General features: G+C 32.5%; 3 protein-coding genes and 1 pseudogene across 7 annotated transcripts in view; 1 reads left to right on the top strand and 3 right to left on the bottom strand.

Annotated features, from left to right (window-relative positions):
* The window catches only part of LOC124838828 (putative ubiquitin-conjugating enzyme E2 25), a 10,089-nt gene extending 9,108 nt beyond the window's left edge, over positions 1-981 (bottom strand). The window contains exon 1 of one of the 3 annotated variants that reach the window (XM_047314519.2): positions 488-981. In XM_047314519.2, the coding sequence (XP_047170475.1) occupies positions 488-559 (72 nt within the window). In that variant the 5' untranslated portion in view covers positions 560-981. The remainder of the gene's footprint in view (positions 1-487) is intronic. The other 2 variants (XM_088099160.1, XM_047314520.2) reach the window with 2 other exon arrangements.
* Positions 982-10,202: 9,221 nt separating this feature from the next.
* Positions 10,203-10,864, bottom strand: LOC148192466 (uncharacterized; annotated as a pseudogene). The gene is made up of 2 exons (XR_015782418.1): positions 10,698-10,864; positions 10,203-10,614 (listed from the first exon to the last, which is right to left on the bottom strand). The product of XR_015782418.1 is annotated as an uncharacterized LOC148192466 (transcript).
* A 16,126-nt stretch (positions 10,865-26,990) lies between these two features.
* On the top strand, positions 26,991-27,613 carry LOC148192467 (uncharacterized). The gene is made up of 3 exons (XM_088099208.1): positions 26,991-27,014; positions 27,093-27,352; positions 27,427-27,613. Exons 1-3 carry the CDS (start codon positions 26,991-26,993, stop codon positions 27,611-27,613), a joined length of 471 nt encoding a protein of 156 aa, XP_087955334.1.
* A 3,545-nt stretch (positions 27,614-31,158) lies between these two features.
* Positions 31,159-38,799, bottom strand: TAT7 (Tyrosine transaminase family protein). Of its 2 annotated transcripts, XM_088098666.1 has the most exons (8): positions 38,423-38,547; positions 37,795-37,825; positions 36,942-37,281; positions 36,614-36,832; positions 32,642-32,701; positions 32,010-32,165; positions 31,817-31,910; positions 31,159-31,432 (listed from the first exon to the last, which is right to left on the bottom strand). In XM_088098666.1, exons 1-8 carry the CDS (start codon positions 38,460-38,462, stop codon positions 31,314-31,316), a joined length of 1,059 nt encoding a protein of 352 aa, XP_087954792.1. In that variant the 5' UTR covers positions 38,463-38,547; the 3' UTR covers positions 31,159-31,313. The 2 variants fall into 2 exon arrangements, with proteins under 2 accessions (XP_087954792.1, XP_087954791.1); XM_088098665.1 differs by lacking the exon at positions 37,795-37,825 and having other exon boundaries at positions 38,423-38,799.
* Between the last annotated feature and the right edge of the window lie 32,942 nt (positions 38,800-71,741).

Below are 71,741 nucleotides of genomic sequence, written 5' to 3' on the forward strand. Positions count from 1 at the left end.
GGCTGATAAAAACAATTTCCCAACCTGACTAAAAATGATTACACTCCGGAGGCTAAACTGAAAAAATGAAACAAAATGAGAGCCAAAAATGTTTTCTTTTTCGCAAAAACAACATTACAAACCAAAAAACACACAAAATTTACAATGTTAAAATCAAGAAACTATACCCCTCCTGAAACCAAACACCAATAAACGAAGCTCGTACCGAGAAAACTCGAACTCCATCAAATGCATGCCATCGCAAAACTAAAAAAATAAAGCCTTTAGGAAATAAAAAGCGTCATGAAACCCAAATTGATCAACCAAAACGATCATCATTCAAAACCTCATATCAGAACAAAAACTTCAAGAATTTAGCCAGAGCTCGGGCTACATAAAACAATTTCCAAAAAAATAAAACCAAATTAAATTAAAGAAAAATATTAGTGATGATACATAGACACTGAGATATATATTTATACAATCATATAGTTATATAGTTACACACCTCTTCCGGCTTCATCGAATTGGGAGTGTTGCTAGTCACCGGAGGTGGAATCTCGACGAAGCCGGGGTCCATCTCTCGATGAAAACAGCTTCGGAAACGGGAACACAGTCGAAGATAACGACGGCGTTTCAATGCAGAGAATCGGCAGAGTCGCGAATTTTGAGGGAGTGAGTGCGGAAGGGGTTATTACTGGGAAGTGGAGTGAGAAGAATGCTGGTGGATCGTGCGATGGAAATGGGAAACGGTGCGTTTGAAGAGAGAGAAGAGAGAGAAACAAAAGGGAGAAAACGCAAGAGGAGAGAGAATAGGAAATGATCCAATGTGAAGAGCGAAGAGGCAGGAGAAAGGTTCTTATCGAAGGGGGTTCGCGCCTTGTCATGAACATTGACATGGCCAGCAACGAACAACGAGTGTGGGTGTGTGTAATTTATATGTGTGTGCGCATTTTTTCTTTCTTTTTTTTTTTTTGGGTTGATGAGAAAGAACTCGCGAAATAAATATTCTAATTCACAATGGACTTTGGCCACCTTTTCCAAACCAACATTGGAAATTGAAATATTTAACTTTTTTATTAATTGAAATTAAAATCTTTAATGAAACTAATATATTTTAATATTTTTTATAAAAAGGAATTATTGTTGATTATATAAATGTTTATTATTATCATCAATAGTTTTAATTATTAAAGAAAAGTGTTAAATTTATTGACTTGGGATGATATTAACAACTTATAAGTAAACTTAGGTCTAATTAGGTCTATGATTTATTTTAATTTCTAATTTTTTTTATTTAATTTTTTAAAATATAGAGATACCTATGTACTTGTGAAAAATTGAGTTATTTTGTTACTACAAATAGGCTAGTCAAAACAAAATAAATAAAAGTATGTCTACATAATGTGATAATTCAAAACAAACTGTTATGAAAATAGAAACAACTTTAGAGTATTAAAAATTTATTTCATTTATTGGTGCAAGATGGCTCTAAAAGAATATGAATAGTTTATAAACATCTAAAATCATTTCATGCAAACATAATATTATCAATAAATTAATGAGTAAACCAAAGCAGAATCACACAAGGATTTATATTGTTTCACTTCCACCTGAAACTACGTCTAGTTTCTTAAGCTACCTGCTTAAGAAATTCACTTATCAAATACCTTATACAATTATCAACCTCTCCAGGTTATAATGAGTATAAACCACTCTAGGTATCAATCTCTCCAAGAAACACGAGTATAAACCTCTCTGGGTTACAACGAGTATTAACATCTCCAAGCATCCTTTCTTAATCTCCTCCTGAGATAGAGAACTCACAATGACATCAAAATAATCTCTCACGCATAGGGTATAACTTCACTTGGTGAAGGATTTACAATGGTTTACACACAACCCAATATTACTCTATACAAAGAGGAATATAACTCTAATGCTCACATAGTATTCTCTGTTTTCTTTCCTCCTAATATGACAATGTTTTAACATTTCAGTTTCTTTCGCATTCTTCTTATTTTCATAATCTAGATCTTGGTACTTAAAGTCACATTGTGCCTTTTAACTAGTGATGCATATTCCATTGAGAATTGTTACCAATGAGGAGCATTGGTATCTTGAAGCTACAGTGAAATTTTGATGATGATAAAAGCTGAAGAATTGAAGACTCTAAATGCATCTTTGTTAAACGCATTTTGTAGAAACAAATGTATAGGATAAAATGTAATGATGTAAAAACTCTTAGAATTTTTCATATTTAGTGAGTCATTGCACAAATAATCGATTATCAAGAGGAATAATCGATTATCACAAGCCAGTTTAGAAGAGAGTTGCTTGCGCAAATAATCGATTATCACTGTTTCATTTAATTTTGTCCAAGTCTCTGGAATAATCGATTATTGCTCAGGATAATCGATTATCACCATTTTGAAAACCCCATAACGGACACAAATAATCGATTATCACTTATGATAATCGATTATCAGTGGCAGTTGGGAGATGTTTTTTTAGTTTTTGACCCTGCACGAAACTAGGCTTATAAATAGAGGTCTTCACAGCTCTTAGAAATAACTTTTCAATTGAGAGTATTAGAGTTTTGTGCCTAAGGGAAGCTCTCTGTGAGTGAAAAGGATCTATGCCATTTTGAGAATACAGTTTGTCTGAGGAAGTTCTCAAAGTGATAGAGTGCTCTTGCCTGGTCTTGTGAATAGGAGAAGCTCGCGTTTTGTGTGTCAAAAGTCGGAGCGGTTCTCTTCAAGTTGGCTGAGCAGGTTCTTCCGTTCGTTTGTCGAAGGAAGGTGTTTTCTATTCTTTGCTTATTTTGATTATCTGATTGTAATCTTCAAACCATATTTTAGTGAAAAAGGTTAATCACTATTTATAGTGATTAACGACTGGACGTAGAATCTTTTGATTCGAACCAGGATAAAAATTGTGTTGATTTTCTTGATCCCTAAACTCTTAGCACATATTTTAACTTGTGTTGTGATCGTTACACGCTTTCCGCTATCTATATTTTATTCCGCTGCGCGACTCTATAACGGTACCGATTGTTCCTACAAGAATATCTTCAAAATCTTTTTCTTTCTTCATTTGGAAGTTCTTGATATTGCATTCAGAATACATTAGTTCCTCTAAATTATTTCTTCTTTCCTTTTTAGTCATTCAACAATTCTGAATTTCAAATATAATGTGTTGCGACTTCAATCTTCAAGAGATTCTCTTGAGGTCTTTGATCTACAAAGTATTTCCCTTTCTCATCATTGGTTGATAAAATATTTGACAGCATTCACAATATTCAATCAAAGATCTCAATGTCGAAAAAGAATCTCATATTTCTTAAATCAGTCATATCAAAAACATGTGTCATACATTTCTTGAAAGTAATCATACCAATATCATTGTTATTATAAAATAGATCATCAACATAGATGTTGACAATTAATATGTTCTCTTCAGTGCCTCTTTTTATGAATAAGATTTATTCACTTGGTAATTTTTTAAAGTCATTATGCATGAATTGTGCCTCTATACAACTAAACCAAGCTTTAAGTGTTTGTCTTAAACCATACAAAGCTTTATGTAACTTTTAATTCTTGTGCTCTTTCCCTTTTTTCATATATACCTTTCGACTATGTAACTTGTTATCTCTTTTTCTTCTTCTTCACTTAATCCTTGACCACTAACAAAGTCTTCCATTTCATTTCTAACTCCATTACCTTCATTATTTTCACCATCACTCTCGAGCTGCATGTCTTCCTCAAACCAATTTCTATTATTCTCATAATTATTCTCCTTCTCACTATCATCACTATGGAGTTCATCATCACCCAACATCAATTCAATTTTGATTTCTTATAATTTCAACCTTAATCCCAATTTTGCTCTTCTTTGAACAATATGTATTTACTATTCACAATTCTCTTCATTTTAGGATTAAATAAACGATAACATGTTGACTCATCACTAACACCTAGTATACTACGAGGAAAACTTTAATAATCAACTTTACCTCCTACAACATTTGATATGTGCACATGTTTGTTTCGTGGTGTGCAACTCAAAATACACCAGCAAGTATAATGGGTACTTGTAGCATAACAAGTGTCGTATCCACAAGGATTTGGCAGAGAATATAATGTTTTAACTATCTTGATTTTTATAAAGCAGTGATTGTGCTTGAAATGTGTTGAAAACATATTTGTATTGGTGAAAATGTTATAAAATGAGTTGGAAAATAATGTGGATTACTATATGAGTGACTTTTAGATGATTGAACTGTGTTGGAGTTTGACTTCACAATGTTTCCCTCTCTTGCATCAGATTTACTATTAGATATGAAGGTACAAATGATCAAGTCTTGGGAGTTTGCTTAGGTGTAACTCTAGGTTCATCCTTGACACCTAGAGCCTAAGATAACCACCCTTTAGTATGGTTCCTTAGGGATTGCATGAATAGGTCACCTACATTAAGATCAAGACTTTATCTCCAAATACAACCCAAGATTTATTTCTATCATATGAAGCCCACAAGATAACTAATTATACCACAACTTAAGACTAGTTTCGACTGAGTCTTAGGCAAGTGAAGTACGATGAGTGGTCAATTCATCCAACGTTAAGTATAAATCAATTAACAAACTTTGAATCAAAAGCAAACATTCATAAATGAAAGATAATATCGAATACAAGGGAGTTCAAAGTAGTTACATCTCACTCTAACCCATAGGAGATTTATCTCTTCATAAATGGTAGAAAGAAGTTATAACAAGGAAGAAATTTCATCACCTAATCCTATAAATATGTTATAATAAGAACAAAGGAAGTTAATGAGGAGACTCTCTAGCATCTCTCTCTAAGTCTCTCTAAAAGTCTTCTCAAAAAGTCCCAAACAACTCTCTCAAAATAGATATGAAATTATGTTATTTATAGACTGACAACATGGATCAAGCGGTGGTTCATGGCTTCAGCCGTGAGGTTTCCTCCTAGGCTTAAGTTGTGCATTCCTTGGTTGGAGCCTTCCTGAGATTACTTCATTATGACATATTTTCCATGGGTTGAGCCTCAAGTCAAGGCTTGAGGAAACCTTCCATGTTGGGTTTTCTTTTTGTGTCATTTAGCGTTGTAGCGGTGTTGTGTCATATTACTTGAAAAGTGCTTGAATTTCTCTATTTTTCTTTAAAATTTAACTTTGACTCTCTAATTTCTTCTTTACCTACAAAATAAGTAAAATTAGGGTGATAAACATGGATTTTACATAGAATTATAACAAGATAAGTTTTAATTAAACATTGAAATTAACTAAAACAAGATAACTGTTAATTAAACATTTAAATTAACTTAAACAAGATAAGTGTTAATTAAACATTAAAATTAACTAATACAGGGCATTTATCAAGACCCCCAACATTAAACCTTGTTTTCCCTTTAACAATATTTTAAAATCTAAATTATCATGTGTATGTACAAACAAAAGGTTGGTTCATGAACTAAGCACAATGGTTGCTTCCTCTTTAGACAGTGCAATATAGAAAAGCATAAATGTTTCATCCATTTTCAAAAATCATAGTGCAGTTTTGAAATCTTAGAGTCAATGCAGAGTTTGTAGATGTGATCTCTGTTTGTGCAAGAGAAATCCTCTCATGTATAGTGTTTCACTCATCACAATGATATTTTTCTCTTTCCAGACCTTCATCCTCATCTTGTGAATACTTCGTACACCAAACTTCCATGGATTATTAAGGACTTTTATAGGCTTGTAATGTGTCTACCTTACAAAGGATTTCATGGTTTTTTAATAATAAACAAAGCTCACTAAGAAAAAACATGACCAACTAATAATGTACAATGAGTTTATCCTTTTCCTTTTTAGCTTTTCTTGAGGCATTGATAGATTATTTTTTCAATTTCTCAAGCCTATTACTATTTCATTTTTCTCACATGTATTGTTTTTTATCTTGTTCTTTTTTTTCTATTTTTCAGCTAGTGTTTATTCAAATATGTTTTTTTTAAGTTTCTAAATTCCAGGTCTATTGTTTATGATTTTCCAATTGTGACTTCTATCTAGCCTCCTTTCTATTTCCAAGGATCAAACAACATTGAATTCCTCATCTTGTTCTAGTAAGAAGGTGGATATAATTTTTTTTGGGTAAGGGGGTATGTTTAAAAGGCCTTGGTGCTAAAATGATTCAACAATAAATATTATAGGTATGCTTTTTGGCTCTAGCTTTTTAGAGTTTACTATAAAAAAATGGCCTTGATCCTTTTCATGTTGGTTAAGTTTTGGTTTCTTCTAAGATGTGGCACAAGATCCAGTAAGTAGTTTCTACACATGAGTTTTTTGTGTACAACCTGTTTAGGCTCTTACACTCTCAATTTGAAAATTTGATTTCTCACTATCATCATAGGAAAGACTCTAAGGTGCTACTCCCTCTTGACTATGTCAAAATCAAGCTCATCTAAAAGTTTTGTTTTCCGAAGTTGTAATTCTAGGAGTAGGCTTCCATTGGTTTCGAATCATGTTCCAATCTTTGTTTCAAAAGATGTTCACTACAGTGGCACACTTTAAAACTTATGTACATCTTATTCTAACTTGCTTACTCACTTTTAATCGTGTTATCAAAATAAACATCATGCAAGGAATTTAAAAACAGTTGCAGTAAAATAACAAGTTCTTGAAATTAAAATTGCATAAATTTTTTTAAAAAAAGAAACTTGGTTTGGTAGGGTTCAAAAATTTGGGCCTATCGAGGAGATTATGTGAAAAAACTCCTCCTCTTTTTTTGTTTCCTCATCAGCTTCGGGCTCCTCATCAGTTCTTCAACTACTTCTTCCTCTACTTGTTTAGTTCATTTAGCCTCCTCCCTTTCTATATTCAAATCTACAACAACATTTTCCTCCTAAATTTCAGGCTTTGATTACTACTCAAGTTGTTGAGTTTGTTGTTTTGGTTCTAGCTCTAGAAGTTGTGGTGTAGGTTCTTGTGTAAAGTCTTGTTGTTCTATTACACCACCATTACACTCCCCTTTGAAGAAAGGACTATCTTTAGGTCAAGAGATAAACTCTTTGAATTGATCATAAGTTATGAAGAAAATATGCCTTTTGTTGCGAAGTTGATAAAAGAAGGTATAAAAAATCTAGTGTAGGGCAATTTGAGCCTTGTAAGTTGCTGCCAATAGTTGTTGCATGTAAGCAAATTGTGTTGTAAAAAAATTGATGTCTTCCTATTGTTGGTGAAAAAGAATATAGGGTGAATTAGGTGTTGGTTGTGGTTGCTAATTTGCAGCTTGAGTAGTGGTTGGAGTTGTGTCTTCACAGTTTGGAGATTCGAGTGGCCTTCTTCCTGCTACCACTTCTAGTTCATTATACAATGGGTTCACGCAATGGACTCTGATGTATGCATTAGTAATAGGTTGCCTCAACCTTCTTCTTGGTTGATCTTGCATAACTACATCTTGCATCCTACAAAGGTTAGTGATTAAACTCAGAAAACTAAGGGGCTTTCTAGTACCCTGATGAGTGCATATTTATTCCCTCATTTAGCCTTTAATATTGGATTCTTAATTAGTTTTTGTACTTTAATAGAATATTTAATTAGGATTTCTTATAATTGGGTTTATTTATCATGAGATACAAAAGCATGTCAAAAATAACTTTTTAGTTGCATAAATGTTCTTTGGATATTTTGATGTTGTTGATGTAGTCGTAGTTAAGTTGAGCTCATTGAGTTGAGGAAATAAATTGGGTAAAGTCTCATGGCACCTTAAAGATATCCAAGAATAGCAAATAAGCAAGAACAGAAAAAGTCAATCCAAGCATAACATAAAAAAGTGATGAAATTTGGCTAAGCCAAGAAAACGAAATAGGCAACAAAAATTGGATCTTGTGGTTTTCTCTATTTTTTCAACTAAAGCTTTGATAATTGATAAATTTTTATGATTAAAGATAATTTGGAAAAAATATATCTTAAGATATTTTATTTGATATTGTTAAATTATTACCTTATTTAACTATATCAATAAATATCAAAAGATAATATTTGCTAAATCTTTTTTAATCTAACAAACATCTTTTGTAGTGAAACTTACTTGGAGATTTTCTTTCGATTAAATATTAGATTATTAATTTTTTAAATTATTATATAATATAATTAGATTATTAATTTTTAAATATGATAAAATTATTAAACCTACTGTTATTATATTTCAAAATATAATTTTAAATGAAACTAATAATTAAAATACTAATTATAAAACTTATAAAAAAAATGATTCATAAATACTTTTTGGAATTTTGAAATTTTTTAAAAATAATTTAAACAATTTGTAACGGTTTTAAATTTTCAATAAATATTAAATAATAATAAAATATAATATATTTTATGACAGGTTCTAACTGTTATAATATAATAAAATATTATAAAATAAAAGTAAATTTTGTAGCAGTTTTTAACTATTAGTATTCTTTTTCCTAATAATAATATTGACTGTTAAACTTTTTTTTTATATATGAAAATTTTATTTGTCACTAAATCTTGTAGTTTTTAACTTTCACAAACATTAAATTTTTTTTAGTGGGTGTGTGGTATTTTTAGGATGGCAACGGATTGGTACAAAACGAAAAGGCTTAATACCTGTTTTTGTCCCTCTTTATAAGGGAAATGTTCAATTTCGTCCTACCTTTTTCAAAAAGTTCAATGTGGTCCCACTTTGTGAAAAAAGTGTTCAAGTTAATCCTTTTTGGTCACGGCGTTAAATATTTAACGATCCTGTGCAACGTGGCTGTTTACCTTCATGACGTGGCAGTGAAAGTGTTTTTCATTAAAGTTGACGTGGCAGGAAGTGATTAAAAAATTGTGCTCCGGCCCCAATCTCATTTTCCTCCCATTTCCACCGATTTTCATCTTCTCGTTTTCACCATTGACGCCGAATCTTCTCGTTTTCCAGTCGCGTCGCTTTTGGTTCTCGTAGTGGCTCAGAGTAGTGGGGGAGGAGGAAGGTGGTGATGACGAAGATGAAGGTGGTGGTGGTGATGTGAAATTGGAGGTGTTACCTGCTGAGAGGTTGATGGCTTTGGTATCGGAGTTTGACGAAGAGTCAAATTCTTGAAAGGAATTCATGATCTGTAAGGGAAGGTATTATCGGATATTTGGATCTGCGATGTTCTTCGTTACTGTTTGGGAAGGGGTTGTTGTTTTTTGTTCAGTGACTTTGCGTGTTGGATAGACTGTAAAGCATAAAAAGCACATAAACCCAATTGCGTTTTATGTTTAATTTCAGCTAAATTCTAAAGAAACAGTATCTGAAAGTAACCCAATTCCCTTCTAACAAATATTCTTCAATTTTTTGGATTTCTGTTTCTCCTTCCTTTATGATCATAAATTAGTTTTTCGTTTTTTTTTATGGCAGAAGTTTTCAATAAAGATAGGTCTTTAATTCGACCTGTATATAACATTTATGTCAATTGCTACAGTGTTTGTTGTTAAAAACACATACATTAAATTGTATTAAACGTATATTTAATGCATTTGAATGAAATAATATCTTTTTCTTTTATATGTATATGAAAAATAAAAATCAAACAAAAACCTGAAAGGCAAACCCATTTAGATTAATGAAATTTCCATTTTGAACAAGATCAATCAGTTAGTATTATAAGATAATTATATTTCACGAATTTCCAATTTTTTTCCTGGTAAACAACTTATCCCTACCACTTTTTATTTCGGCCTAAGTGTTTAAAATAAAACTGCTTAATTAAATGTAAACATCATTTTGGCAATAGATGTAAGTCAATGTTGCTGAATGTTCTCACCAAATGTTTTCCATAAACTAGCACAGTTCATTATGAGACGGGGTTCATGAGATTCAAACTTCAGATTTTAAGTCCAATTACAGATGAGAGTAAAGAGTGAAATGTATTAAATTGAAGTTTTAAACATGGATACTGTTCACCATTGATAAGTAGCAGATTTATCCAAAGTGAATATGTTTTCCAGAACCAGAAATCAGAAGCATATGGAGTGGAATTGCAATATCTATGAACCATGTTCAACAGAGAACATGGGAGAACACTAACCCAGAAGAAAACTCTAACACGATTCCTTTGCAGACATAAAACTTAGATTTGCTTTAGCACACATATGTACATCCCTGACACAGGAGTAGCAAATGCTAAACAACACGATGGAATATCAAATTGCATGAGAGAAGACAGAGGGGATGAAACAAAAACCGCTCCCTATCTTAAAACAATGCAAATTACAATGGCAAAAGCATGACAGGACAAGGAATGAACTCGGCCAGCAAATTTGCATCTATGTGCTTTGTATGAATTGCTTCCATGCTAATAACTACCAAATCCAAGTTAAGGTCATCAGCAACATCACCAATGATAGCCGTTGGCTTGCTCCCTTCACCAAGCCTCTCTAGCAAATTATAGTCCTTCAACCCACCTGCATTTTTATCATCAAACACAACAACAAGTAAAAAACTAAGTGCATCACAGCGACCCACTTGTCTTGTACCCTCAAAGAGGTAGGGATTCCTATCCGTAATGGGCAAAAGCAGATGCTTGAATTCCGTGAAGGCCTTACTGGCCACGCTGACTTCGGGTTCCTGCGGCTTAGCGTTGGCTGAACCGGAAGCAAATGCCGAAATTAGCGATTTTTGAAAAATAAAAAAACAACATTGAGAAAAAAAAGATGAAAAATTCTACCTTTGTGAGCGATTCTGCGGAGCCTGGCGAATAGTGAGAGGCTGTGAGTTTTGGGGCGGAGAGTTGAAACAGTGTGAGGAAATCGACAACGGTTGGTTGGATATGGGAAGTTTTGGATATTCGCAGGGTTCAACAGGAACTGCGAGCAGGTAGTGAGTGAACGCCATCGAATGGAAGAAGAAGAATGAGAAAAAGGTGGCGGTGGTGGTGGTGCTAAGTTCACGGTGAGGGGTGTAAGGAGGGGAAGGAAGAAGATGAGATTGGGGCCGGAGCACAATTTTTTAATTCCTGCCACGTCAACTTTAATGAAAAACACTTTCACTGCCACGTCATGAAGGTAAACAGCCACGTTGCACAGGATCGTTAAATATTTAACGCCGTGACCAAAAAGGATTAACTTGGACACTTTTTTCACAAAGTGGGACCATATTGAACTTTTTGAAAAAGGTAGGACGAAATTGAACATTTCCTTTATAAAGAGGGACAAAAACAGGTATTAAGCCAAACGAAAATTTAACCCGTAACTCACATATTACCGCTATTGCTTAAAAAATATTTATAAATATTTTAAAATACGTCAATATATGCATATATCTACAAAAATTAAAAAATTATATATTTTATGTATTTTTAAAATAAAATTTAAATTAAATTACAATATATATATAATATAATATAAATTAAATTTTAATTTTTTAATTAAATTTAACCTAATTTTAATTTGCAAGAACAAAATTCCATATATAGAACTCCAAATTCATACATGCATTCAAACCCCAAGATATTGCAAGACCAAGAATCTCACAAATTTCCAAACAAGAAAAGAAGATCAAAAACTCAAAACTCGCTAGAAAAACCCTAATTGCAAGAACTCTAACCCTAAATCGTGAGAAACAACAACCCTAAATTCTCAATTTCAAAATTTTCAATCCTAAATAAGAACTTCCAATATTTCACCACAACCTGCAAAAAAAGTTAAAGAAAATTCAATCCCAAAATTGTGAGCCAAACGCAAGAATCGAACCCCTATGTTGCGAAGTCGCCACAAAACATAGAAGCTCCCTCCCTTTACAAGATGAACTAGAAAAAGGGAAGGGAGAGGAAACCTAACTCCTTGCGCAGTGAACCAACACGAAGGGAATGAGAATAACAAGAAGGGTCATGCGCCCTCACGAGGCATTAGGGAATAGGATAACGTCGATGGAAGTCGTGCCATCGCTGCATCGTCGTTTTCCCCAAGCTCAGTTGTCTGCGCGAGAAGAGATAAAGAAAAAGCTTGAAGCTTTTCAGTTTGCTAGCGAAAAATTTAAAAGAGAAGAGATTGGAAAAATAAATTCTGAATAGAGTTTATGAGAGAAATCAACCATTGGGCAATTGATATTTTTAATTAGAGTTACGAAATTTTTAATTGAAATATTTTCCCTTTTTTTAAGAGTAATAAAAAGAAAACTTAATTTTAAAAGATATAAATTAAATTATTATTATTATTTTTTACGGGGTAACAGGTACCTGTAGATCGAATAGTATAATATCTACACCCGATCCGTTTAGAAACAGGTATTAAAATACCCGCTATCCACTACCCGCGGATAATAAATATCCTACCCGCTACCTACTACCCGCAGATAATCCATGGATAGTAACTACCTGCCGCAGATTTTACCCGCGAATAATTGTACCCGCATATTTTTTTTGTCATCCCTAAATATTTCTTTTAGGCATTGAAAAAAATCTCGATCCTTTACATTCGTAAAAAACTGTTATTTTGTTGATATAAATTTCTTAAAAATATGTAACTTTAATTAAAATTAAGAAGCAAAATTAATAAACTATTATTAATATATAGAGAGAGAAATTAGTAATTTATATACAAAAATTAGGATTGAATAAAGATATTGCTTATCTTTAATGAAGTGATGAATTGTCTAAATAAATTAAGATATGATAAATAAGTTACACATGGTTTGGATTTTAGTCTTTTTACCACAAGGGAACAAGGCATTGAATTTGGTTTGAATTTTAGTCTTTTTTTTACCACAAGAAATAAAAAAGACATTTCATTGAGTGCAAATGAATTTTTAAACCAAAATACAATATTAGATGGTTCAATTGATAGATACAAAATCTGAAAAAAATAGTAAAAAATTATACATAACAGGCTAGGCTTGATTTCTCAAACATTTTTTTACTAATGACTAAATTTACTTCGGTAAAGAATTTATTGGCAATTATTGCTGCAAAAAATTGAAGTTTACAACAATTAAATATTAACAACTTATCTATTTAAAGAAGTATATAAGTTACTAGTATAGAAAATGTCTTTAACGTCACCCTTTAGACGTTCGACCCATGAATATACCACGTAAAAAATGATCGGTGACACTTCTGTAAATAAGTTAATGTTGTAGACGTCCGACCTGGCTTGTCTCCGACGTCTGATGTCTCTATAGATGTCCAACCCAAATATTGAATGCCTAATGACCTGATAGGTAGTTGAAAAGTTGCCCTGATCCAATACTTTAGACATCCGAGACCCCATGTAGGACGTCTGAGGTCCCTATAGTCGTCTGAGCCCCTATGTCGGACGCCTAATAACCTGACAGGGTAGTTGAAAAGTTGCCCTGATCTAATGCTTTAGACATCCGGGCCCCCATGTCGGACGTCTAAGGTCCCTATAGACGTCCGAGCCCCTATGCCGGACGCCTAATGACCTGACAGGGTAGCTGAAAAGTTGCCCTGATCCAATGCTTTAGACGTACGGGCCCCCTTGTCGGACGTCTAAGGTCCCTATAGACGTTCGAGCCCCTATGTCAAACACCTAATGACCTGACAAGGTAGTTGAAAAGTTTCCTATTCCATTGCTTTAGACGTTTGGGCCCCTATGTCGGACGTCTGATGTCCCTATAGACGTCCGGGCCTCAGATATCGGATGTATATAGCCTCCGCCAAAATTAAATTTTAAATAGACATAGACGTCTGATGTCTCTATAGATGTCCGATGGGAGAGGGCCCCGACGTTTAAGGTGTTTTATTACACTTTGCGCGAACTCGGGGCAGTTACGAACACTATTCATCATCTTCCTCCTCGCTTTTTCTCTCTCGGCTTTGGATTTTCCAAGTGCATTTTCTCTCTTTTGGACCGTTTAAGCTTCGTTTTGCTCCGCTTAAATTAGTCTTTGATGAATTATCTTCCATTTGAACCGATTAAAATGAGTTTTCGTTGTGTTTTGGTGTAGTTTTGCTCATTTCCTTGGGTGGCGATTTCTTGCTGATGAGTGCATATTTATGCCCACATTTATGCTTTAAAATTCAAATTTTTGATGGGATAATAATGCTTAAATGGTTTATTTTAAGTGAATTTGTGATGAGTGGAATTGTTGGGTTTGGGAAATAACGAGACGTAAAAAGTGAGTTTTAGCGCAGAAATTATTCTTGGATGTTCTAATGTTTATTTGTGCAGCTGAGAATGTAAGTTTTATTGGTCCAAATGGCAATTCAAGGCCCAAAATCAAATTTTATTTGGAAAATTCAGAATGGGCTAAAGTGCAAATAGAGGAAATTTCAGGGTATTTGTGCAATTTTGGAAAGTCAGAAAATCTAAAAGATAAAATTCAGTTGTTGAATTTAATTTGGGAATATCAACAGAAAATATCATCCAAATAATTTTATCATTATGTAAATCTTTTAGTTATTTGGAAGATATAGGATATAAGATAGTTGAATTAATATCTATCAAATATTCTTTAAAACTGATTTAATCTAATGAATATTTGAAAGATATAATATATCAACAGAAAATATCTTATCAACAAACTATTCAGAGTTCAAGCCCAATCAAGCCTATATAAAGAGACCCAAGGGAGGCAGAAAAAGGGGACTTCACTTAATTCATTCTCTCATACTCCTCTCACTTTTCTTTCATCTTGTATTCAACTCCATTCATGTAGAGCTAAGCATCTAGGGCTATTCTGCTGTAATTCCATGACGGATTCTGAGGTTATGTTCAGTTAATGCAATTGTTTACTTTGATTATTGATTTAAGTTGTTCTCTCTATGTCTTTCATCTCTCTATCTTGTTAAAAGTAAAGATTTTTGCATCATAATGTGTTTGAATCTACATGCATATTGATTATATGAGTTTTAGGGTTTCTAGGTTTAAATTGAGAATCTACTTTGATTTAATTTAGGAACTTTCATATGATTAAATGGTTTTTACTATCAATTGAGAATGTACTTTGGTTGGTAGTAATAATTTCAACTATAATCAATTGAGAATTTACTTTGATTGATTAACTTTTAACTTGGTTAGGAGATTTAAGAATAGACACGATTAAACACAATAGAATTTGATTGAGAATGTACTTTGGTTGAATTCATTGTGAATAATCTAGAAAGGTTTTGCATTTGATTGAGAATTTACTTTGGTTAAATGCACGATCGCCCTCAAATTAATTAAGAATGTACTTTAATTAATTTGAAACTTAAAACATAATTAATTGAACAATTATTCGTGAATAACCAATGATGAATCTATCTTGAAAAAGCAGTGGAATTAACCTATTTAATCATAACCGTTTTTAAGTTTCTTATTTATTCTTTAAACATTCTTCAACCATTACTTTTATTCATAAGCATTGCATAACATTCATAAGAGTCAGATATTCGAAAGCAATTCCGTGTTCGTAGGGAGACGACTCAGGGTTACTTTAGTCCTATCTACTTTCTTGGATACTACTTGGCAATACTGAAGTTGCCTTGAAAATTAGTATTAATTTGATAGCTTCCACGACAACCTATCAAATTTGGCGCCGTTGCCGGGGAATACGGTTAGTATTTTGAATATTTAATTCTTATTTTTATTTTTATTTTTATTTTTATTTTTATTTTATCTTTATTTTTTTTACGCACATACATTTAATTTAATTTGAGTTATTTTGTAGTCTTTAGTCATTCTTGTTTTAGGAAAAATCTTTGTTCTTGTTTTTATTAAGAATTTCTTTTGAGAAATACTTGAGGCTAGTTTTAATACACTCTGGCTAGGAAAGACTTGGTACTTAAGTTGTCCATTGTGACACACCTCTCTTTCCTGGGAGTGGATCCAACAAGTCTCTCTTATCTCTTATTTGAAATCTTTCTCTAAAGCAAGAACAAAAGAAAAAGAGAAGTCAAGAGAAACAACTTCAAGCAGATTACGTAGTGCATGACCAGAGCTAACCCAGGAGAATTTTATCAAATTAACCCGGAAGTCGAAAGGAATTTGCGTAAGCTGCGGAGAAGATTGAAATTTGGGTGTTCTACTGAGGGAACACTTCCTACATCCGAAGTCATATCACCTTCATTATCTCCCATCACAAACATACCATCCAATCCTTTGCCTGATGCTAACCCAAACAATATGGCACAAAGAACCATCAGACAGTTAGCCACCTCCCAGAATACAGTTATCCGAAGTAACATTGAATACCCTAATGAGGAGTGGGAGTTGAGACCTGATCTGTTAAATGCGTTACCAAAGTTCAATGGGTTATCAAGGGAGAATCCACACAAGCAGTTAAGACAATTTCACATGTTGTGTGAAAATTTTAGATCTCCTAGGATCACAATAGATTGCCTTAAAATGAGAGCTTTTCCATTTACTCTTCAAGGAACAACTCAAGATTGGTGGTATTATCTCTCTGCACGAATTAAAAATTAGGAAACTATTGAAAGACTCTTTCCTGAGAAGTATTTTCCTGCATCTAGATTATCAGCTATCCGCAAAGAAATTCAAGATATAAGACAGAGAGATAGAGAGAATCTTAGTGAATATTGGGAAAGATTCAAGAAACTATGCTCTTCATGCCCTCAACTCCAAATGGAAGATTTTATTCTAAGCTTTTATGAAGGCTTAAGTCCTACTGATAGGTCATGGGCAGATGCTGCAAGCGGAGGATCTTTCTTAGACAGGTCACCAGAAGATGGTATAGATCTAATAAAACGAAAGGCAGTAGACAATCAACAGTATGACACAAGAGAAAATTCAGTGACTTTGCTGAAGGGAGTGCATGAAATTGAAAATGGTGCAGTTGATGGGAAGAAGATAGATGAAAGATTAAATAAGCTAGAAAGAAAACTCGATCACATTGCAAGCTTGTTCAAAACCTCAACTCCACAAATTGCTAAGAAGTGTGGAATTTGCATTTCAACTGACCATTATACTGATGAATGTCCTAGCTTGGTGGAAACCACTGTGGAAAATCCATCTCAAGTTTTTGCTGCAAACATGATTGGAGGAAATAGACCATACCAGAATTATCATGACTCATCCTCCAATAGGTATCAGCAGAACATGCAACCTTATGTTGCACCTTAACAAAGGCAGCAATCTCAACCTGAAATGTCACTACAAGATTTCATGAAAACAATACATGAGCAAAATTCAGAAATCAAGAAATCAATTGTAGATTTGACTCAGAGGGTCTAAAAATTAGAGGCTAAGGAATCAAACAAACTGTCTGCACAAACAGTGATCAACCCGCAAAATGTAAGTGCTATTACTTTGAGAGCGGGTAAGCAAGTAGAAAACCCTGAAGGAGCCCAAGAGGATGAAGATAAGGAGAAAGAAGGAACGCAAATTGATGACAATGGAGGACCGAGTGAACCACCACCTGAGACTACCATTGATAAATCCAGGTTAGTATCTTCTAACTCTTCTTCTAAAAATTCTTCTTCATCTTATTCTCCACCTCCTCCATATCCAAATCGGTTGAAGCCGAGAAACAAAAAAATGAAGGAATTAGATCAAGAGATCTTAAATACTTTCAAAAAGGTGGAGATCAATATTCCCTTGCTAGATGCTGTTCAACAAATCCCTAAATACGCCACGTTTTTGAAAGAAATTTGTACAAATAGAAGGCGTTTTAGGGATAATGAGGTTGTGAATTTGGGAAGGAATGTGTCAAGCTTGATTAAGAAGCATATTGAAATACCGCGAAAATGCAAAGATCCAGGTATGTTTTCTGTTCCATGTGTTATTGGAAATTCAAAGTTTGACAATGCCATGCTAGATTTAGGGGCTTCCATAAATGTAATGCCTTTATCAGTGTTTACTTCTCTATCTCTGGGACCTCTTAAGACTACTGGTGTGGTCATTCAACTGGCCAACCGTAGCACAGTTAACCCTGCAGGTGTGCTTGAGGACGTCCTTGTCCAAGTAGACAAATTAATTTTTCCTGCAGATTTTTATATCTTGGACATGAAGGATGATGAAGGAATCAATCCAACAACTATTATCTTGGGAAGACCCTTCATGATGACAACACGAACCAAGATAGATGTGCATGCAAGATCATTGACAATGGAGATAGGAGACGAGAAGGTGCGGTTCAACGTGTTGGAAGCTGGGAAGCACCCGATTAAAGATCATTCTTTGTTTTGTATTGACTTATCAAGTGATGTTGTAAACAATTTTTCTTTTTTAAATATGTCGTCCCTAATTTTGGACGAAAAAGGAAACTGTAAAGCAGGTGATATTGAGGACGCGATATTAATAGATGATACCTCTGTGGCGTCCGAGTGTGATGTTGAGGTGGCTAAGAATACCTTAGGCAGTAAGATGTTGCCATCTGTGGTACAGCCACCCATTTTGGAGAAGGATGCTAAACTAGTGAGACAACCTCAAGGAAGACTAAATCCTCAACTGATGGGGGTTGTAAAGAAGAAGGACACCAAGTTGCTACAAAAAGATCTTATATATTCAAATTCTGACAGCACTTGGATGGGCCCTATACATGTGGTTTCCAAGAAATATGGAATCACAATGGTCAAGAACGAGAAGGACAAGTTGACTCCTATTCAAGACAAAAGTGGGTCACATAATTTAGTAGTTGACCATCTTAGTAGGATTGAAAAGGGAAAAGATAACATTCCTATCCAGGATGATTTTTCCAATGAAGTCCTACTAGCATTCCTTCCACCATGAAGGAGGTAAGTTCCCTCATACTTTTTCTTTGCATTTTATATATAAGGCATACATTGAGGACAATGCATAGTTTAAGTGTGGGGATGTGGGGAAACAATTAATTTTGTTCCCTATTTTGTTTTTTTTAAATAAATATTTGCATTGGATTTGAGAGTTTGAATCAGTAACTCGAATGATCATGAATTCAAGAAAAAAAATGAGTCATGTTGATATGAGTGGATTGCTTCTATGATTTGCTGATTGAGTTGACTTAAGAATTTCTTAATTAAAATCTTTTGTGAAAGAAATTTGAACCGTGTGAATTTTGAGCCTAATGTTAAGGATGGACCACCATGTGCCATACCTATTTTTCTTGTGTGAATTGCCCATGTTTTGTTGACACTCTAATTGTTAGCTTGATTCTGTGTTGTGCAACTAAGGAGAATATGCATGATTTGATATGATTGAGGCATTTCTTGTTTTAGCTACTTGGCCAAATAAACGTGTCCTAACATTAATCCATTGGAACCCTCTTTAAGCCTTAAGCCTATTTTTCTTGTTTTCAGTCATTGTCAAATAAAAAAAAAAGAAGAAAAATCATGTGTTCCTTACCTTAGGAAAGAAGAAGGAGTAATGGATTCTGTTAGAAGTAAAGTGAGCAATAAGTGTGTGGGTGAGTACCTCACCCACAAAATAACAATTAAAAAAGCAAAAAGGAAGATGAAAAGTTGGAGTTTTCAAAAGAAAAAAAAAGAAAAAGAAAAAAAATCTTCCTTAAAAGAGCAAGAAATAGAGTTGTTTTTGAAATCAAGTGTCATTACTCTTTCTATATCGATTTCAAAAGCTCAGAAATTCCAAGAAAATTTCCTACGTTTGCCTTGGCCTCAATACAACCTTTAAAAAGTCCTCATGATCAATAATTGCATGTTTTCTGAAGTATGTGAATGATAGAGTCTTGTTAATATCAAGAGTGTCTACTTAAATGGGTATTTTGAGTGTAAATACAAACCAAAAACACTTGAGAGAGTTGAGGAGAAATAGATACATGTTGACTTGAGTGTTGTCTTTCATATTTGATTTTCTTGGGAATTCAAAAAGGTTAACTCATGTGTGAAGAATAAAGTGATTCCATTTGCATGTCCATGACAAAGTAATGCCTAAATGATTGATCTATGTCTAGTGCTACTCATTCTTTTGATCCAAATGCAAATATGGAATAAAATGACTCAGAACAAAGTCTTGAAATTAATCAATTTTGCCCAGGAGTGCAAAAGGATAACTGTGGGGTGTGATGAGTGCATATTTATGCCCACATTTATGCTTTAAAATTCAAATTTTTGATGGGATAATTGTGCTTAAATGGTTTATTTTAAGTGAATTTGTGATTATTGGAATTGTTGGGTTTGGGAAATAAAGAGACGTAAAAAGTGAGTTTTAGCGCAAAAATTATTCTTGGATGTTCTAATGTTTATTTATGCAGCTGAGAATATAAGTTTTATTGGTCCAAATGGCAATTCAAGGCCCAAAATCAAATTTTATTTGGAAAATTCAGAATGGGCTAAAGTGCAAATAGAGGAAATTTTAGGGTATTTGTGCAATTTTGGAAAGTCAGAAAATCTAAAAGATAAAATTCAGTTGTTGAATTTAATTTGGGAATATCAACAGAAAATATCTTCCAAATAATTTTATCATTATGTAAATCTTTTAGTTATTTGGAAGATATAGGATATAAGATAGTTGAATTAATATCTATCAAATATTCTTTAAAACTGATTTAATCTAATGAATATTTGAAAGATATAATATATCAACAGAAAATATCTTATCAACAAACTATTCAGAGTCCAAGCCCAATCAAGCCTATATAAAGAGACCCAAGGGAGGCAGAAAAATGGGACTTCACTTAATTCATTCTCTCATACTCCTCTCACTTTTCTTTCATATTGTATTCAACTCCATTCATGGAGAGCTAAGCATCTAGGGCTATTCTGCTGTAATTCCATGATGGATTCTGAGGTTATGTTCAGTTAATGCAATTGTTTACTTTGATTATTGATTTAAGTTGTTCTCTCTATGTCTTTCATCTCTCTATCTTGTTAAAAGCAAAGATCTTTGCATCATAATGTGTTTGAATCTACATGCATATTGATTATATGAGTTTTAGGGTTTCTAGGTTTAAATTGAGAATCTACTTTGATTTAATTTAGGAACTTTCATATGATTAAATGGTTTTTACTATCAATTGAGAATGTACTTTGGTTGGTAGTAATAATTTCAACTATAATCAATTGAGAATTTACTTTGATTGATTAACTTTTAACTTGGTTAGGAGATTTAAGAATAGACACGATTAAACACAATAGAATTTGATTGAGAATGTACTTTGGTTGAATTTATTGTGAATAATCTAGAAAGGTTTTGCATTTGATTGAGAATTTACTTTGGTTAAATGCACGATCGCCCTCAAATTAATTAAGAATGTACTTTAATTAATTTGAAACTTAAAACATAATTAATTGAACAATTATTCGTGAATAACCGATGATGAATCTATCTTGAAAAAGCAGTGGAATTAGCCTATTTAATCATAACCGTTTTTAAGTTTCTTATTTATTCTTTAAACATTCTTCAACCATTACTTTTATTCATAAGCATTGCATAACATTCATAAGAGTCAGATATTCGAAAGCAATTCCGTGTTTGTAGGGAGACGACTCAGGGTTACTTTAGTCCTATCTACTTTCTTGGATACTACTTGGCAATACTGAAGTTGCCTTGAAAAGTAGTATTAATTTGATAGCTTCCACGACAGCCTATCACTTGTGTTTTGGGCAGCGTTTTCCACTCCTCCAATTCCTCCACTACGTTTGTAATCGGTTAAAAAGGTTATCATTCTTGTTTAAAAGTTTTTGTCTATGCATGTTATTGGCTTTTCGGTATGCATGTTTTTGGCATTTGGATATTTCGAATATGCCTGTTATTAACTTTCGAATTTGCATGTTGTTGGCTTTTGGATATATACATGTTATTGACTTTTGTGTATGCATGTTATTGGCCTTTGCGTATGCATGTTATTGGCTTTTGAATATGAATGTGATAAAGTTTTGTTGTGTTGTTATGATTGGTATGTTAGATTATTAGTATCTAATTGAGTGAAACTTAGTTCCTATTTGAAATTTAACATAAACGATTAATCTTTTAATCGTTTGTGTTAAATTTTGAATTGTCTGATTGGACAGTTTGGGAAAATTATTTTTCATAATTTGCTATAACATGTACATTGGAGTTTATGGATACGATTGATAAAATTTCAATTCAGATTATTTGTGTTGTTCTCCGGATGCATATTTGGTTGTGGTCATCCTTGATCACTCTCATTTCGTGTATTTCAGAGAACAATGCGAAATGCTGCCGAAATGTTATCAAATTTATGATGTTAAACTTCTTTGCATGTGTCTTAGCAAATTATGAAAAATAATTTTTCTGAATGGGTAGGGCATATCCTTGTGAGAGTTAAAAAATTGAAACTGATGAAGTATATTACGAACATAGTATGGATCGAAGCTGGATGAATGATCGTCGCATCAATGAAGAATATGAGAAGGGTGTTTCAGAGTTCTTACAATATATTGAACAAAATGCTAAGTCTGTGAACGAGACATATTTTTTTCATTATGTTCGTTGTCTTAATCAAACATTCCAAGACTTAGACAATATGTGTGATCATCTATTCATGTTCGGCATAATGAGAACTTATACCGTTTGGACTTGGCATGGAGAAGTACTGGACCATCCTACCACGTCACAAGGAACATATTATGTGGAAGAATGGATGAGTGATCATTTAGAGGACATGATACGTGATGTTGGTGAAGGTAATTTTGGAATAGCTAATTTGTATGATTCTCTTAAACATGATTCAGAGTAACCGTTGTTTCCAGGATGCCCCAACTTTACACATCTGTCTGCAACTTTGAAGTTGTTTAGTGTAAAAGCAAGGAATGGATGGACTAATAAAAGTTTCACAAAGTTGTTGAAGTTGTTGAAGGAGATGCTTTCAGAAAATAATACTCTACCCATTCTTCATTACGAGGCCAAGAAAATATTATGTCTAATGGGACTCGAATATCAAAAGACACAAGCTTGTCCTAATGATTGTGTTTTGTACATAAAGGAGTTTGCTTCACTAAAGTCTTGTCCAACGTGTAGTTTATCCCATTTTAAAAAGAAAAATGACAAAAACACTAGTGATGAAGGTAATGATGGTGCACCTGCTAAGGTGATGTGGTATTTGCCTATAATATCTAGGTTCAAACGTATGTTCTCTGTTAAAGAAGATGCAAAGAACCTTAAATGGCCGCTGTTGGAAGAAAGTGCGATAATCTTCTTCGACACCTAACTGATTCACCACAATGGAAGAAGATCGATGAAACATTTCCAGAATTTGGTGCAGATCCAAGAAACTTAAAGACTTGCACTTGCAACTGATGGTATGAATCCTTATGGGAACTTAAGTAGCAAACACAGTTCATGGCCAGTTATGTTGATGATATATAATCTTTCTCCATTATTGTGCATGAAGAGAAAATATGTGATGTTGTCCATGATGATATCCGATCCTAGACAACTTGGAAATGACATTGATGTTTACTTGAAACCTTTAATTGATGATTTGAAAATGTTGTGGGAAGAAGGGGTAGAAGTGTTCAATTTTGATGTTTAAGAATCTTTTCGTTTGCGTGCAATTTTTTTTTGCACTATAAATGATTTCCCAGCATATGGAAACTTAAGCGGTTATAGTGTAAAAGGTCATTTTGCATGTCCCATTTGTGAAGAAAACACTAGTTACCTTCAGCTGAAGCATGGTCAAAAGACAGTATATACAAGACATCGAAAATTCCTTACTCGTAGTCACCCTTACCGTAGATTGAAAAAATCATTTAATGGAAGTGCTGAGGATGAGGTTGTGTGCAGACCCCACAATGGTGAAGAAGTGTACAACGAAGTCAAAAACATTGACATTGTCTTCGGAAAACATCATAAAAGTACATTTGCAAAAAACATTTGGAAAAATGATCAATATTTTTTAATCTTTTGTACTGGTGTAAACTTGATGTTAGACATTGTATAGATGTCATGCACGTGGAAAAAAATGTTTGTGACAGTGTCATTAGAATTTTATTAAACGTGAAAGGAAAGACAAAAAACGGAATAAAAGCACGACAAGATTTGGCTGACATGGGAATCTGTTCTGAGTTACATCCACAGTCAATTGGAAGACGCACCTATCTGCCCCCAGCATGTCACACTCTTTCTAAAAAAGAAAAACAAAGTTTTTGTAACTCTTTAAGAAGTGTGAAGGTTCCACAAGGTTATTCTTCAAATATTAGTAACTTTGTTGCTATGCAAGAGTTAAAGTTAGTTGGTTTAAAGTCTCACAATTTTCATGTATTGATGCAACAATTGTTACCAACTGTTATTCGAGACATATTACCTGCTTCTGTTAGAGGTATTCTGACACATCTTAGTTTGCTCTTTAATTCCATTTGCAAGAAAGTTGTTGACCCTAGAGGTTTAGATCAATTGGAAAATGAAGGAATAAGAATACTGTGTGCATTGGAGATGTATTTTCCACCTTCTTTTTTTGATATCATGGTTCATTTGATTGTTCATCTAGTAAAAGAAATTCGAATATGTGGATCGATTTTCTTAAGGTGGATGTACTCTGTTGAAAGATACATGAAGATCTTAAAGGGATATGTCAAGAATCAGTATCGACCAGAAGCTTCAATCATAGAGCGATACTTTGCAGAAGAAGCCATTGAATTTTGTTCAAGTTATATGCCAAGTGTTGAACCAGTGGGTCTTCCTAAGAGTAGACATGAAGGAAAATGTGAAGGTAAGGGTGTTCGAGGTGTGGGAATTGAGTGTGTTAGTAGAAAAGAAGTTGATCAAGCTCATTTGTACATCTTAAACAACATTGTTGATGTGATTCCTTACATTTCTGAACACGTTAATGAAATGAAGGCAACATACCCAAGAATGAGTGAAAAATGACATCTTAATGAACATGTCAAAACCTTCTTATAATGGTTTAAGAAAAAAATTTATGCGAGTCCATATGTTTCTGAAAGTCTATTGAGGCTATCTCGCGGGTCAAACATAGATGTCATTACATATGATGGGTACTATATAAACAATACATCTTTTCAGACAAAGGTTGAAGATGACACAAGTAGAGTTCAAAATAGTGGGGTTACACTACAAGCTGAGACTGTGCATTTTGCTAGTTCTAAAGACAAAAATCCAATCACAACATCCATGAGTTATTTTGGAATAATACAAGAAATATGGGAAGTTGATTATGTCAATTTTAGAGTCCCAATTTTCAAGTGTGAATGGGTTGATATCAATTCCGGTGTCATGACAGATGACTTTGGTTTCACATTGGTGGACCTCAACAAGATGAATTACACTGATGAACCATTTATTATGGCTAGCCAAGCAAGACAAATATTCTACGTAAATGATCCAGCAAATAAAAAATGGTCTAGTTTTGGAAGGAAAAAAATGCACGACTATGATGATGAAGATTCTCTTGATCTTAAGACAACATCTGTTGCATCAAGACCCATTGAAGACAAGGTCGATGACGTAGTCGATGACATCCACGCAATTCGTAGTGATCACAATGAAGGGATCTAGGAGAAAACAATATCTTAATAGGTTTTGTGATATTTTTTTAGTCACTTTAAATGTTGTCTTATTCATCACATTTGATTTATATATTTTGCAGGTATGTCGACCTCAGGATCAGGACGTCGTCGATCTGTCACACGATTGCCAGAAGTGACATCCCAACGCGTTGATGGACAAAGGAGACATGTTGACATTGATCCCAGATCAGGTGTGCCATCAGGGCCAAATGGTGATAGGTTTATGAGTTATTTGGGTGTATTAGCAAAAACCATGTGTCTATCCTTCTTAATTCTTGGGAGGATGTCCCAGAGGTCGACAACAACCTTTTATGGCAAGATATTCAGGTATGTATACTTAAAATAATTTTTATATTCTCTTTTCTCTTATAGGTTTATGTCATTAACATGTTCTTTATTTTAAACAGAAAAATTATGAAATTCCAAACACTGCTCCGCTTAGAAAGAAAGTGTTGTCCCATGTAGCTACCAGATGGAGGGATTTCAAGACAAGACTGACATGTGTATATGTCTTTGGAGACAGACAACATGAGAGTCCATGGGAACACTAAAATTTCACACAGGAGGAGTGGATGCAATTCCGTGCGTCTAGAGAGTCTGGCGACTGGCAGGGTTGTCTGTTAACATCTACAGAGTCTTTAGTTAATGCAATTCCTTATGATTTTACACTTATGAATATACATGGTTTCACAGGGTAAAAGGTTAGCCGCCTAGGAAAGGCAAAGGCTAAATGATGCACCACACGTGTTATCACGAGGTGGTTATGCAAAACTTGAGAAAAAGATGAGGAAGACTCGAGCAGAGGCCTTAGGACTTAAGTCCCCCGACCTAGCACCTGCACCTGCTAGGTACGAGCTATGGAAGACTGCTCGTACTAAATCTGATGGGAGAATGATATTGTCCTCAGCTGCCTTGATATCACAAAAAATTGTAAGTTTAAACCAAAGCATTGTTTGATTGTGTATTTATCATGCTTCTTACAAAGTTTTCTTATATGCAGGATGAGTTGGTTGAGCAGAAAACTCAGGGGACATTTGTTGGCCAAGGTAGGGACGATATTCTAACAACGGCCATTGGAAAGCCCGAGCACGCAGGACATGTACGTGGAGTTCCTGGGGCGATTGGTCTTCGTGACTACTTTGACCCTACACAAAAAACCACTTAATCCATGAGTCAGGAGCCATTGAGGAAGATGAATCTTTAGTGGGAGGAAAGGCTCAACCAAACATGAGATCAATGGAGCAACGATTCATGGAGCAACTACAAGAACAAAACGAAATTCAAAGAGCGCTTGAAGAGAAGTTGCATTCCATGACGCAGCCCACCATGGGGTTGCCCACTGAAGCTCCCACACCACCTAAGGTCAACACTACAGGATCATGCTCTGTTGTTGAGCCTACTAAGCATAGTGGTCAGTATGAGTTGTTGGTTGATGGGGATCTCCCATGCATTGTGGCTGTCCGATGAGTACTTCAGGAAGGACAGATTGTGCATGGTGTTCCCCTATTACCCCAGCACGTGCGTGTGACAATTGACGAGGTTCGGGATCCCCAGGCTCAGGTGCCCTTACCCACTTTAGAAATTCATTTTGTTGGGGATGCCATAGGAACATTTATAGCCTGGCCTAGAGCATTGATCATGTCACACATTGCTACACCACAGGTATAATATTTTTATTATTAGTCTTTGTATGTTAAATTTAAAAATATTTATTGATAACTTTGAAATTTTTATGTTCAGTTCATACGTCCCCACAAGCAGCCAATCCATCAGTCAGACATAGATGAAGATGATGACGTGGCTGAAGCGAAGGATGATCCTCTAGCAAAGCTCATGACAAAATTACCCAGGTTGAACAGAGGACCACTAGAAGTGTACTGGGATAATAGAGTATTTGGCATCCCCCCTCATGTCCCAGTATATATCACATTCAATGATGCACTAGAGATCATTGAGGGAGACAGGATGTTGAATATTTCCATCCTTCAACTATGGTGCATGTAAGATAGTTAATTTTGTCTTCCATATTAAACTTATTTACATTCTTAGTAACAACTTAACTTTGTTGGTTTAGGTACTTGGACACAGTCATTGTAGACCAAGGTCGGTCTTCCATGTACGAATTTGTTGAACCCCAGACCATCCAACCATATAGTAACACAATTGAGAGCAAACAAAAGTATTTGGAAACATGGATGGCTGAGTCAAACAAAGACATATACTTTGTGCCATACATTGATGGGATGGGTTGCTTGATGTAAAATTTCATTAAAGTTTTCTTAATTAGTTTACTAACTATTTATGAATCATGATAGGTCTCATTGGCAGCTGATGCTCATCATTCCCAAACAATGTAAAATTGTATGGTTTTGTTCGCTGCACAGAAAAATGAAAAATGACTTAAGAAACATGCTTCAAGGGTAAGTGTTTCTCTTTTTATGTTTCAAATTCATTTTGACCTTCGCATTTTATGATAAATATAGTTATATTAATATTACCTTGTGTTTTCAATTTAAATATAGTAATAGGTAAAAATCGAGGTCAGTTAGTATTCGTTCTGTATCCAAAGGTTGTAAGTCATTTATAGTTCTAATTTATTTTACTAGTTATTGAATGATCTAAATGCTTGACTATTTAGTTTGTCATTTTAGTGTAACAAGTAGCTAGATTCATGGGAATGTGGGTACTATATCATGTCTTGGATTAAGACCATCATTCGAGTTGTCATTACAGATGACTGGAATGAGGTAATGATGCTTAACTTATTTAGATTCTTAGTTTCTAACAACTTAACTTTTTTGTAAGATAGGTACATAATGCATCTTTCTTCATTTTGCAGCGCTTCAACAGTACATCTTATATACCAGACGACACAATTAAGAAGATAAGACATGAGTGGACAACTTATCTTCTGCAAAGATGGACATAGATAGGAAGATTTATTATTGTTGTTCAACATATTTGGATTTAGTTTAACTTTAACTTTTGATAGTTTGGGTTTTGGATTGTTTTTTACTACTTTGTTAAATTGAAACGAGTTGATATATAATATTACAATGTTCTGGGACAATTTTATCCTTTTCAGGTGTGGTTTTATTGCAAAAATAAATAAATTTTTTTAAAAACAATACCCCCTAGACGTCTATTAATGCAACATCGGACGTCTATAGACGTCAGTCAATGTATTCAGAGACATCTAATGAATTAAAGAGGCCAAATTCGTTCCAGGGTCTTAGACGTCCGACCTTCACAAGTTGGACGTCTATATAGATGTCCGACTAAACAGGTCGGATGTCCCATCAACGTCACCCTTATAGACGTCCGACACGGGTCGGACGTAAAAAGTCCAAAATAACGGATGTCTAAAGTGATTTCTGCACTAGTGTGTGTAAGGACCTAGAAAATAAAGTATTAAAGTAGATATGTGTATTAAAATAATGAGCCGAATATTTTATTTTAAAATAATCTTATGATATAAATAAATTTTTTTAAAGCTCGTCTCATTATCTAAATAGATGTTATCTCTCTAAAAACATTATTCTCTTATCTTTCTCTCACATCTCTCTAACTTTTCTCACACTTTGAGTATCTGTTCGACGATCAAGAGGTGTCTAGGCGATCCTGACGTTGGGGACTACCATTCCTACCGATCAATTTCTGGATTTGAGTCAGTAAGTTAAAAACCCTTTTCTTCTTAGTTTCTAGGGTTCTTGATTCTGCACGGTGATTCAATTTTGCATGAACCAAGAATCCCTTCCTTGTATCTTAGTTCTATTACAGTTCTAAGGTTGGTTTCTAATCACCAATAGGTGATTTGTAGGTGTTTTAGAAATTCCTTGCGTTGCAAACTATCTACGGAGCGTTCTTTGAGTTTTGGGCAGTCAAATTAAAGGTAAGGGAAGCTGGTGTTTTAGTTTAATTTGAGTTATAAAGTATGTGTTTTATTATGGAAATTTAATGTGTGTTAACTTTGATGCTTGATTGGTGTGTTGTTGTAGTCAGCATGTTTGATTGGGGGAAAATGATAATATGAATTGTGGTTATATATGATTATTGGATTGTGTGTGTGTGGTTGAATTGGTGAAGGATGATTGTATAAAAGTATTATAGTAGAGAGAAATCTGTTTGAGAATGTGGGAGTAGTGGTTGGTGGTGACTTATAAGAGTTTTGTGTGAAAATTGGGAACTTGAGTAGTGATATTTTGATGGGGTGTGTTGAAGAAAATCTGAATGGTTGGGATCTGTAATGAGGTCAATTGTGACTTGTCTTGACCTCTATTTTTCTTACTTTTGAGCTGAAAATGGATAAATTCATATTTCGTCTATAAGTTGTGAATTGTTAGTTTTTGAAGCTTGAATTGATTAGTAAACACTTTAGAATGATGGTAATAAGGTTTCGAAACACTTGTTCAAGTCTAAGTAGGTATATAACATAATTTAGGAAGATTAGAAGTAGGACAAAATCTTTGGAATTGGTAAATTCTGGGTAGGTTGGGGAATTCAGCAGAATTTGTGCTGCAGATTATGCAGACTCGCTGAGCGAGTGGAGGTTGGCTTACTGTTTGATGATTCGCACAACGAGAAGGTGCGTTGAGCGAGTGGTTGAGGTTTGGGAGCACTGTCAATTTTATTCGATCAGCGAATGGGTGCGCTCAGCGAGTGAGTTGGGAGTCTGGACCATTGTCTAGACTTTCGCACAACGAGTTGGGTCGTTGAGCGAGAGGTTGGGGTCTGGTACCACTGGGAGTTTTATTCGCCCAGCGAGATGGGTCACTAAGCGAGTGGTTGGGAAGCTGAGGTTACTGTTAGGGGATTCGCACAGTGAATGGGGTCGCTATGCGAAAGAAGTCTGTGGTCGCTCAACGAGTGTGTGCGCTAAGCGACTGGTCCAAGTTGTGATGTGTTATTTTATTCTTTGATCTTATGTGGTTTTAAGGGATGTTTGATTCAATTGGGAATTATGTACGATTATGGATGAGTTATATGGATATCAAGATTTGTTTATATGAGATTTCAGGTTGTGGAAAGAATTCCAAGGAGGAATTTCTTATGATAATTTCAAGAGGGACTAGTATAAGTTATAAGAAGCTGATACGATGGTTATCCTGAACCTCTAATTATCATTTGTGCTCAATTAGAGAGTGATGAGTCATGTCGTGAGAGGAGCATGAGGTCCTAGCCTGGGGTCTTTCTTCACGATGGCAAAGAGCGTTTTAAGGATTAACCTTGTGTGGCAACTTTGAGTGGGTTAGTTGTTCCACCACACAGGTGCAGAACTAATCATGGCTCGACAGTTATATTAGAGGTTAAAAGGTTTGGCCAAGCCTGAGTCCGTGTGTGGGAAGAGAAATAATGAGAAATTTGTGGTGTGTTTGAACGTGTATATATATATTATGTTTGTATTATTATGAATGATTCTTTTTCAGCTAGCTTATCCTTTTTGCATGTTTTCTTGTTGTTTGTTCTTTGTGTATTTTCTGTGGCGATGATCATCTGGTGGGTGTGAATAGAGCTAGATGATGTATCCGTGGAACAAGTTTTAAACGGAGGGGATGCAAATGTGTAGTGTTTTAGACTATTCTATTTTAGTGTTTATAATTTCTTTGTGGATTTTTGATACACCAGTGTTGTAAATAGTTTTGATACTATGATGCGTTATATATAAAGTTATGATTATGGTTTTCTTTGGATGACGGTAAAAGATGACTTTATACTCTTTCTCCCTTTTGTTAACTCCTTTTGTTAACTCCTTTTGTTAACTGATCTATCATGATTATTATATAGTTTTATACTATATTTTGGAATCTAACAAATATGAATACCGTATTTTAGTAATGTTGCAATATATCTCCTGAGACTGAATGCTATATTGAAATACAATCTGCAAATCGTGTGTAGTGTTGCAGTAAAAGGCCAGCATTAGTCTAATAATTTTATTTATTTGTGGATTCACTAATGCTTTTACAATTTTCTTGCATGCCTTTGACAGAAAGACTTTATCCTTTTCATACCCTCTCCAAGAGCACATGGATCAGCAGCAAAGGTAATACGAAGCCAATCTTTTAGCCCAACTGCAGTTCCTGCAAAAAAAATTCATGCTTTTCTTTGTTACAAAATTAATTTTTCAAAGTCTGTTTAGAGTCATCACAAAGAGAAAATTAATTTACTGAATATAAATGAAGACTGTTTTCACCTTATAAACTGGTTTTATTAGAATGATTTAAGAAAAATGATATTTTGATACACATAAATTTCTTACATTTATTTGATACTATCTTTTCTTTTCTTTTTCTCTTTTTTTTTAAAATACAAAAGTTTACTCTTTAATGATCACTTTACTCTTGTGTGTGTCAAATGTAAATGTGTCCCACTCTATCTTTACTCATGAGTTAGATAAAAACTTTGAAATTTGAATCCTTTCAAGATTAAATTTATTTTTCTGTATAAAGGATTTGCAAAAGTACCTGGAAGAATGATTACAGATTCCTCTTTTGCAAGTTTGAAACAGAAGTCTATATCATCACTAATATCTTCTAGAAGTGAAAGATTTAGTTTCACCTACATTTCATTCAAGAACAAATAATAAATGAGTTCCACTGCTAAGGCATTTATCCTCTTCCCAAAGAACAATCAATTTATTAATATTCAGTTTCTCACCATCATAGCCATGGACCCTTCTGGTCTGTAAGGGCAAACAATGCATGGAATATCCTTTATCTCTGTACAACATATATCTGCAGTATGCCTCAAATTGTCAATTGTTTTATTGAAGAAAGTCTCTTCAGTATTTGCAATTATCTGAGGTACAGCTGCCTGTAAAACCAGAAACGTCACCAATTAGGTACAAGAATAAGTTACATATGATTGCCTGTCATGCAAGAAAATTCTGGTTAACCAAGAAATTCTGATGAAATGCTGACATAGTAGCACCAAACCAAACAACTTGAATTTGATGAAATAACAGAGGTAGCAGCGACCAGTGAATACTAGTCTAGTCTTTCATCAGTTAAAACATGTCTCTGCAACAATGGTTCAGTCTAGAAATAAATCTAGAGGAGAATGTGACATATATATTTTCATACTTTCAATTTAAGCTATGATAATTTTGAGTTTAAACTTCATTTTCCTTTCGTTGTTTTGTATTTTTAACTTTTGAATTTCGGGTGGTAGTATCAAAGCTTTAAATGAGATCGAGTTCCCTAGATTTGAACATTGCTGTTAGCCAAACCACAAAAGCCATGCATCCATTTATGTATTGAAAATAAGTGTGTAAGAGAAAACTTTAAAACCTGGATGAAAGTGGGTGGACCTCCCAGAAGATCAAAATACTTTTTAATGCGCTCAACGACCTGCATAGGAAACATATGGTTTATGAAATCACATAAGGATGGTTGAATAATGTTGGGTTCAAATAATAATATACACCATACATATAAAGCATTATATTCTATATATATATATATATATATATATATACACAGAGAGAGAGAGAGAGAGAGAAAGAAGGAGAGAGAGAGAACCTCAGAAATGGAATAATAGAAAACCACTAAGACAACTAAGCCTAAAAATTCAATTAGTATATGCATTAGATGGTCTATTTAAACTTAACACTACTAGACAACTCGCATAGTAGACGACCTTTTGTGCTCTTCACGAACCCATGATTTGAGAACCAATTATCACAATTCTTTACCTTGACTCCAAATCATGGAAGACCTTCAACATCAACTTCCTTTATCCTCAAAGATAAAATTAATCAACTCCAGAACACTTTGAATCTCGATCTTAGTAAAGAATTTATAAACACATCCGAAAAATTCTCCTCCAATACTACCTTCATATCCTTCTCCTATACTGCGTTCATATCCTGACCTCTCGAAACTCAACTAGGTCTATCATAAAGTGCAGTCTAGCACTTATGTGTTTGATCCTCTTGTGGTAGATCAAATGATCCGCTAGATGGATGGTACTTTGACTATAGCAATGTATAGTCACACTTTTGCACAGTACTTAGCTCTACTATCATCCCCTTCAACCACAATGCCTCCTTCAGCCCTTTTGAAGTGTGATATACTCATCCTGAGTAATAGATAAAGCCACCAGAGATTGAAAAATGGCTTTCCAACAAATTGCAACTCCATAGAATGTAAAAAAGTACCCAGAAAGCAATTTTTTGGTATGGTGGGCTATCTATATACCAAACCAGAAAATACAATTATTCCCATGTACCTAAGCACCCACTTCAAAAGCCTCCCAATGAGCATGTCTAAGATCTGCCACAAACGTGCTGACTATCACAGCATGTGCCAGATCCGGTCAGCTACAGACCATCCATACATTATTCTCCCTACTCCATTAGCATATGAAATAGTCTCCATCTCTCTACCATTGTTCTTAGAGTTAGGAGCTTAGGTAAATGAAAGATTTGAATTACTACCTAAAGGAGTAATCATAAGCTTAGACTCGTGTCCTATACCTTCCAACCACCTTCTTCAAGTATCCTTGTTGAGATAGACATAGCTATCATAAACTGCTCCTCTGGAATCATGTCTCCCTTAGGAAGTTATTGAATTCTAAACCACTATCATAGAGTCTATTTCAAGCATTACAAAGATTTCTTCAATACACACAACTTTCCTTGATCTTCCACAAACCCCTCTGGCTATTGTATATAAACAGTCTCCTCCAAGATTCCACACAAAAAAGTTCTCTTCACGTCCAGTTGTTCCAACACCAGATTGTATTGGTTAACATTTAATACCAAAATCCTTATTGAAGAGTGTTTTACCACATGTAAGCAGATTTCATTATAATCTACTTCCACTTGTGTAAAACCTCTACCCAGAGTCTCATCGAATATTTGTTTCTCCACAACTAGTATTCCCTTCTTCTTCTGGGCAAACCTCCATTATTGACCTCCTAAAACATTCTTTTAGCCTTTTGAAGGTGTTGGGCTTTGAACCTTTTATCTTTTGGTCCCCTTTTGATTACTCATTAGGGTGTGTCACTTCTTAAATCTCTAAATAGTTTCAATCTTACTTTTCAAGATCCAAACCATTCTAAGGTGATCATCTATGATAGTGAGAAAAAAGGCCTTCCCACACAAGTCTGAGCTCATATTGGATTGCACGAGTCTGCATGATAATACTCAAACGGTCTGCTGAACACATGCTTACCAATCTCAAACTTCAATCTCAGACTTTCCAAGGGCTCAAGGACTCAGTGATTACAAAACTCCAACTCCTCCAAGTAGGTTTTGCTTGCCAAGCTCCACCAAACCCCTTTCACTTATGTTCCCAACCTTAGGTGCCACAACTTCACCTTTTATTGCATCATCTCCTAGCCACATATGCATGCATGATCACTATTGAATCGTCTAAAATATAAAGACTTTTTTTTCACCCTATTGGCAACTATAGACTCTCTTTTTAGAATATTTATCATACCTTGTTCAATCTTGGTTGTCAAACCCATAAAATCAAACATGTTGATTGAAAAAAAGATTTCTCTTGAGTTTTAGAACATACCTTATTTGCAAGACAATCTCCCAATTGTCAAATATCTTTAACCTGATTGACCACTTACTTGCATTTCACCTTACAAGCTTCCTTGTCCCCAGAAAAATCACTCTCTTTTTACATGTGATAAGTGCACCTTGAGTTCATGACTTAGAGCATCTGTATATCTAAAACACTGTATATCTAACACAGATGCCACCAACCTCCCAATACGCTCATAACTATTAGACCATATTGCAACATTAGCAAATTCCCTCTTGAAATGAGAATTTTTACCTTTCTCATACATCTCCTTCTCTAACTATTTACCTTGAAGTGATCTTTCTTATTGAATTCTAGCATTGAAGACTTTTATATGCCTTATCATCAAATGAATAATTTGTTGGCTTCTTCCCTTTCCACTCTTTCTTTTTCTTACCATTGACTTTGAGACATTCAAACTCAATGCACTATCATTTGCTTTAACTCTTGAAGCCTGCATAGCTCCTTAGTCCTAATTTAGGTATGCACCTCCTCCAATCTAATAGTATGTTCCTTCTCAAAAACAGTGTTTTAAAATTCTTAAACGTCCTCAACAAGACATTAAGATAAGTTTTGTTTTCAGATCGTCTACAATCTAATTAAAATTTGCTAGTTGGTCCACCATCATTCATGACTCATTTATCCTGAATGAATACATTTGTTGCTTTATGTCAAAAAAGTTTTGTTTTCATATCATCTACGATCTAATTAAAATTTGCTAGTTGGTCCACCATCATTCATGACTCATTTATCCTAAATGAATACATTTGTTGCTTTGTGTCAAAGATTTAGTCGTATACAGTGACTAAAGTTTCATCCACATTGATGCAATAGGCTTTTCGTTCAAAACTCTCATAGGTGTCTTATCTCCAAGACATAGAATTATGAAACTTCTATCTTTGTTAATCATGTCATCCTTCTCCATTTGAGATAATGATGTTGGCATGTTCACCTCTCCACAGTCCGAAGTTGTTCTCCCTGTCAAACTTGATGACCATGTCTTCAAGCTTACACTTTTTGACATTCTTCTTCTTATTCACATAGACGTTACCAATCATTGGGTCCAAATCAACAATAACAAAAAAAAAACAGAAGAACAAGATAGAACAAAAGAAAATTGTATTCATTGGAAGGTTCTATACACAGTCTATAAATATAGTATATTTACTATGCACATAAATCTTTCTCTATATATAGAACCTAGGACACTTACTAACACAAAATCACTAAGACAATTAAGCCTAAACATTAATTAATACATGCATTAGACATTCTGTCTAAACTTAAAACTATTAGACGCTCCTCGTAGACGATCTTATGTGATTTTCACCGAAGACATAATTTGAAAGTCAATTATTGCAATGTAGAATTTAGAAGTAGAAACAAATTTATTTATTTTTCATTTTTGAAATGTTATATTAAGTAAGAGTCAAGTATTGAAACTTCAATGTATATTAGTACTGAAGAATGAAGCAATCAAATAGGAAATAATCAAAGGTAGTTCAACACGTATAAAATAAAGAACTGCATAGATCATCAACAAACATACTGGAAAAATCTTCATTCCCATCCCTAAGACCATTAATCACATATCGGTTATAAGATGAGTTAAAGATCTTCTCACATTAACTAATGTATTTGTCTCTAATTGAAGTGTAACTATTCAAGTAGGAAGACTAAAAAAGATTAAAAGGTGAGCTAACAGAGTAGGAAGACGCGAACCTTTGGTTCTCTAAAAGTGCCAGATGGATCATTTGTTACGAACCAACCAAGCCTCCATCCAGGAACTATCCATCTCTTAGACAGTGAGCCAAGAGTGAGAACAGGAACAACTGAGCCAAAAACTCCCATTGGCACAAATGGCTTTGCCCCAAATGCAAGATGACCATATACTTCATCAGAAATCACAATTGTTCCAACCCGTTTTGCAGTTTCAGCAATCTAAGTCCAAGACACAAACAATTTCAATAACTCCTGTTAATACTGTTAACTTTCAGAAACATAATCTCATAAGAAACCTATTATGTTAGGCAAATAAGAAAGAACAAACCTTTTCCAAATGATGGTAACTGTACACATTACCACAAGGATTCCCAGGATTTATGATCACCAATGCAACCGTATTCTGATCAGCAAGAGCTTCAACAGCATCTAGATCAACCTCCCAACCTTTCTCTGGAAGCAGATTGTAATGCCTCACTTCAACCCCTCTAAATGCAGCACTGAGTTCATAGATTGGGAAGCCTGGCCTTGGAAGCAAGATGTTTGCACCGGGGCGAGCAAGCATCGCCACTGAAACATCAATGGCTTGTGTGCATCCAGAAGTGATGAAAACATCATCACTTGATAACTGGTAAGGAAGGTCACGAGATAGATATTCAGCAATTGCTCTGTCACCAACAAGAAACTAACTTTAGAAGGTATTCAATTTTAGAATAAGGTAGTATAAATATAGATAGATGAAACAAAACAAACAACGACATGACTTTATTTCTTAGTTACTTATAAAATTTCATAGGAACTGCAGAAAAAAAAATATGCATTGAAGAAAAATTATTGGGCATGTTTAAAGTTCAGTGACAACCAAAAGAACACGTTTATGCGAATAGTGCAATGAAACCATGTTTGTTGAATGAAACTGATCCTGGTCCCATTTGAACTCGCTATTTACCAGCAGAAAAAATGTTATTCAATAACAAAAAAAAATGTTGAAAAAGTAGTTTCAGATATTGAATATACTGATAAACATGAAAGAAACAGGGAACGAAACAAAGAACAAAATCTGAAATAAGCAAATGGCGTCTAGTGTAATAATAGTACCCAAAAACGATTTTCCATAAAGTTACCGAACCACATGACCAAATGCAAAATCATAAAGAAAACGCCAAGAACAAATGCCATACAATTTCACACTGGACAGAATTTGATGGAAACCTGAAAACGGTGAGCCAAAGTCAGAACCTACCAAAACGATCATCAATATCCACATAAGCATAAAAATAGTAATTCTCTAAAAGTAGACTAATTAAGAACAATGTTATCCCTAAACACTTTTAGAAAAAGAAAATCAAAGAAATAAAGTAAACTTTTTCATGAATTAAAATTAGTTTTTGTGCATAAGTTTTTATTTTTAACTTATTTATACATAAAATAAAAATTTGGATTTTCAACTTGTTATTGTGTTGTTGCTCTTAAAAACACACAGTAATATCAGTACAGAAACGCTTCAAGACCAAAAACTCAGAGAAGATAAAGAAACTCATTTATGAAGAAGTTTGTCTCTAGATTTGGTTGCATGTAAATTTGGGAGAGACAAATTAAGATTCTCAGAAAAGTAAGCAACAATAAAGCCAAGGCTAAAAAAGATTGAGATTCCAAAGAGACATTAATAGGGTCACAGAAGTTTTTGAAAGACCAATACAATTGCAAACAAGTTATGGACCACCAAGTTGGGCATTCTCTCAAACATGAACAGGGCTAGAATGAATATTCTGAAATCCCAAAAGAGAGAGGCAAAGAGAATAGCATTACATTCTAGCCTGGAGCAGACCAGCAGTGGGAGCATAGCCATGAAACTTGTGAGAGTGAAGAGAGTCAGCAACAGCTTCTTCAACAACCTTAGGTGTGTGGAATAATGTGGTGAGTGTTGGGTCACCCATACCCAGAGAAATAACTCTCTTGCTTCCACCATCCAAATTCTCATCAATGTTTTCCATTAGAAGGCTGAGAATGCCCTTAATGGTGATGGTGGAAGTTGCTCTGGTTTCATGATGCTGGTGGTGGATGATGTTGCTGCAGTTGTTGTCCATGCTCTGAAGCCTCTGCCTTGTTCGGATTTGTGAAGGCCGAGTGGAGAATTCTGAGTTTAGTTTCCCACACACCACACGTTATGTGGTTTCTCTGAGCATGGAAACAAAGGTTTTGGCGGTTTATATAGTTGCGTGACAGTCGTACAAACCTTGTTACGTGTCAAAATATACCTTAATGGTTTTCTTTAGCAAATTATGTGGAAGAAACCTAATCATCTTGGCTAACATGTCAACTTGACATCTCACATTTACTATCGCTTTATTGTTTTGGTACGGTCACAAGAAGGAATAAAAAGATACTTAATTTCTAATTTGTTTCTTTAATTTCATTTGAATTTAAAAAATAATAATAATTATCGATTTTTTCAATTTAATCGTTTAATATTTTAAAAGTATTAAATTTAGTCTTTTGTTTTTCAAAAATATTAAATTTAATTTTTTAGATTTTTATAATCATGAAATTTAATCCTTTAGTTTTGGTTAAACTCCTTTAGTTGTCTCTATTTATGTAGAATTTTCGGTTCGATCCCCGTTCTTTTAAAATTCTCAATTGAGTCCTGCTAATTTGAATCAATTTGATCCTTGCCGTTAAATTTGGTTTAACAGGGTTAAGTTTTTTATGAGGTTGGAAGTTGACGTGGCATGTTTTTTTAAACCTGACATTCACATAACTCTACAGGAAATTTAAAAATATTTTAACATTTTGATTAAAAAATTAAAAAAAAAAAGTCATCTTCCATTACAGTCAAGCACCATCCAGAACCAGAGAACCCAATTGCATAGAACCACCATCATCTTCTTCGTTCACCATCAACCTGCAATCAAGTAACCACAAAATCAAAATCGTGACTCTGCCATGTTCACTTTAGTTCATCTCCTTCCATCCACACCATGAAGGCAAATCGGCCAACGTAACCAGTGCTCAAGCTCTTCGCACGCAACCGAACTCATCATCATCTATTTTCTTCTCCATTAAACCATTTGAAACCTGTAAAGAGAAAACAAAATCACAAATCTGAAAACCCCTAAATTAGTCACGAACCCTAAATCACGCTAGACATAAAACGCGAGACTTTCAAATCTCCATAAAACCAATTTCAATTCAAAGCCTACAATTGAAACCCCTAGAGAAGGTAGAAACCAAAACCACTGACAGCGTTAGGGTGAACCAGTCGGAGATTGAGATTTGGCGCCGCCTAAAGCTTCGCCGGCTCCTTCACCCACTATCGGTAACCTCACCTCACTCAAAAACTTGGACTTATCAAAAAATGGTTTGTCCGGCAATATCCAAACAACATTTCAGGTCTGAAAAACATTGAACAAATTGAACTATTTGAAAATCAGCTTTCCGGTGAATTACTTTAAGGTTTAGGAAACCTCAGTAGTTTAATTCTCTTGGTCCTCTCTCAGAACACTCTCACAGGGAACTACCACATGCAATAGCCTCTTTACATCTCTATTCTATCAACCTAAATGACAACCTTCTTGGGGGGAGGGGGAATTCCTGAAATTTTAGCTTCAAATCCCAACCTGCATCACCTGAAACTCTTCAACAACAGCTTCACCGGGAAACTTCCACAAGATCTGGGACAAAACTCAGACATACAAGATCATTTCGAGCGGCTGATTACGTCCGCGAATCGCTTCTCAGAAACGCTCCCTGAGCAATACGATTTGACAAACCTCCAACCGCTTGCATTTGCTAGCGGAGAAGGCCCACCGCACCGTTGACGAGGCATAAGGTAGGGCTAGGAATAATGTAGAGAGAGTAAAAAGAAATTAAAATGTTTCTTTTCCACGTTTCAAAAACTAGTCATGTCAATATTCCACCTCATCAAAAATTTAACTCCGTTAAATCAATTTAACGGTAGGGATCTAATTGACTCAAATTAGCGCTATTTATGACTCAATTGGAAATTTTAAGAAAACTCTACATAAATAGAGACAACTAAAGGAGTTTAACCTTTAATTTTTTAAAGACGTTCAACTTGATCATTTTGACTATTCGCTCGTCTGTTAATTTTCAATCAATCATCTATTTTTCTTCTTTATCTACCAAAATCTGTTTATTCTTCTTAGACCATCCTTCGTAATCAAATAAAAAAATCAGCGAACAACCAAATTAAAAAAAGGAACAATTTTAATATTTTAAAAAACTAAAAGACTAAATAAAAAAACTAATATTAGGAATGGTTTTGAAATTTTGAATGGAATTAGAAAATAAATTAGAAATTAAGTTTAAAAGTAATTCAAATACTAAAAAATAGGTTTTATTAAAAATTAAATTTTAAATTTAACTGAATTTAATTAAATTATTTTTTAACATAGTAAACTCATCTTGATTTTTATTAATATAAATATTTAATACTTATCTTAAATAAATTAATACTAGTAATCCCATAGATAACATTATAAATTTAACAAAACATATTAAAATAGAATATGAAATTTACATAGAATTTCTTTTTATCGAGGTACGATTTTCAATATTTTAAATTTATTTTATATTTATTTTTAATTAATTTGTTATTATTTCTTATTTGTATTTTGGACTTAGCTTATATTTATTTTATTATAAATTCAAGACCCTATCTATATTTTTAACACAAGGAAGATTAATCTCATATATAGTTTTTCACTATATTCAACATGATATATAGTGTTTAAGGTTCTTTCGAAAAATGTCTGTTGTCCTTGCCCACTACAACCGCCGTTGTCGCTGTTAGAGTCATTGTTGTTGTCACTATCACTGTTGTTGTCGCGGTCACCTTTGTCGGAACATCAGTTTCAACCAAGGACCATGATTTTGCTCGTCTTGGCCAAGCGACCACAACACGGTCTAAATTGCTACTATTGAGGTCTAGACACGCTCTCACGAGCACAGTTCACTTTCGCTATACTTTGTAGTCGCTCATGGTTGCATGTGTGTCGTTGTCTCTAGTGTCGATCACCTTTGGACTTGTCGCAACCTCCTCTCTCTAAATCTAGCTTGGTTAAGTTGATTGGGCCTCCTTCGGGTTTTTAGTTTTTACTTTCTCTTACTCGTCATGGCTTCTGACCTCTCTTCTATCACTAGTACGTCTGACCCTATCACCAGTACGTTTGACTCGTCCATATATACTAACCATGTCAATGTGCATTTATGTATCGATAAGTTAGATGACACTAATTATGCGACTTGGACATCAGACATTAAACTTTGGCTTAAGAGTTAAGGGTATGTTGATCATATTACTCAGAACGTAACAATTACTAATTCCGCTACGGTTACCCGTTAGTTGAAAATTGATGCTCAATTATGTATTGTTTTCAAGGGTACCCTTCACTCTTTTTTAAAACAAATTTTTCATTCTCACAAAACATGTTTTGAAATTTAGAAAGACACCAAATTATTATACACCAATGATACTCAACGTCTTTATGGTGTTTGTTATGATCTTTTCAACATTGTTGTTCCTCGACATCAGAACTCTATGACTGAATATATGGGTAAAAATTATGCTCTTTCTCATGAATTTAATGAACTATTGTGTCCTACCTTTACTCTGGCCTAAGAAATATAGCAACGGTCAAAGTTCTTCATGTTATTGACAGGGCACGACCTTGTTGATGAATATTCTCATATTCGTGATCAGATTTTGGGTTCACCTGTTGTTCCCACTTTGACTTCTACTTGTTCCACTCGTTTGAGTATAACTAGTAAACCCATCAATGATACATCTGCTTCCTCTACATTGGCATATCAATGTCATGACTGTAATCACTCTCGCAAGTCGAAAAAATGACGTATCAAGTGTGATCACAATAGCAAGCTAAGCCACAAGATTGACAGTTGTTATGCATTACCTGGTCACCCTCTTAGATTTGTTGCTATTGTCAAGTTGCTCCTCCCTCACAATCACTTACTGAGGATCCTCCTTCATGTAATATTAGAGACAATTCTGTTATTTTCAATAAATTTCTCAAATGGTATAAGGATCAACAACATGTTCCACTGCATTTTTAGAACACACAGGTACATTTTTTATTGGTCTGACTCCATCTTCTTCTCTTAGCTCTTGGGTTCTTGACTCAGGAGTCATAGATCACATTATTGGTAACAAATCTTTGTTTTCCTCTTTGTCATCTCTGAATCTTTTACCATCTGTTACAATGGCTGATGGATCTAGAGTTTTAGCTCATGGTGTTGGTACTTTTAACATTTTCCTGTTTTATCCATTGATAATGTTCTTTATGTCCCTATGTCTCCTTTTAACATATTATTCATTAGTCGTCTAACTTGTTCTCTTGATTGTGATATTTCTTTTAACAAAGATTTTGTTTGTTTATAGGACCGAAGTTTGAGATAGGTGATTGGCACCAGATGTGAGTCTCATGGTCTTTATCATCTTCGTCACTCTACACATGTTGGCAGTCATGGAGTCTCCATCTCTTTTTCATTCTTAGTCAGGTCATCCCAATCTTGTCAAATTGCAATAACTTGTTCCAAGATTATCCAAGTTGTGCAATTTGGTTTGTGATTCGTGTCAATTAGAAAAACATATTCACAGTTCTTTTTCTCGTAGTGTCTCACAACGTGCTTCATCTCCTTTTGTCTTAATCCATTTTGACATTTGGGGACCTACTCCTATTAAGTCTAATTTAGGTTTTAAATATTTAGTTACTTTTATTGATGATTATTCCATATGCACTTGGATATTTTTAATGAAAAATCGTTCTGATTTATTGTATATTTTGAAAACCTTTTACAATGAAATTAAAATTCAATTCGGTGTTTATATTCAAACTTTGGGTAGTGATATTGGTCGTGAATATTTTTCTCATTCTTTTAAATAATTCATGGCTTCTCATGGTATTCTCCATCAAACTTCATGTGCTTATACACCTCAACAAAATGAGGTGGCTAAGCACAAAAATATACATCTTATTGAAACAACTCGCACTCTTTTAATTCATCTTAACATTCCTCAATAAATTTGGGGTGATGCTATTCTTATTGGTTGTTATCTTATCAACCCCTTCACCCTTTACTTGTAAAATTTTTAGGTCTGCATGTTTTGTTCATAATTATAGTCCTAGTCTTGATAAGTTAGCTCTTCAATCACACAAATGTGTTCTTTTAGGCTTTAATAGATCAAAGAAAGGATTCTCCTTCTCTTAATTGTTATTTTGTTTTTGCATATGTCACCTTCAGTGAGTCTTCTTTTTATTTTAACGATCATTCTTCTTCTGATATGTCTTCTTCCAATACTATCAGTATTCCTATTATTTGTGCTCCTCCAATTGTGCCTAGTCCACCAAGTGTTTCTCAACAACCACCAAGTGACTCAATTCAAGTGTCAACTACTTTATCTCCTCTGGCTTTGACAACTAAGTCTACCCTTCCAGTTGTCATCTGAAAATGTCTACGTTCTACTTGTAATCCCACTCCACATTATATTACTTTAAGTTATCATAGATTGATTTCACCTTTTTATACTTGCCTTTCGTTTATTTCTTCTGTGACCATCCCAAAATTTGTTACTAATGCCTTAGACCATCCTAATTGGCGCCCGGCCATGCTAGATGAACTAAGTGCTCTTCAGAATAGTGGAACTTAAGAGCTTGTCCCATAAACATCTAGAAAATTTGTTGTTTGTTGTAGGTGGGTTTTTGCTATCAAAGTTGGTCCTGATGAAATTATTGATCGCCTCAAAGCTCGTCTTGTGGCCAAAGGTTACAAACAAATTTTTGGGTTGGATTAAGGTGATATTTTTCCTTTAGTGGCAAAGATGATATCTGTTCGATTTTTTGTAACCATGGCGGCTACTCAATAATGACCTCTTTATCAATTGGATGTCAAAAATACATTCTTTAACGAAGATTTGCAAGAAGAGATTTATATGGAGCAACCTCCAGGATTTGTTGCTCAAGGGGAATAAAAAATAAAATAAAGGGTATAAGTACCGCCGATTTCTTTTCTTTTTTCCCATCATTCTTAAAATAAAAAAATAAAAAATATTTAAAACCAAAAAGTGACAATATTGTTAAGTAAACCATTTTTTTTACCAGATCTACGTGATCCCTGGTTTTTCATCATGAATGGAGATACGTATGAGCAAGGTCAATCCTTGTCGGGTTTACTTTTCAAAAATCTAAAACAATTCATAATAATTTTCAAACAAATTTACAAACCTTTTTCTAGACAAAGAACTACAAGATCCTTGATTTTCCATCATAAATAGATATACGTAGAACAAGGTCAATCCTTGTCGGGCTCATAAAACAAAAATAATATTTTTTGTTTCTTAATAGTTTTTTTATATAATTATTTTTAGGGAAAATTAAATATTTTGGAAAATCACGTCAACTTTATACATTTAATTAAAGGTACTGCTTTTGGGCAGGCCTAGTAGGGTGCTAATACCTTCTTTACACGTAATTGATTCCCGAACATAAAATCTAATTTTCGTAGACCATGTCTTATTTTATGGTTTTTCATAGTTTTTCCAAAATAAATTATGATGGTGACTCCCAAAATCTTTTCTTAAACCCATTTATTTTTTATTCGTCGTCCCGTCGCGATCCTGATTATTACAAATGCGTCTACTTTTGACAATTTATGTTGATGACATCGTTCTTACAGGAAATGACAGTCATGGAATCTCTCATATAAAACAACATCTTTGCAACCATTTTTAGACTAAAGATCTTAGCAAATTTAAATATTTCTTGGGTGTTGAGGTGGACAATCCAACGATAATATTGTTATATCTCAAAGGAAGTATGCATTGAATATTTTGGAGGAAACAGGGTTGATGAATGCAAAATTTGTTGACACACCCATGGATCCTAATATTAAACTTCTACCAAATAAAGGGAGCCCGAGAAATATAGAAGACTTGTTAGAAAATTGAATTATGTTACAATTACTCATCCTGACATTTCCTTTGTTGTTAGTGTGGTAAGCTAATTCCTTAATTCCCCGTGTGAAGATCATTGTATTACAGTTATCCATATAATAAAATACATTAAAGGATCTCTTGGAAAAGGGTTGTTATGGTTGTAATAACCATACAAGAGTGGTTTGTTATTCAGATGTTGATTGGTCAAGATCTCCTTCTGATAGAAGGTCTACTTTCAGATATTGTGTCTCCATTAGTAGTAACTTGATCTCTTGGAAAAGCAATAGATCTAGTGTATAAGAAAAATATAGAGCTATAGCCTCAACCACTTATGAGCTTGTTTGACTTAAGCAATTATTTAGAGATGTCACTCAAATGACGCTTATATGTGACAATCAGACTGTTTTTCATATTAGATCTAATAATGTCTTTCATGAGAGGACCAAACACATTAGATTTACTATCATTTCATTCGAGATAAGATTACATCAGGAGATATCAAGACTAAGTTCGTTAATTCAAGTGATCAATTAGCAGATATTTTCACTAAGCCTTTACGGGATCAATAATTGATTATATTTGTAACAAGCTTGGTACATACGATTTGTATGCTCCAGCTTAAAGATAAGTATTGAATATATTATCTTTATCTTATCTTTATATTTTATCTTTAGTTAATTTGTTATTATTTCTTATTTGTATTCAACATAAAGAAAATTAATTTCATTTATAGTTTTTCAACATAATTTTTTACTACATTTAAGAGACTACATATTTGATTATCTAACTATATTATTTAATAAATTTTATCATGTTTTTTTATTTTAATTTTATTAGTATCCTTATTAGTTTTTATTTATTTTATCAACAACATGTTAATAGTAATGGGTATTGTTTCGCAAACAGTGGAGATAATTAGTTTATAGAGACACGCGTTGTTACCTTGTTACAAATGTAATATATTTCTATAAAGCAGAAGTTAAAAAAAATATAACAGTAAATTATGCTGAAAAAAGAAACTGTATAAAACTTGTAAAGTGCTGATAGTTAGTAGTAAAATGTTTAATTTTTTCATCGAAACTAAAGGCAAAAATCTAAAATTTTAAAGGCAGAATATTTTCCTTTTGCATTGATTAAATAAATGGTATTGCCACAGAGACAATTTGATACACACAATCGACAAAGATATTAACCAAAAAATAATATATTTATAGTTTTTCATTTTATAATTCGGAATGTGTTATATGTTGTTATTCTTGTTGTGGAGATTTATATGAATTTTTTTTTTAAATTTGTTGGAATGTAATTTTTTTTTTAGTGTGTCAAGCTTTTTGGAATTCTTTTATTGTGTATTCACTTTTAAATTTTCATTGAAATAAAATAAGAAAGATTTACTTTCTTTTGAAAGTTAAGGTGTCTAGCAGTAGGTATATTGATCTCCTTGGTAATACTAAGGTTGTTAATAAATTAGATTTTCTTTTTCGTTTAATATTTTACCCTTATTGAATATTTTTGGGTGAGTTTTGTTATCTATGGAAATCAACACAATTATTTTGAAAAATCTTAATTATTTTTGTTTTTAAGTTAACTTAGAGGAAGTTACCTCTTTAGTCATCTTTAATTATTGTCTACTTTATTTTTGTTTTTAAATTAACTTAGAGGGAAGTTACCTCTTTGGTCATGTTTAATTATTGTCTACCTTATTTTTGTTTTGAAGTTAACTTAGAGGGAAGTTACTTCTTTGGTCATGTTTAATTATTGTCTACCTTATTTTTGTTAATGTCATTCATTTTTTTTAAAAAAACTTTTTTTTTACAAAAATAACTTATAAATATATTTCTCGTATGCATTTTTTTATTAAGGAAAATATTTTATTTTGTGTTTAGATTTCATGAATATTTTTTATTTGATTTTGATCGTTAAGAAAATAGGATAAATATTTTTCTTATTCTTTAAATAGTCAATAGGTGTCGATTAAGCCTCTAAAAGAACAAAAATATTTATTTAATATCTATGTATGTGACAATTACATTCTTTGATTAAGTTTCATAAGGCCATTCTTTATCTTTCTTTATAGATTTGCATATGGTTGAAGTTTTGGGATATCAATTTGATGGGGAAGTCAAGACACATTGTTTTGAAAAATCTTAATTATTTTTGTTTTTAAGTTAACTTAGAGGAAGTTGCCTCTTTGGTCATCTTTAATTATTGTGTACCTTATTTTTGTTTTAAGTTAACTTAGAGGGAAGTTGCCTCTTTGGTCGATCATGTTTAATTGTTGTCTACCTTTTTTTGTGTTAATGTCATTCATTTTTAATTTTTAAAAAAATGGTGTTTTTCTTGACAAAAATAACTTATAAATATATTTCTCGTATGCGTTTTTTATTAAGGAAAATAACGAAGCTTTTATATTTTGTTTAGATTTCATGAATATTTTTTAATTTGATTTTGATCCTTAAGAAAATAGGATTAATATTCTTCTTATTCTTTAAATGTTTCAATAGGTGTCGATTAAGCCTCTAAAAGAACAAAAAGATTTATTTAATAGTACCCTTTGTTCTTTTATTTGTGATAATAATTTAATAACTTTATTCAACGTAGTCTTTATATTTTATAAAAAAGACTTATATTTTAAAAAGAGACTTATTCCTTAGATCTTATTAATGTTATTCCTTAATTTTTTGTTGTTAGGATTGTCACGAAAAACGATGAATGATTGTATAAGTAAATATCAATGCTAATCTAACAAAAATGATTGTATTAAATTTTCTTAAAAAAAATATATAAACCATATTAAGTTAAAAATAAATAAAGAGACATTTAATTTATAGAACTAAAAATACTATTAAACTTATATTTAATAATAAAATATAATACAACAGATCTTGTCAATAATTTTAAAAAATTAAAATAATATTTTAAATTAAATATAATTGAAAATTTCTTCCATCACCTTCACCTTCACCTTCACCTTACCTTTGGCTTGTGCATAAATAAATAACAGAAAAATAAATTACATTTTTTTTAAGGGTTAAATATGTTTTTAGTCCCTAAACTATTGACCGTTTCTGATTTTCGTCCCTCTTCCAAAGTAAGGTACAATTTAATCCTCAATCTTTAAAAAACGTTCGTTTTAGTCGAAAAAACGAACGTTTTGAGGACTAAAACGAGGACTAAAAACAAAATTTTGAGGACTAAAACGAACGTTTTTCTAAAAAATGAGGACCAAATTGTACCTTACTTTGGAAGAGGGACGAAAACCAGAAACGGCCAATAGTTTAGGGACTAAAAACATATTTAACCCTTTTTTTAATAACCGAAAACATTCACTTTTGTATCTTTGAAAGAAAATACATTGAAATTTGTGAAAGATTGAGAACACCCCACAACTACAAGAGTCTATAAAACAGTTCTTTTATTAGAAGTGATGATATGTTTTATATAATAAAATTTAGTTATTTTAATATTAAAAAGTTCAACATACAAATAACATTTTAGTTAACGAGTTTTATCATCTGAAAATATATTATTTCTTTAAAATTTGTTTCTTTCTATAATTTCTCTACCCTTTCTCAGAGTCTTCTAACTATTGGGTTATCTATTTGAATATCAGAGAGTGCCTGAGTCACTATTAAGGCGAGATCTTCAAGCTTGTCCAATCAACTTTTGCAAAAGAGTAAGTAAGTTTATGTTATCTTCTTTATTTGTGTTTGGCTTAATACCTATTTTGGTCCCTCAAATGAGGAGGTTTGTTCAAAGTGATTCTACTTTTTAAAAAAGAGTTTAGAAAGGTCTCAATTTGTGTAAAAGTAGTTCAAGTTAGTCCTTTTTGTTTTCGGCGTTAAAAATCTAACGGTGTAGCTGTGTCCTTGGCCAAAACTTAATGAGTTGTTCACTTTTACTCATGGTGTGGCACACTGAGTAATATGACGTGTCAATTTTGAATTTTAAAAAAGAGTTGTTTGCCATGTCAACTTCATCTTCCACCTCCATAAACGTTAGAGCCACAAATTGTGGCCGTCAACACCTCAGATCATCGCTAAGGCTATCAGCTTCTTCCTAACAACCAGATCCTCCTCCATGTGCCACCGCAACCAAACCAAAAAACCACCATCTTCTTCTTCACCAAACTTTCAAAAAAACTCAGAAGCCACCATGTGAACTCCATCAACAACTGCGAGCAATCACGGCCAACCATAATGGCCAATGTTCATCTCCTTCCTTGCGATTCAACCACAGTCAAACATGTAATCCCAAATCTATGAGCAAATCACGCATTTCCTTCACCACAAAACCCAATCGCAATATTCTCCATGGTAACCAAAATGCGAGCTCCTCCACTAATCTCCTTCTTTGAAACCTGCAAGAAACCGCAGAGACCTAAAGAAACCCAAACTGAGACTCTTCTGCAACCACTAAGAACCTGTGAAAATCAAATTCTAGATGAACACTAATCGCAGGACAAAAAACCCCAAATTAGGAATCCTAATCGCGAGTTCATCGTGAATAAAAAAATGCCCAACCCTCTTGCGAAAATCACCCAACCAGGATTCGCTATCAACGCATCAAACTCTTCGAACCTGCAAGTAAACCCTTCATCGTCAGTCTTCATTGCGCCATCAATATCTGCATCTTCTTCAACGTAGAGCAAGCAACCCCTTTTCTTTTAACCCTCTGTCAAAACATTCTTTTGAAGTTCAAAATTGACATGTCATATTACCTCAACATGCCATGCAATGAGAAGGAGTGCACACCTCATTCAGTTTTGACCAGGGGGTAGCTACACCATTAGATTTTTAACGACGTAAGCAAAATTGACTAACTTGAACCATTTTTACACAAATTGGGACCTTTGTAAACTTTTTTTTTAAAATGTAGGACCACTTTTGCTAAAAAAGAAGTGCTTTGTTTCTCACACCAAGAGGGATGGTGAATTGGTGATGTATAAAAATGTTTGCTTTTAAAATCTTTTTCGCAAAACATAAAGTCTTTAAACTTTTCTTGAATCGTAAGTAAGAATATGTTCAATGAAGCAGTTTACTTAATCGAATGTAATGAAAGTATAATCGATTTAATGTAGAGAGAACGTGTAATATTAATCGATTTAATGACAATTTACTTAATCGATTTATACTGTGTAATATTAATTATATGTTGTCATTATCAAAAACACAAATATTATTGAGATTGTGGGTTTAACTAATCCTGTGTTCCCCTTATCAACAATCTCAACATTCTCCCCCTTTTTTGATGATGCTCAACCATGATTAATAAAACCATGTTGTACAATCATAATTAAGTGCAAATCAATTATCTTAGTATATGCATTTCAATTTCACATATATTCTTCCCCTTTGGGCATTAGTAAAAAAGGTAATTCAATATTCTGTAATTGAAACAAAGATAATAAAATAAGTAGAGATGCATCAATGATTATTAACAAAATTAACATGATGCTCCCCCTATTAATAATCTGCACATTTTTAAGTATTTTCTCCCCCTTTTGGAAACATGTGAACAATCAATCATATATAACTCTCCCCCTGTCATTATGCATGTTTAAACATCAAATCACAAATGCATAGTGCAGATATATCAGAGTTTTTATCAATTTAGCACATTCAAGCAATGTATCATAACAATTTTTACCACTTTATATTAGAGCAAATTGATACATATTGAATCAACAAATCAGTTTAATCACTTATAAACTCAAAACATATTCACAACGGATTTAGCACAGAGATATAAGCTGAATAAACATTCAATAGATAGTAAGACAAGGTTTAAAGATTATCAGATATCAGAAGTTTGGAATCTTCAAACCAAGTTGCTAAAACCAATCGATTAGAGTTTCATCTTAATCGATTTCTTGCTGTAGAGAATTGTTGATTTTTCACTTTAGCTCAGTCAACGAGCATTGCTCCTATATAACCTTTCAGGCTTAACTAGATTAAGCATTTTAGTAACAATGTAGTACAGTAATCATCATTGTTAAGGTATGAATATGCAATGATATGATATGACAATGAAATGATTATAATTGCATACATACACACAGATTAATCGATTTACATCAATCAGATTTAGTTATCAATCACATATATAATTCCCACAGATTGATTTTAAACCAAAATTAACTTTCATTCATATAACACGAGTTGATTACAACTAGATGAAACTAAACACAAAAGATATGGCAATCAATCCATCAGCAAAACAACACAAAATAAAACTATTTCTTTTAAACTCGTTTCTTATTTTTCCTTTTCATAAAATTACAGAGAAGCATGTCACTGGTACTTTCCTCAACAACATTATCATCTTCACTCTTTTTCTTCCATTTCTTCTGCTTCACTTTCTTCTGGGGTACTTCCTTCCTCCCCAGATTCTTCTTCCGCCTCAATCTCTCCACCATTATCATTCAGATTCAGATGTTCTTTTATATCCAAGACATCCTGCCTAGTTTCTTGGCATAGGACCTTCAGAGATCTTATCTCTTTTATAATGAATTTCTCAAATTCTGAACGTGGTCGATAAGGAGTAGATGATGATCCTGCAGCGTCTTCATCTTCATTAGCAAGCTCATCCTTAAATTGTCAGCCATCAGGACCATGTTGTAGTCCCATACGATGTAAAGCAGATTTATCAATCATATTTGGTCTACGATAATATTCACTGGATTCATTCACATACTCTACCCTAAAATGAATCAATACTTTTGAGATGAAGACACAATATGGAAGCATTGCTGACTCAAGTCTGGTTACCTTAAGCATATTCTTGGATATGTTAATAGGCCAATCAACTTGAATGCTTTCTTTGATTGCCTTCAGAAGATACAAGTCCTTTGTCGTGGCATGTGTGTGGTTGCTTCCTCTTGACATAAGTATCCAAGAGATCATGAAGACACACAACATATCATCCTTCTTCATTCCACCAGTTTTGTAGTGAGAGTAATCCCTCACTTCATCAGGATTTCTTAAACTGTCTTGATATACAATGAACTTGTTGAACCCTTCCATGCCCAGATGGCATTTTTCTCCTCCCAAACGAAGACCAGCAATGTCAGTCCATATCTCATATGTCAGCTTAATATCCACACCTTTCACTCTAGAACAAAGTGTTCCATCACTGATCTTGAGATTCGAATAGAAGACCCTTACCAGCTCAGGATACTATGGGTTTGTCATTTCAACAAATTTTTTTAGACATTGTTTGCTTAGCCAACTTTGAAAGACAAATCCTTCATTTTGAAAGAAACTTAGCTTCTAGTACTTGTGCGAGATAAGTTTTCTCATTTTCTAGTTATCTAGAAATTTTGACTGATCATCTTTATCGTTAATCCACCCTTCCAGGGTAGGTCCTCTCATTCTTCTAGTAATAGATTTGACCTGTCTCTTTTGACCAGAAGAAGAAGCCATTGATATGTATATAAAGTTGAAGATGAATTTCTGAATACCCAAGAGGAAAAATCACAATGTTTGCGGAGAAAGTATTGGTGACAGATTTCTCTTATTAGGTTTAATAGCACAAAAATTTATTTTGGAGGGAAGTCAAAAACTTATACATTCACGCCATTTAAACAATAAAATAATTTCACCAGGTTTGAATTTTCCAGAAAAAAAATCTAATCAATTTCATTACTATCATAATCGATTTTGTGTTTAATAGAAATTTACTTAGAACAGAGAAACACACACAAATCATAATCAATTCCATTATTAGCTTAACCGATTAACAGTCGTGGAAACAGTTTTTCACATAATCAGATCAACAAGATAGGCACTCAACAAACATGCACATAATAATCATTCATACAGATGCTTATGATGCATGAGTGCATGAAAATAACTAATTTAGTTACCACATCAAGATACTTAAGAACTTGTGATTTTTTTCACTGCAGTTCATCCTTGAGCACTGTACTGCTTCAGTCAGCAACTTACTTTCCTGCAAAACAATTGAATGGTTTTGAAGCAGGTACCCAGATAAACTGGTGTCCTTTGTTGTTAGTTGCAGGGGGTTGTTCCTTAGGAATCCACTTATATTTCCCTTTAGGAACACCAACCTTTCTGTAATAGCAATTTCTGACATTATTACCAATAATATTACAATAGAAACAAGCATTTGTAATAGGTTTACTCAGATCAATAAACTTCTTAGAATTAATCCTATTACTATTTGCTTTTTAGCCAATGCCTTGTCTATTTATTGCTCTACCTAAAGATCTTAACACAACATCTAGATTATCTTTTCCTTGAGTGAATTTTGCTAGAGTGCTAGTTAAGTAATATATTTTCTCTAAGTGTATAGAGCAGTTATCACATTTCTTTTCAACAATCTGAATTTCAGTTTTAACATTTTTTTGCAGATTGTAAAGCATTTTCTAACTCTTGATTAAGCTTATCATTATCTTTAACAAGGTTATCAATTTGATATTCATAATCCTTTCTTTCAGAGCTTAATCAATTTACCTTATATTGAAGTTTCATAGCTTATGCATGTATCTCTTGAAAGGCGTCTCGTAGCAAGTCATACTTCACTTTAATTGGTTTACTTTCAAAATCACTATCGCTGTCATCAGAATGTGCAGAGCCTGCCATGAAACAAAGATTGGTCTCCTCTTCAACACTACAATCATCATCACTGGATGAATCATCATCACTGTTCTCCCAGGCTATATAAGCTTTTCTCTGCTTGCTCTTCTTGTCCTGTGGATACTTGGTTTTGGCCTTTTGTCTGTTTTTCACTTCTGGACAATCCAGCTTTATGTGATAATCCTTGCCGCATTCATAGCTTTATGTGATAATCCGGCTTTCTTCTATTCTTCATGAATTTATTAAACTTTCTTACAATCATGTTCATGATTTCCTTTTTAGACATTTCTACATTTGACTCAACCTCAAATTCAGCTTTCTTGGAGGATCTTTTGCTTGAGCTTTGAGAGCAATCGATTGCTTTTGCTCAATTTCTTCTTGTCTCTCAATCTACCAAGCTCTAGTTCATGTTCCCTAAGCTTGCCATATTCATGTTAGTGAAATCTTTAGATTCTGATATAGTAGTTACCTTTGGCTGCCAGCTTCTGTTCAGGCTTTACAAGATTTTGATGTTGATTTCTTCCATGTCAAACACCTTGCCGAGAGCCATCAAATGATTTACGATGTGTGTGAATCTTTTCTGCACATCATAGATCGTCTCTCCAGCCTTCATCCTGAACAACTCGTATTCCTGCACAAGAGAGTTCTTCCTAGCACGTTTTACCTCTTCAGTTCCTTCATGTGTTACTTCAAGAACTTTCCACATCTCTTTTGTTGTTTTGCATTGGGAAATCTTGAAAAAACTCATCCATTTTTAGTGTAGAGACAATTACATTTCTAGCCTTAACAATTTGCATTATAATTTTCCAGAAAACATAGTTTTCCCCAACAAATAAAGGATGTCTATTTGTTGAAGCACCTTCACCAAAAGTTTGAGAAATGAAAGCCATTTTCAGGATCGAATCGATTAGACAAAAAGGTTAATCGATTTGTTTTCCAAATATCTTTTGAAAACCAGCTCTAATACCAATTGTTAAAAAAGAAGTGTTTCGTTTCTCACACCAAGAGGGAGGGTAAATTGGTGATGTATAAAAATGTTTGCTTTTAAAATCTTTTTCGCAAAACAGAAAGTCTTTAAACTTTTCTTGAATCGTAAGTAAGAATATGTGAAATGCAACAATTTACTTAGTCAAATGTAATGACAGTATAATCAATTTAATGTAGAGAGAACGAATAAGAAAATTCAAACACTGAGTTTTTATACTGGTTCAGCCAAGCCTACATCCAATGTCCTTCCAATCAACCTGAGATGGAAGCCAATGCACTATATAGATATGAGTTTTTACACCAAGGGCTTTACAGCGACCTCACGTCAAAATGTAAATCACTTCTCTAACTCACTAATCTAAGTATAAGCAATACAAAAATAGACAAGCAGCAAGAACAATCCTTTCTGCTGTCAGCCCCTTTGAGACACCCTCAAAGTTAAGAACCATGTTCTTCTTCCTGTAACACCACAGGGAAACTAGCAACACTCAGCGTTTTCCAAAGCTTTTCCTGATCAAGCAGAATGCACCTATGCAGAACGATCAGACTTTGTATATCAACCTTGCTTCTCAAGAAATCTTCAAGACTTTATCACTACGGTAATTCTTGTTTCTTGGAGCTTTTCTCTCTTCTGTAAGATCTCAGATCATTCACTAAAAACAGATATGAAAGTGTAAATCGTTATTCTTCTTACATAATTCAAATGATGTGTCTATATATAGTGTAAAGCAATTTAGACTCTTTTTAATCGATTATCTCATTAATCTAATCGAATACGCAATTCAGTTATAACATAATAACATCAATAAAAATAGTTAATTGAATGTGTAATTAATATAATCGATTTGTAATAAATGTTTGGTCAACATATTTAAAAATATGACCGTTGTGATAGTTATGTCAAGTATTTAACCAGTTTTAAAATATTAACAAACTTAGTCGAATACAAGGAGCATGCAATCGATTAAGTAGAAACACTTAGCATATATTTGAAAACTTTTATTCTCAAAATACAGTACAACACACTTGAAAAATATTTGTGCAAACATACGAGTTTTAATCAATTTAACCAATAATGTAATCAACTTAAAACTTGTTGTTTTGCCTTTAAAGTTCAAACAGCCGAAGTTAAGTGCTTGTGGTTTTTCATTTTCGAAATCTCATATTGTGCATACACAAATAAAATCACATATCAAACACAGTGATATGCTATAATCAACACATTATGTTCACATATATGCATGTAATAATACAACACAATAAGCATAAGCATATAACATGTATAACACAATACATACACATGTGTTAATATTAATTATGTGTTGTCATCATAAAAAACACAGATATCACTGAGATTGTGGGTTTAGCTAATCCTATGCTCCCCCTATCAACAATCTCAACAACTTTGAACAAACCTCCTCATTTGAGGGACCAAAATAGGTATTAAGCCTTTGTGTTTTTCCATGCATGTTGACAGTTTTCCATTGCATGTTGACAGTTTTCCATTGCATGTGTCATCTGAGTCTTCTATAAGACTCTCTATTGATTAGTGATCCTGACAATATATCTTGATCATGTTTCTGTTATTTGTAGGAGTAGATAGAGTTGCTTGAACTTGTGAGGTAGTTTTGAGACACTTAGAGTTGTTTGATCTTTTAACAAGTAAGGGAAACTAAATTGCCTTATTTTTAAGTTTCTAGTATGTTGAGCATCTAAATTGTATGTTTGAGTTGGTTAGAATTGGTTGAAATATGGATATTTGTAATTTTGTTGTTGAAATTGTTTGAATTGGTGTTGATTTGAGGAAGTGAGTATTTAGGCATTTAAGTAAATTGGTATGCCCTTTGACAATGAATCATGTTTTCGACCCAAACACTTGGATAGGTCTCTCATTTCTCAAATCACATATTTCAATGTGTAGGTTTTTGATACGGGGTTGAGTGGTGCTGGTTTGGAAGCATTTTCTTCTCTAAACCTCTAAGTGCCATCCTTCAACCCTAAGCGGCCAAGAATGCAAATGGTCTGATGTTGAACGGTGGCTAGGTACCGTTGAACGCCAGTTACCACTATAAGTCTGAAACCATTTTTATGTTAATTCGTTGAGCGAGTGGTTAGTCTCGTGAGCGAGAAAATTTGTGAGAGATCTGGCATTAAGCGCTCCCTATTGCGAGGAGTTTTGTGTTGAGTGTGAGTCTAAGTGCGAGTGTGTTTTTGTGTGAATTTTTTATTTCTTGATGTTTGAAGTGGTTTATTATGGAATTTGTGATGCTTCATAGATTTATAATCTGATTGTGAGTATGTGTGACGTTTATTCATGTATGATAAGTGATGATAATGAGTTTGGTATTTGAAATGTGCATAGTATATGTATTTGGCATAATTCCATGAATCTAGTGGAGAGATTATATGGTGTCTTTCAGTTGTGTATGTGTTGACTAGAGATTTTGAAATCAAAGTTATTTTGACACTCTAATAATCATTCAATCTCAAGTAGAGAATGGTGAGATATGTGGTAATAAGAGCAGGAGTTCCTGGTTTATGAGCATTGGTTTGGTCCTTGATATGAAAGGGACTAACCTTGTAGGTGGTAGGGGTAATAACTCCTTTGTTTATGACTCTACAAAGTATAGATACCAGTACAAGTGCATAATCCCAAGAGTTTGACATCAACACATATATCTGGATGGTTAAGTATGAAATGCATAATTATATGACCTAGGATTGGTTTATATAACTTGCATATGTGTTGACACCTTTGTTTATGTTCCATGATTTCTCTTTTTGGTAAATTTGTTTACCCTTCCATCTGTGTTTGTTTATTGCGTTTGTTTTCTTGTTTGCAATGATCACCTTAATTAATGTGAACAAATAAGGATGTTTTTTTTTATCAAAGAGATGTTAAGTGGTGATGAAGCTTAAGCATAAAGTAAGATTATGTTCTTTTATTTCTAAACTACTTTGAAAAACCTTTTATGCTCTTAATTTCAATATAATTATATTCTTAGTATCATAGGACTTATATTTATATATACTTTTTGTTATAATTAATATTATATTTATGTATTTGAGATCTGATTTTGTTTACTGAATATATAATACTTTTTTAGTACTTATATCTTATTAAAATAAAATAAAATATTACAAAAGTTACTACATTCTTGTTTACATATATATAATATTAATTAGAAAATAATTTTTAATATCTTAATATTTTTTTAAAAATTTCTGAGTTGGATTGAGTTGGAATACTAATCACATTATTTAGAATAATTTATAAGAGGAGATTTTCAGTTTGACGAGTGAAAAGATTTTCTAAATATTTTAATATTCACACGGATAACGTAAATAATTATACTATATGGATTGAATTTTAATTTTAATTTAATTCTTTTTCCAAATTTTGAAAGATTATTGCTATTTTGTTACACGTGAGTAACTTAAATTTGTACACAGTTCAATAATGCACAATAATAACTATCGTCACACGCCGCTAAATGCCAAAAACAACTTGGGTCGCCAGCTTCAACTAAATAATAGAAAAAGAAAAAGATTGGGTGGCATTATAATTGAAAAGCGGAGGCATTATTTGAGAAATTTAAAAGAAGATAGAAAGTTGCAATAAAATAAGTTAGACCTTTTCTTTTACAAAATGCATAAGGAAGAATTTTGTTTTTCTATGTTTTTTCATATATTCTTTCCTATTTTCATACTACTTTTATCATATATTATTTTAAATTAACAATGTATGCATATACATTTGATCTTGGAAACACATACTAATTTAAACCTTACTGATTATGTTAAGAAAAATAAGAACCAAACAAAAATTAACAGAAATTAAATTACAAACTACAATTATGAGTATGATAAAACGACCTAACTTAAATATTTAAGTTTTTCAAATAAAGCTTTTTAAAAACATGCTAAAAAATGTTCAATTTCAAGAGTATAAGAAATAAAAAAAATTCAAGAAAATTTAAATAAACTTCTAAAAATAAATGAAGAAATAGATAAATTACTTTAGATAAATTATGATCACCTGTATTACCAATCGTCTTGGTTATAAGTAATACTTAGGGATGATTATTGTCGAAGATTGTCCGTTTGATCTTCGCTCTTTCATGACTCTACGATTAATACATTACTCATGTGGATTGCGTGACATTTGGTGATGTACATAAACCCATTTGATCGGTCGTCCCTTCTTGAAAACCTCATTCGGCTAGTTCCATTACATGGTCGTATGGTCATACAATATACCATCAATAAATTAGTTTAAGTAAAAATTATTTGTAAATTCTTTACTATTTTTGAATTTACATAATATAAATTAAAAAATATAATTAAAAGAAAAAGAATTTACTAAAATTACAATAACATTATTCAAATTTGAGTCATATCACAACCACAGTCAACTTACACAAGTAAATAAAAAATATGTTTAAATTTATATTACAAAACTGAAATTTGTTCAGAAATTAAACTTTCAAACTTTTAAAATGAATTAATATAATCATTTTAATCCAACTACTTTAATTTTCTTTAGGTGTTAAATGGTATTTGAGACTAACATTTAAACTCTTCACATAATTTATTATGTTTTACTCAAACGTTAATTTAACATAATTTTAATACCTAAAAGAAAAAGTTAACCTTTTGGATTAAAATAATTATATCTATTAATTTTTAAGATTTAAAATTAAAGCATATTTAAGTTTAGGACATAAACGAATTTCAATTTTATAATGTTAGATTTATAATTTTATTTTAAATTATAATAAGATTTTATCGATAAAAAATATTAATAAAATAAAATTTATCAATAAATTTTACTAACAAATTTTAAAATTTTAATCACTAATAAAAATATTTATTTGTCGGTAATTTAAAATATTAATTACTATAAGTAAAATGGATTTAAAGTTTTCGTTTACAAGTAATTAAAGTATTTTAAAATTTAATTTCTGTTTTTAAATTCATTAATAATTTAACATTTTAAAAATTTATCGTTAAAATCAGCGCTTATAGAATTTTTTAAAATTTCATAAATAAATAAATTTATTAATAAATATTTTATCCGTTGGATTTTTACTATCAATAATTTTCGATTATTACTACATTTTTTTGAATTAGTAAAATAAGTTTGTCTAGTATATTCTTGATTTTCGTATTTATGATATTTAATCTTTTTCAATAACTTAGAATGTCTAGAGATTTGTCAGCTTAGATGTATATAGCATGTCGTAGATTAGACAGAGAAAAGGTAATATTAATATTTCTTTGGAGCAAAAGGTTGAATTAGTTGAAATCCACGTGAATTGGTTCCAATATGAACAAAGGACAAAAATGTTACTTTACTAACGTATTATCTGCACTAAAACTAAGCTTATCGTTATTGCATCCCTAACACGTTTCATTATAAAAATATTTATGATATATAATAAGCACATGCAGATTAAATATTCAAATATTGTTCAGTAGGAATTCTACAGAAAAAACAAAGGATTTAAGGGACATATTTTAAGAACACATTTTTATTTTAAGAATACTTTCCCACATAAAATAAAAAAATAAAAAAATAAGATACATGTATATTATAGACTATTTAATTTGAATTACGTTTCATGAAATACAATAGATCATTTAAAGAAAACCGTCTAAAAGAAAAATATATGTAACCGATGAAGAGAATAAAGAATTATGTAACAAAAAAATTCAAATAAAAAGTTATTATATATATATATATATATATATATATATATATATATATATATATATGAATTTTTGAATCAAATTTCAAATGCACTTTTTTTAAAATCCCACGTAAATAGAGAAACACATATTTTATTTTAAATTAGTTATAAAGTTAAAAAGGAGATATTTACTAAATATACTGACCTCACTAGTTAAGAAAAACAATCTCCTAAAAAAAATATGAGTACATGGGACACAATATTATAACTTTTTTATGGTATTTTAAGGTACTATCTTAAAATATTTACTAAAGAAAAGGACTATAAATCAACAATAATGTAGTGCCACCTTTTCTGGTAGGAGTGATTTCAAGAAAAAAAAATTGTAATTTGTATATTGTAATATACGTAATAGTCTTTTTTCTTTTAGAAATTAAAATTGAAGACTTTTATTCTTTCAATTTTACAAAACAATTTTTAAAAATAAAATCATAGGAAGACTCTAAACTCTAAAATTAAATATATTTCAAATTCGATGATTAATGTAACGAAAGTGTCTAACTAGTTAGCTTTTTCTTTGATGAGGTTAATTCAATTAGAGTAAAAGTGAAGAATTTGATTTTGTCCCTTTTGTTGTGAGTGTTCTGACACGGAACTTAAAATAAAATTTAATAAAACTTTAAAGTTTCATAAGATAAGTTCGGTGATTCATCATATAATTTCTAAAGCATGAAAGTGAGCTGGTAGAAAGAGATACACATCGTGCAATTGTGCACCTAATTGTTGAACTAGATATAACTCAACTCATCCTTATCATTTAAAATTTGACCCATATATCTTTCATCATATAAATATTGATATTAATTATGAATAAAGTTGTGGGATAGGGATGGATGTTGGAGAGAGTTATCCTTCCTTTCTTTTTCTTCCTTTATAGTTTCGTTTTTAATCCTTATATTTATAATTTATTAAGTAAATTAAACATGACTAGATTGTCTAAAAATGTTTAGTTGGAAGTTTAATAAAATTGTCGGACAAAATAATGTTTATTAAAAGTATTGTCTAGATAAGTTGCTAAACGTTATATTTATCTAAATAATATCTTAAACACAATACATTATCTTAAATAATAATAAGGGTTAAATATGTTTTTAGTCCCTAAACTATTGGTCGTTTCTGGTTTTCGTCCCTATTTCAAAGTAAGATACAATTTGGTCCTCATTCTTTTCGAAACTTTCGTTTTAGTCCTCGGAATTTTGGTTTTAGTCCTCATTTATTGCTAAATGAGGACCAAATTTTTAAATAGTATTTAGTTTTCGAGGACTAAAACAAACGTTTCGAAAAGAATGAGAACCAAATTGTACGTTACTTTGAAAGAGGGACGAAAACCAGAAACGACCAATAGTTTAGGGACTAAAAACATATTTAACCCTAATAATAAAGAGAACAAATTATTCTAAATGCTATATTACTAAACTAAATGTCATAATAAACGTTTAATGTTATAAATTTAATGTATGAATAATACTTTTTGTTTATTGTATAGTTTCTCTTTATCTGTGCAATGTTAAGACGATGTGGTATAGAGAATAAATTGTCTAACCAACTCAGGTTTTGAAATTTAACAATAAATATTAAACGAAATAGTGTTGCGTATGAAAAGCTATTTAAAAGAAATAATGTCTAAAAGGGAAATAATTTGTAACATCTGTTTTGAACGGAATCAAGCTTCTAAACAATGTTTTCTAGACTAAATTGTTTAATGAACTAAAATCACAAATAACGACTAAGAAAAAATATTGTCTCTCTTTTGGAAATCATCTAATAGAATATATGAGTAAAAAACTAGTGTCTTGTGAAAAAGAAAGTCCATTTCTTGTATAACACTAAGGCTAAAAGAAAATCTTATTCAAATACAAGTGTTATCTCAAGTAAAGATTTTTAAAGAATACATTGTCTAATGAATAATCGCTAAACATTATAGCCTTTGAAGCAACATCATATGATGATTATACATGTTGTATGTTTTACCAAATGATGCATTTATGAATGACATGACAAATGATAAAATGTGTTGAACACACAATACAATCTAATGTTTATCAATGTTCAAAGCATTTAATACATGTATGATAAAGTACTTTAATGCTTGTATACTTTGTTCTTGATATTTGTGCAGATCACTAAACTAGAAAGATATGATCAGAATCACTACATCCAAAAAAAAGACGTTGTGAGAGAAGAACATTCTGGGACTGTTTCCCTTGATGCCTCCGATTCTATCTCATCGTATCAGCTCAAGTTTTACTTAAGGCTATAAGAAAAAGCTCTGAACGCTACAAAGTATACTGAAGTCTAACTTTACATCAAAAGGATATTATTAGCTCTCCAGAAGTCAACTTCTCTGTCTACCAATCATCTTTCAAGAAAGCTATATATAGAAGAAAACTTGAAAAGAAAAAGATGATGATAGCGTAAGAAAGATAACATAAGAAGATAATAGAAAGAAAAGCTTAATGTGCTCATATATCGTCCGAAGCTTAATATCTTTTAAGAGAAAAATCTTAGCAAAACATAGTGTTAAGACAAAAATAGTCTATATGACTAATATGTCTAAACACTCTCACATGTTTTGAAATTTAGCAAAACAACATTAAACAAAATGAGCATATAAATAGGTTATCACTAGCTATACTATATTCAACAGTAATAAACCAAATCTCTTAAATAGATAAAAATGTTGAGAGAACATTTTTGGTAAGTAATTTGAAAGTCTCAGTCAATATCCCAAAAGCTAATGAAAGGCAACTCACTAAACGCTCTAGCTAAAGAAAGCATAATCTTAATACAAATATGAGTGTGATTGTTTGGTATTAGGAACTTGATGTGGAAACTTGTTTATGAAGGAACGTATGTGTTTGGTGTAATCACAGGAATCTTGTAGGGAGATTCTATGATGACATTTCTTTAGTGTATTCGTTGATGTATGGATTCAAGCAAGGAGATATCCTGAACTTTAATAATCATTCACACTCATGTAGAGTAGAATGAGTTATGTGATAAAAGTCGTAGGAGGTGTTAGTCTGAAGGTAGGATCATGGCCTCAGATAGGAAGGGGATTAACCTTTTAAATGGTAAGGTGAAACTCATTTACCATGAATCTGCAAAGCAGTAAAAGCCACCACAAGTGCATGGCTTGAGTGATTCCGACATTACTTGCATGTATCTAGATAATTAAGTTTAGATAATTTGTAATTATATGTTTGATTATTCTATGCCTATTTGAAATATGTTACTTTATAACCAAATCATTTTAATTGTTATATTTTTATCTGTTTTATAAATTAGCTTACCCAATCTTTGTTAAGACAAAATCGTCTAGAGAATAGACTGTTTAAGTAATTCGGGTTTTGAAGTTTGACAAAAACCATTAAATGAAATATTATTGTATGTGAAAAGTTGTATAAAAGAGTAGCATCTAATGAAGAAACATTTTATAATATCTGAAGCCAAGAATATAAATAATGTTTTTTGGACAAAACTATTTAAATAAATTAGAAAATCATAAACAAGGTTTAAAAGAAAGCTTCTGACACTGAAATCATTTAATAGACTATATGAGCAAAACAAGCTAGTGTCTCACAAAAACAGTAATCTATCTTTTATATAATAGTAAGGTTAAAAGAAACTTTTATTCAAAACAGTGTTATATTAAGCAAAACTTTCTATATTGAACATTGTTGGATGAATGACCGCTAAATGCTCTAGCCTTTGAAAAATATCTTATGCTTATACCATGTGATGATTATGCATGTTGTATGTCTAACCAAACGATGCAAAATGATAAAATGTAGCGTTTATCAACGTTTAAAACATTTAATGCATGTACGAAAAAGTACTTCGATGCTTGTGTACTTTGTTCTTGGTATTGATGCAGATCAATAAAGCAGAAAGATATGATCAGAATCACGACACCTAACAAAAAGACGTTGTGAGAGAAGAAGAAAAGTCTAAGAATGTTTCCCTGGAAGCCATATGCTTTGTGACACCGTACAAGCTCAAGTTTGCTTAAGGAAAAACTTTGAACCCTACAAAGTAGAATAAAGTATAACTTCACATCAAAAGGCTATTGGATCTGCAGAAGTTAACTTCTCTATCTAAGAGTCATCTTTCAAGAGAAACTATATATAGAAGAAAGCTTGAAGAGAAGAAAAACTTCTTAATGAAAAGCGCAAAAAAGATAACATAAGAAGAATAACAACGTAAAAAGAGAGAAAATGTTCCAGTTCTCCTACAACGTTTGAAGCTCAATAAATTTTGAGAGAAAAATCTTACTAAAAGAGAGAAACACATTTAAGTCTCACATATTGTATCGTATTAGAACACATATCCTCACGCTGAGAGTTAATCATCTGTAGAAAATCCATTTGTGGATTTGTTTTAAGTTTTGAAGAGAACTCAAATACTTGGTTGTTTAGTTCAAATTGAGTTGAACGTTTAAAGAGTTCTCTAAAGTTAGATCCAAGAGTGGCTAAACTCGGTCTAGTTGTGTTGATTAGGAAACCAAGAATAGTAAGAATACTCTCTGGAAGCCTAGAGTGACAAAATTCGTGTAATCTTGAACCTCTTAAAAGTTCTTAAGGAAGAATATTAATATAATTCAAGTTAAATAAACCAATATAAAAATTTGTGATTTATTACTTTCTTATTCAAAACTATTTTCATTTATTTATATTATAAAAACTAGTCTCTAAAACTTTGAAAATCTTAGTAATTTTGTAATCAGCTTCTAGTTTCTTGAAATAATAGAACCTATTATAGGCTAATATCTAGTATGACTGTTATGATAACTCTAATAATATAATTTTAGTTCTGTATCTAAGTGTTTATCTAAATTTTCATTTAATAGTATAACATTATTAAATAATTATCATATTTAATTGTACTAATTCAGTTTTTGATGAAAAAAGATAATTTAGTTATTATCTAAAAATTAATTTAATAACTGAATATATAGAATCAATTTAATTATCATACTATATAAAAAAAGCAATGGAGTGATCATAATATATATAAGTTTATATATAAATTATCAAGATACGTTTTAAACTCTTATAGTACTTAAAAGTTAAAACAAAGAATAATTAAAAAAACTATTTTTTTCATAACTTTCATAATTTTCTTAAAAAAATAAAACTGCATGAAATTCTGAAACGCAGAATAAATAATAATTCAAATATAATAATACATCTTGAAAGCATTTTTCTTAAATTTCTAGTGAAATATTTCATAAAAGTTAATCAATATATTAATTTCTAAATAAAAAAATATTTATCATAATTTTTTTTCACTTTTTTGTTTATCTACTTTTTACTATAATTAACTTTTAAAGTTAATTTTAATAATTTTAAAATGAATGATGCATGATTAAAATTTTCTTGTAATACAATTTAAATAATTTATTAAATATCTAAAATATAAATATTTTAATATATTTATTTATTATTGAATTTAATTTTAATATATATAGATTTTAAAATTTAATTATATAAAAAATATTTTATCATGTACAATATGAATAATAAAATATTAATTTTAGTTACATCAATGTCTAGTCACGAACAAAATCTGATTCCAGAAGCCTCTCAATAACGATAAAAAAAACAAACGCTGAAAAACTGGCTGTGTCAGAATGTTGTTATCTTGAGAAGACCCCATAACAGGTACGGATCCCTTTCTCATTTCATCATCACTTGGAAGTTTGTTAGTTGTTGTTGTTAGTGAAGAGTTCATTGCATTTTTTTTGTTACTCCTAAGGTGCCATGGCACTATTTGCAAGATATGTGTGTACGTAAACATTTATGGTAGCTTGCGTACACTTCTAAAATTTTAACATTCATTCTTTTATATATATATATATATATATATATATATATATATATATATATATATATATATATATATATATATAAATATAAGGATAATAATATTTTAATAATATTTTAACATCATTATCATTATGTCCAAAATTACTCTACAATAATAATAATCATAAACACCAACATGAACTAATCACATAATGACACATAGATGATGTTTTATACTCTAAACAAGATTTATGAACAAATGCAAATTTTACACTTTAAACAAGATTTATAAGTTAAATTTAAAATTCATAACATAACAATAGAGTTATAAATTATAATTGGCTGAATGGTCTTGGTGAATTAAATCAAGCAAGGAGAAGCTTATGACTGACATTGATCCAATTGTGGAAGCATATGAAGAAACTTTTGAGAGCATAACTATTGTAGCAGAACTTGTTGGACATTGCACTGCAAGGGAAGCACATCATAGGCCAGATATAGGTCATCAATCAATGTCCTATCAGCATTAGTGGAAAAATGGAAACCAGTTGATGATGAATTAGATTGCTACTCTGGCAAATTCAATCGTTCCCCTTCTGTGACTTTCAATTACTTGAATTCTAAAATGTACAATATGGTGAAATCAAACTATAATGTAAGAATTCATAGAAGCTTTTGTGCTTGACAATTCTTATTTTCTTGTCTGTCTTTATTGTAGCTCGCAGCTGCTACTTTTGCAATGCATCTCTTAGCTACATGGCTAGCACGACTTCCATGTTTCTCTCAGCCTCATAATAGGCTTGCTTTGTTGTTTGCGTTCAAAGTCCTTGTTTATTCCATTGCCTATGCTATTACTTGCCATAAGAAAATAGACTTGTACGTTTTTCTTATCAAACTTGCTTAACTAATGTTATAAGATAATTTGTTGGTTTTTCTACTGGTAATTATCTTCTGCAATTTTTAAATGCTTACGACTTCCAAGATAGATAAAACTATTTTTGGTTTTAAGGAACTCTACTGCAAGTGTTCTTTAATGATTTGAGTTTTACTCATTTGCCATACTAATACTTAAACTCTTGCTCTTTGATGACATTTGATTCTTGCCAAATCCATCAAACATTCAAAATTATTAGAAATGTTTTTACTATCTACGTTAATGTTACATTTTTAGTACGACATTTATGATTTTTGATTGTGTTTGAGAATCCTAATATCTCTTTGCATCTTGGGACAAGGCATTTTTTCTTCTTCGTGACTTTATCATAGTTCGATGTGTCACAATCAGTGTTGACATGATTCTCCCAAGTTACATTTGCATCTTGATCAGGAACTAAACGAACCCCTTCAGTGCAAAGTGGACATACAACTACAGTAACATCTTGCTTGTGTGCTTTTGGACATTGATGTTTAATATAACCTTTGTGCTCCAAACAATACACGTGCAAAGATTTTGCTGATAAGTTTGATCAAACAATAAGCTCTTAAAACTAGCACAGGTGGAATAATAATCAATAATTCCACACTTGGATAAATTCACATAACGTCACCAAACAAAATCAATAATCAGAACAATGTTTTATGCATGAACCCCAAAGTTTATGTGCTACTCAGAACCAAAGAAAAATTAATACTTAACCAAACAAAACAAAAAATTGCAGTAGCAAAATTTACACAAAACTGACTTTTGAGGTGCACAAATGTTTTAAGCTTAGTTCAAATTTAGAAGTTTAAAATATGATTGTGAAATTCAAGAGTAACCTAAACTCATGGAACTACTACAAAATTGACTTTTTAGTCTACATAATGCAAGAAATAATATTCATACACAACCTATTGGTAACATAAATGCATAACATAATACTTTCAACTGAACCAAGGTAATCTTATCAAATCATGAATCATGAAGCTAATTTTTGAACTGTGAATCATAATAGATCTTACCGATGATGTGCAGTGTTCATTAATTTAAAACTGACATAAATAAGACAGCTTGAGCAACAATCTTATAGAGAAAAGTTATTAGTTATTAGTTATATATGAGTTTATAAATCCTTTATTTTAGAAAAATATAACAAATTAAGTGACTAAATAACTTACTGTTTAAGTGAAGTGAGAGCAGTCTGAATCTCAGTGGGAGAAGGAACGACTCAAAAAAGGGTTTCATGGTAATATGTACAATCTCAAGAGTCGTTTCTTGTTTTCTTCATAATTTCTTTCTTCCTTAAAAAGTTCCTCATCTCCAAATCGTAAGATTGCAGACAACTCATTTTGCCATTTTAGAAGCAAATTATTGGCATAGTAATTGTGTGTGGACGAAGGGAAGAGGTTGGAGCGGTGCACGAAACTGCAAACTAGGGTTTGGGGCTTGGAGGAAGGGGAAGAGATGGCAGAGCCAAGAGTTTCCAAGAGTTTCCGAGGAAGAAGGAGAATGAGGAAGAACAGGTTGCGACAATTACAGACGCGGGTTCGCGAGTCCGTGGGTTAGAAACTCTGTTTTTTATGAGATGCCGGTGTAGCGACACTTTTTCCGGTGGGAGGAGGAGAGAACAGGTTTGATGGCGGAGGAAGGGAGAAAATAACTTGATCTTCTGGGCATCGTTGGTGATGGAGGATAAAAAGAAGCAGAGGTGACGGTGGTTGTGGTGAGAGGGAGAGTTTATAAGTTTACAGCGTGACACACCGTTAGCCAGCTTAGTCTAATTTTAACGGCGTTGATTTTGGAGGACAAAAAATTACAATTTTCCTAAGGAGAAGGATCAAAGTGTACCAAAGTTTGAAAGAGAGACTAAATCTAAAATCGCATGATAGTTGAAGGACTAAAAACATATTTAACCCTTTATTTTAATAAAATTTAATATATGTTTATTTTTTCATTTATTATTAAATTATTATAAGAACTATTTATTAATATTTAGTTTTACATTTGAAATATATATACTTTGGTATAAAAAATTATTAGAAATTAAATATCAATTAGAGATAAATCAATTTTTATATATAAATACAAAATTTCTTTTGTTAAGACAAAATCATTCAGAGAGACTAGATTGTTTACCATATTTCATTGTAGTGTACTTATCCTCTCTTTAAGAGTTACTCAAATTTGTACTCGTAATCAAACATTGATTGTGTTTGAATATTCTGAAGAGAATTAAAACACTTGTATTGTTTAGTTCAGGAGAGTTAAACATTTTAGATGTTGTCTAGAGTTGATTACCAAGAGTGGTTAAACTCGAACTAGTTAGGTTTGACTAGGGGTACGAGGTGTGGTTATAATACTTGGGAATGGGGAGTGGTTGATAATACTTGGTGTATACTAGGAGTGATTGATACTTGTTTCTAATCTTGGATAAAATTAGTGGAACCCCTTAAGAGTTCTTAAGGGTGACTAGATATAGTTCAAGTTGAGTGAACTAGTATAAAAACACTTGTGTTATTGCCTTTCTTGTTTAAAACATTTTCCTACAATTGGATTGAAAACACAAGCATTTAACAACTACTATAGTTTAACGAACACTCACAATAGTTTTTAAACATTGCTTTTGCGAAAAGTTTTGAAACACTATTCACCCCCCTCTCCCCCTTTCTAGTGTTTCCCTGTATTTTAGTTGGTATTAGAGCTAACCTTAAGGTTAGTTATTCGCCAGACTTGAAGAAATGGTCTTGATAAGCAATGGAAAATGAAGGATACGTAGTACATCACCCTCCCTTGTTCAAGAGGGAAACATTTGAATACTAGAATCAATTGACGACTGCTTTCTTTGAGTCACGCCACATAGATATGTGAGACGTGATTGAAAATGAAAACTTTATATCCTTTGACGAGAAGGATGATGAACTACCCAAAAGCAGATGACGAACAAGCACAAACACAAATCTTTTAAACTTAAAAGCTAGAAATTCACTAATGTTTGTTATTTCAAAAGAAGAATATAGGAAGGTTCATGCCTTCAAAGGAGCCAGGGAAATGTGGGACGCCCTGATTGTCACATACGAAGGTTCGAACTAAGTAAAACAAAATAAGTTGAGCTTGCTGACAAGGCAATATGAGTTGTTCTCAATGGAAGACAACGTGAACATCCAAAGCATGCTCAACATATTCTAGATGATCTTAAATGAATTAAGATAATTAGGTAAGATCTATGAAAATTTTGACAATATTGATAAAATTTTGTGTAGTCTTCCAGGCAATAGACACCACAAGTGACAACTCTAAGAACCTCAAAGAATCTTAATGGTACAAGCTTAGAGGAACTTGTTGGAATCCTAAAGATGCATGAGCTCGATCTTCAGCAGAATAGTTCAACAAATATGTTGAGGATTGAAAAACTTACGTAAGTTGTTAAATGCTCAACTTGAAAATTTAGTTCAAACTATATGTTCTTTAAGCAAATATCTTTCAATCGTTTAAATATGTTTGCTGCAGCCTTTTGATAAAACTAGCTATTAATAAAAAGGCGTTTGGTGACAAGAGCTTTTGTAGCAGTTAAAGTAATATGAAATGGAAGGATTTGTAAGATAAGCATTTAGCAAGAATAAAACAATAAACACACTTATTTTTATATTGGTTCACTCTACTGAGCTACGTCCAATCTCATCTAACACCATAGAGGGTTCCATTATAATCTTTAAAAGGATTAGAACTAAGTATTTACACCATTCCTAGTATCCCTAGTCACTCTAAGTAACCATCGTTACTCTGACTAGAACTGAGTTTCATCCACTCCTGCTTGAACAATATTCTTCACTCAAATAAAACACAAGCATCCAACCATCTTTCAAGGTATTCAAAAATTAAATTAACAACTACAAAGATCAATAATTAAATAAGGTTAGCGTCTCATACCTTGGCCTATTCTCGGGCTTTAACGATACCATATTAATCAACCATAGACTCACATGCTTCTGTTATCTTATCTAGGAATTTTGTTCTCCACTTTAAAATTTCAATCCCTCTACCTCACGGTGCTCTCTTTGTTTTCCTCTAAATTTAGACACGATTGAAATTTT

Source organism: Vigna umbellata, chromosome 9 (genome assembly GCF_029865625.1).
Source record: "Vigna umbellata cultivar VRB3 chromosome 9, Vumbellata_1.0, whole genome shotgun sequence".
In the NCBI taxonomy this organism is placed as follows: domain Eukaryota; kingdom Viridiplantae; phylum Streptophyta; class Magnoliopsida; order Fabales; family Fabaceae; genus Vigna; species Vigna umbellata.

Excerpts from the sequence above, each read along its gene's own strand:
- LOC148192467 (XM_088099208.1), top strand. The coding sequence starts at position 26,991 with ATGTCACACATTGCTACACCACAG. Across the intron at positions 27,015-27,092 it reads CACACATTGCTACACCACAG|TTCATACGTCCCCACAAGCA; the intron begins GTATAATATTTT and ends TTTTATGTTCAG. Across the intron at positions 27,353-27,426 it reads ATCCTTCAACTATGGTGCAT|GTACTTGGACACAGTCATTG; the intron begins GTAAGATAGTTA and ends TTGTTGGTTTAG.
- TAT7 (XM_088098665.1), bottom strand. The coding sequence starts at position 38,700 with ATGGACAACAACTGCAGCAACATCATCCACCACCAGCATCATGAAACC. Across the intron at positions 36,833-36,941 it reads GTTACCATCATTTGGAAAAG|ATTGCTGAAACTGCAAAACG; the intron begins GTTTGTTCTTTC and ends TCTTGGACTTAG. Across the intron at positions 32,702-36,613 it reads GCACTTTTAGAGAACCAAAG|GTCGTTGAGCGCATTAAAAA; the intron begins GTTCGCGTCTTC and ends TTTCCTATGCAG.